Here is a 70,860-nt window from a genome sequence, read left to right as displayed (position 1 = left end):
GCCTGGGATGGTATGTCTGAAGCTCAGGTGGACTTCTTGGTTTGGTTTCACTATCAGGTCGGTGGGAGTCTGGAAAACTTGTTGACCTTTACTGAGGTAGAAACTCCTGGAAGGAATTAGAAGGCAACATTAAGTTGCTAGATTAGTGTGATAGTGGTGGAGTGTCTGTCTTAGCATGTGAAGTTGCTTGTTTGGATTAAATTACTGGGAAAACATTCAAAAGACTTTAACAGTGAGAAATAAGTTGTTTCTCTCAGGTCAGTAATGAATTGAAACACTGTATAAATACGTCACCTTTCATCCTGGAGATGATGAGGTTTTAACATGATGTGAATAGCGTCATGTTGAGTTCAGTGACCCAGCTGGAGTTGTTTGTGCTGCTTTTTCAACCAAAGGAAGAGACAGGAAGTGATGTTGTCATCACGTCACATTGTTAACATGTGAAGCTCAACATTTCAGTAGACAGTGAGGAAGTTCTTTGAATGTGATGAGGAACAGAAACATAAGCATCATGTGGAGATCATACATGGAGTTCAAAGTCTAATGTGAATAATGATAAACGATGAAGATAATATGATGTGGTCGGGAGATGTGGCTTCATGTTGGTTCCTCTGCCCTATTCTCAGAGTATTTCTGGTGCTCCAGCTTCTGGTAAGAGTTAAGTCACTTCCTGATTCCGCTGCCCAATCAGTTTTTGTTCAGCCGCTCTGCATCTCGCATTACCATGTTTGCTTACAGCACAAAAGTAAATGCCCCTGTCCTCCAGCTGCAGGTCTTTCACAGTCAGAGCGCCAGTGGAGAATTTTTCTTTGGTTGCTGAATACCTTCTGTCGGCTCCCTTGTTGCCAGGTTTCCCACCATAAAATGTGCAGACAGCCATGCTCATGCTTTCCCCCCCGATGCCAAAACCAGTACATCTGGTTATAAGTAACATCTCCACTGTGGTTTCAGTTCATCTCTGCAGAGTTTCACACTGCAGTCAAATAAAATCAATGTTATCTTGGAGGTGGGAGAGATCATCTTTAATGTTACTTCCTGGTTTGCTTGTCACTTTTGTTGAAGGTCTCCTCCTGTAAAATCAGCCCTAAAGCAGCTTTTAAAAGAAAATTTCCAACACACACCAATATTTTCTCATACCTATTTCAAACTCCCTGTGCCCACACATGCACTCAATCTCCCCTCAGCACTGTCACAATGGTTCCAATTCCCAACTTTCTGATGTCTTTCAAACCTCTGAAGCTAAAATGGGGAGTGGTGTGAACCCAAATGCAGCACAAACAGCGTAGTAGAGATTGTAATGACCTTTATTAGAACAGTCCGCAGGTGAAATGGCAGGTAAGGGAGAAGGTGCTGGATCAGGCAGAAGGCTGGTCGGGTTGTCAGGGAGCTGACGGTGGAGGCTGTTCGGGGGCTGAAGGCTGGTCTGGTGGTTGGGGAGCAGGAGCAGGCAGGTCAGAACACCGGGAAATCCAAGCAGGACCGGGCTCGGTCAGCAACAGGTGCGCATGCAGAGACCTGCGGGAAGGTCTTGCATGAGAATAAAGAATAATCTGGCAAAGAATGGGTGTGGAGCAGGAGCATATATACTGAGCTGATTGCAGATGAAGAGCAGCTGTGAGCACAGGTGAGTGGAGTTGGCTGATGAGGTAGGAGTGGCTGGCATGCTGAGTGGAAAAGTACTGTGACCCAATAACAGAACTATAACAAGAGCAAGTCATGCCTCTCCTTTGTGTGACTGCCAATCTGTCATTGTTAACTCTCCTCTCACCAATGGAATAGTTCTTTCTTCCTTCAAAACTGCCACCATCACCCAAATCCTGAAAAACTGGCTCGTATCCCAATATTTACACTAATCTCATTCCCTTCTCCAACCACCTTTCATTTCCAAAATCCTCGAAAAAGTAGCCAAAAAGGTTTTTGCATGAGCACCAAAACTGCCCTTATAAAAATCCAGTCAACAGTCAACGTCCCACTGAGGGCGTTGGTCTTGGTAGTCGAGAATCGACTGGCTCAAATTTTGGTTCGGACTTGGGTACAGTGAGCACCATCTGTTTCATGCCTTCTCCCGGCAGCTGTCGGAACCAGTACATCAGATAGTTTCACCCTTTGTGTGTCTGCTGTCCATTGTGGCGTTTTCCCCTTCAGTTGTCCAAAGTGTGGAGTTCTGGATGACGTCGTCCCCAGCCATCAGACCTGTGAGGAGAGCAGACCATTTAGCTGTGCTAACTGGAGAGATGATACAGTTGGGAAGGATTGGGACTGGTTGTACCTTCGATCCTGAGCAGAAGAATTAAAGTAACGTGTTTTATGAAATCCATGTTGTCTTCACTCTGAGACCTTCGCTCATGTATTGTCTGTCAGAGAAGATGAAAGTATTGCAGGTGGGAGGGACCCTGGTTTGTGGATCAATATTCATATTGTCAATGTGTTGATGTTCTGCTCATCACTTTTGTTGAATTAGGTCTCCTCCTGCTGGTGTAAAATAAAGACTGAGGCCTCTGAAGGAGATTATGTCTGGTGTTTCGAGACATGTTAGCTGTGTTTGTGTGCAGGTGTTCTTGTGTCATGTGGTGTGTGTCAGGTGTTGAGGGTGCTCATGTGTATCAGTGGACGAGGAAGGAGCAGAAGAGAGAGCTGTGTGTGGAGAGAGAGAAAGTTGTGTCATCCCCTCATTTATAGCTCTTATCATGATTGGTTTGTAGTGGTACTGGTTTTACTGCTACTTGTAACAAGTTTCATCCTCTCACTAGCTAAAGATGCATCAGCAAAATACCACAGTTGGCAAATTAATATGGTATTGAACAACATTAATATAACCCACACTAGAGATTTTTCATCATGCCTTGACAGTTTTAGGCTCATCAATTGACATCAATTCATTGACTTCATGACATGCAGAAAAGGACACACTGATGACTTAACCTGCTGTTCTGGTCTCTCCTCCTTACAACTGCACAGCTCATGAACTCCATATAAGTGACCATTTCCTCATCTCTTTAAGAGACAGTACCTTGGGGTGAGGCAGCAGCGCCAACCACTGCACCAATGTGGCCAATATAACATTATGATGTTATTTGCGTTATATTTGCAATATGCTTTTATTTCAGCTAGATGGCAGCAAATTGCAGCCACAGCAGTGAGCTCTGTTTGGTCTAATCTAGTTCATGATGCCAGTCTTCTTGCTCGTCTGCTATGTGCAATGTGTTGCAACTTTATCTTGCAGATGGCGCCCTGCCCACTGAAACATTCTGCACTTGGCATCAGGCACAGCTGAGATGTCAGTGGAAGGTTTCAGTCTGGTCACAAGACACGTGCCTGTGCTTAACAGTATGATTGTGTGGATCCAGGAGAGTCGGGCAGTGATGAGCTGCTGGTTCTCTTATGTAGCCAACTTTTTGTCCCCTCACTTGTTTCCCTGAGAGATTCTGACATTCTAGTCTGTCCTGTCTGTTACATTGAATCATGCTTTTTAACACAGATGCAGATATTTATAGTGAAGGTTGTTTTCAACAGGTCAACAGGTTAGACAGTTAAAGTGCTTCTGCATATACATGGCAAAGTGTCTGGTTACTAACAGTATAAATATCAGCACCATGTCTTTGGTGATTCCATTAGACACAGAAGAGACCTGAGCTCTGGTTTTAGCAGCAGAAGCAACAGCTTGTCTCTGCAGGATGAGGTTTTGTGGCTCAGACGTTGAGATGCTGCGTATACTTTGTGGTTGCACATCTGCTGCTTCCTGTTTGCTTGACGCTGACTCTCACAAACATGTTTTTGACATTGTTCAATGTTTTCTAAAAACAACAAAACAAATGGGTCGCAAGGTTCCTCAATGATGAGAGCCCTATTACATGTCACAACTGTCCGCCTCCTCGCTCTAGTTGCTAAATTACAATGATTTGATGCCCACAGTAAAAAAAAATAATAAAATGCTCATTACAGTATCAGGTGGGAGGAATCGTGGTGAAAACAAGCTTCAACCTTTGTGGTTCCTGCCAAGGCCTCCAGTGGAAAATGACTGTTAAAAATAACGCACAATCAGAAGATAAAAATGTGACTAATTTTAAGGCATCGTGAGAAATAAGAAAAGTGCAGGAGAACATTGGCTCAAAGCAGGAGGCTTTCAACAGAGGGCTAATATGCAATTTCCTGGAGGTTCTCTGTGTTGTTGTTGTTTTACGATTAATGACATTAGAAGATGGGGTGATTATTTCAATTTACTTTTTTACAATGACACTCAACAAAGAGCTCTCATTGTTTCCACATGCTGATTAATTTTAATGCGGTTTGTCTGTTTGACACAGGACTTGAACCTAATGTGATGGATAAACAATGTTTAAAGAGCTGCAGTAACTCATAATGCAGCTTTAGTTGACACAGAAATGAATGTTTTCCCAGCTGGGTCGACAGAGAGAGAGTGTGTGTGTGTGTGTGTGTGTGTGTGTGTGTGTGTACTGCGGAGAAGCAGGTGCAATGCACGGAGCGTAGCTGTGGTAACAAACAAGACGGCAGCCTTGTTTCTCAGCAGAGAAACAAGGCTGCGTGACCACATCCTGCGCCTCTGCAGCGTTTTGGTCCCAGTTTCACACTTGATGCACTCGCACACTCTTGAATCAATAAGGTACCACGGTGAAGATCCACACACCGACTTTATTAAGAAATTTAAAAAAATGTGCTCTTAAAAAACACTTATGCGAACACGAAGAAGTAGAAGAAGAAGTGGTGAATGCGAGGGTTTCCAGATTTGAACAGGCTTCATTTCCCAGCAGCCCCTCTGCTTGTCTCTCTCAGCAGCTTAGCTTCCCCGCTGACCTGAGCATGAAGACACATGGTGTTTTTAGGAGGAGAGGAGAAGAGGCAGAGGTCAAATGTCAAAAATGCCTCTGTGCTAGAAACCAACCTGAAGCCTGTACAGCAGAAATGCCACAAAGGCGCAGTAGACCCAGCTCTTGGCGATGAAGACAACGCAGGAGAGTTTAGCCGACTGGCTGATCTTGAAATATTTCTCTACAGGGGCTTTAAGCAGATGGTTGAAAATCTGAAGCTTCTCATGGTGATCATGTCACACCTCAAATCAAAGACATTCTTACCTATGGTCAGATTGTCCTTTACTGGAGCTGAGAGGCAGATTGAACATAAACACATGGTTATTTTCCAGCCAGTCGTCATGTTGGACATCTTCTCATCCCCCCAGTGGACTCACCTGGTTCACCATTGACCATAGCTGTTGTAATCATAAACTTTTCCCCATCAAAGAACTTGACGATGCATGTGAACTGGGTGTCAGGATTCAACCAGGTGTCAGCAGAGACCCTCAACCTGCTGCTCATCTTGTAGAATTTCTCCCCCGGAGGCCGCAGTGCAACGGTGTCTGTCGCCACGCCATCCTTGACCTCCTCCCCATTCTGCTCCCAGGACACGGAGACGTGGTCTGGGTAGAAGTCTGAGGCCACGCACACCAGAGTCTTGTTTCTCCCGTTGTCCTTCTGGTTTCTGCATTCCTCCTCTGAAGGCTTAATAAGCTTCACCGTCGGTGGTGTCACTTGGCAATTTTCTTCTGCAGTGAAATAGACAAAAGACTGGGGTTTGCTGGAGCTGAGACAGGTTAAACACAAAGACTTGGTTATTTCCCAGTTAGTCAACTCACTTGGTTCACCATTAACTATATCCGTCTTAATTATGTAAATGGTCCCATCAAAAAACCTGACGACGCATTTGAACTGGGTGCCAGGATTGAACCAGGTGTCAGCAGAGACCCTCAACCTGCTGCTGATCTTGTAGTAGTTCTCCTCCTCAGGCCAAAGGGCGGCTGTGCCCATTGTCACGCCATCCTTGACCTCCTCCCCGTTCTGCTCCCAGGACACGGAGGCGTGGTCTGGGTAGAAGTCTGAGGCCACGCACACCAGAGTCTTCTTGCTGCCTTTGTCCTTCTGGTTTCTGCATTGCTCCTCTAAAGGTTTAATAATCTGCACCGTTGGTAATGTCACTTGGCGATTTTCTTCTGCAGAGACAAACATTCAAATGTAGCGGTGCATGATGTGGTAGGGGTTACAGAAACTCGAGGGAACATTCAGAGTTGACGCAATTTCGGGTCACCTTGGCGGTTTGTGTAAAAAGTCTCTTAGGAAGTCTTACCGAGAACCGTCAGCCTGGTTCCTTCTCCAAAGACGGGAGGATAAGAAGTCGAGCATACTGCCGACTGGCGTGTGAAAAACTCACTAATCTACCGACCGGCTGCTTCACACTCGACGGGGTTTGAAATCAAAAAGCACCACAGAATAATCAGCTTGCGTGCAACAGTTTAGAGTCCTGTCAGCAGCCTTCATCCAGTCCTGCTGCCCACATATTCTATGTTTTTCAGTTTTCGTCAAGTTCTGCTCTGACCACACACATCAATGACGTTTATACCACTAAACAACATGTTGTTCATACGACAGCTCTCTGAGTTAACACTCAATTAGGTAAAGAAGCGCGGACGTGTCAAATATTTGAAGGATTTTCTCACCCAGCAGTGAGTCTGGTACCACTGCCGAAGTAAGCAGGATAATAATTGTTCACACTGATACGAGACTGCAGAAAAAAGCTGCTAGCAGCGTTTCTTCTACACTTCACACTCATTCACTCTAATTGAACTTGCATTCTTTCCTCACACAATTTAACCATTTAAACAGCTCTTAATGTTTTTGTGGCCGTGTTATGATTCAGTACATCCCCTTGCAGATCAAACAGCAGAAACACCTTCATGACATCAAACCTTTAGAGAAATTACTCTGGCTTTAAAATGATTTCTCAACTAAGACAGTTTTGTCCCATGGCCGAAGAAAGCCTGCAGTGTCCCACAGTCACAGTAAACCCCACCAGCACCCAAACTGAGACGTTCCTTTAGAATTTGCGGGTTTAATTCATTTAAATTATTTTTGATTTACAACAAATGTAACTTTAAAACTGCAAAGAAGACTGTCTGCCTCTTCTCAGGTGAACTGACCTTTGTTTTCCAACATGCTGCATCACTTTTGCCTTTTCATCTTGGCCATCATTTTAAAACAGTAGTGTTGTAGTGTTGTTGAGGGAGGAACAATCAGAGGAGATTATGGTGCTTAACTCAATGAGAACAGCCAGTTTGGTTCCTGAGCCAAAGTGAGCTTAGTAATGGGCACAAAGTGTGAGCATGGTCACAAATAGACAAATAGTTTGGCCAAAACTTTTTTTTGTTCGTTGATGTATTACACACATCCAAATCATTAAATTTTCTTGAACTACACAGCCTATGCACATTGTTTAATACTTCTTTGGATGTCGACTCACCTAAAACCATCATTTTGATTCCTTGGCCAAAATAAACAGTTTTTCTGCTAAAACCAAGAAGTTAAAATTCTGACTCACCCAGAACAGTGAGATTTGTCCCTTTTCCAATGTAGGCTTTGTTAAGGTTGTCACAGTGCAGAAACGCAGCATCAAACTAAAACCTTTCCCCCCGGTCAATTCAAAAAGGTTGTCATATCTTTGCAGATCATAAATGGGCATATTTACCTAGAACTGTCAGCTTGGTTCCTTGGCTGAAGTAAACAGGAGTAGTGGAGCAAGTACACACAGTGCTTTCACCTCAGCTCATTATTGCAGCTTGTTCAGACTGATGGATCCTCCTCCTTTACAACAACAACTAAATGAATGCCTTTGTTTTTTTTTTTGTTTGTTTTTACTAAACAAAATAGTTAAAAGTCAGACTCACTACAACAGTGAGTTTGGTTCCTTTTCAAAAGTAGGCTTCAGTTCCAATGTCACACTAAATGTCTCCTCTACAAAAAAGTCTCCAGACTTTCTATAATCTGCACATTGAGATGGTATAATAATCCAGAGGAAGGAGAAAGGATGAGTTCAACCATGTCCAAAGTCCTGTTTGCTTTTCATCCAAATGAGCTGGAGGAACATCCAAACACTCCTCACAAGAGTTTGAAGAGTAATTCTGCATGTTTTCCAGCATATGTTGTGAATAAAAATTGACTTTTCTAAGGTCAGAGTGTCCTGATGCCTCACACACCTTCACCTGGGTGATGTTTCCTGCTAAACTGGAGTGGCAGGCAGCGTGCAGCATCCTCCACACTGAGTGCTAATGCTGGGAGGTTTTTGTACGGTGGCTCAATGGGATTGTATCACCGTGGGTCTAGTATCCACAGTGAAAATGCACCACACAAAAACCTGCAGTGCATTTGGCTGCCTGCTCAGCCCTCCCTCCACATCTCAGCCTCCATCTCTGTGGGTGCAGCTGCAGCAGTCGGCCGCCTGCTGCTATTTCTGTGTGACAGCGGCTGAGAAAAGAAGCCAGAGTACAGGGAGGGAAAAGGAAGTTCAACTGGCCTGTTTGTGTTTGTTTTGGCTTGTTTGGGGAAGTGACATCACAGCTGGTCACACCTCTCTCTCTTCCCAGCCTGTCTCTCCTGGCAACAGGAGACAAACAGCTGATCAGTAGGTGATACAACTCCTTTTTCAGATGGATCGGCCGATGACCAAATGGAAATCAAATCAAATAGCTTTATTGTACCCAAGTTGAAACGAGATTTGTTCACGATGCCCATACCAAAGTGCAAAGAATAGCAATAAATAAAAGTAAATATTAACATAAAGCAATGCATAAAGTGATATAGAATAAGAATAACATGTATAAAAGTCCACAGTATAAAAGCAATAAAATACAGCACGCTTGCGTATTTTCTCGGTCTTTTTATCCGTCTCAACTTCCATTTGGCCGCTATTTATTGTCAAGGCTGGCATTTGATATGGTGGTGGGAGGGTAGTAGAGGGTAGTTTTGGGTACAGGGTGGTGTTTAGTGTCAGTGTTTAGTTTGGATCTTCTCATGGAGGTTTCTCTGACTTGGGCATCAGTGTGGCCCCCCTGGAGTTGCGGTTGTGTACTGCAGCGCATGCCACATGCACGTGCCACAGCCACAACATGTATTCTGTACAATACAGGCCTCGGACGCCAGGAGTGTCCGTCCCGTCAAGTGCGCTGTGAGTCCCACCCCAATTTTTTCTGACCCCCTTACAGTGTTCGAACTGTATCTTTCTAGTGCCTTTTAATAACCATATTTCCGGTGCGATAACCGTATAATTCCAGAGTTTAAACTGTATCTTTCGGGTGATTATCCGTATTTCCGGTGATGAACCGAATATTTATGGTATACTTGTATCCAGAATTTCTTACTAGGGCACTTGAATTGACAGTGACGACAAATTTTGGAAATTGCCAATGTGCAGACCTTCGATGAAACTGGTGTCTGCTTAACTTTTACTGGGGCCCCTTTGTCGTTAGTTGTCCTCCGAAGTTACCGCTGTTGAATTCTTTGCATCAGATCACTTCTCCTTCTTCATCATGTTGGGGTCACCAAATTGTTGGATCGCCTTATTTTCTGGCATTGTGCTAACGAGCCACACTTTCTTTGAATGAAGAATCTTAGGAGAATGCTGAATTCAATATGTCTTTAGTAAACAAATTACTTCAGGATTCAAATATACAGAGCTCTGGGTCAAGTTCAAGCCTAAAATCAACAAGTGCTATCAGTGTATGAAATCCGACTGACTCTTTGTCCCCTTCCTCAGTCTTTATAGATAGAAAAGGTCCAGTTGTTCTTGTTGGCGCTCTCAGATTACACCCTCCTCTGATTGGCTGTCTGGTCTTCGCATCCCACCCTCATTGGATGTTGCTGCTGTCAGTGTTCCCAGATGTAGGCTGAGGTCCGAGGTAGAGATGCTTGGTAGAGAGACGCCGGATCCTCTCTCGGCCTGGATCCGGCAGTCATCTAAGGTAACTGTTTTACGATGGGTGATTCCTGGGTCCTCTCTTAGGAATCATCTGAGTGAGTATATGATTATGTATAAGCATTTAGATTAAAACATAATAATACCTTCAGAATATGACTAAACTTTTCTAAGGCCAGAGTGGCCTGATGCATCACACACCTTCACCTGGATGATGTTTCCTCCTAAACTGGAGTGGCAGGCAGCGTGCAGCATCCTCCACACTGAGTGCTGATACTGGGAGGTTTTTGTACGGCGGCTAAATGGGATTGTATCACTGTGGCTCCCACGTACCCCACGGTGAAAATGCACCACACAAAAACCTGCCGTGTGTTTGGCTGCCTGCTCAGCCCTCCCTCCACATCTCGACCTCCATCTCGGTGGGAGCAGCTGCAGCAGTCGGCCGCCTGCTGCTATTTCTGTGTAACAGCTGCTGAGAAAAGAAGCCAGAGTACAGGGAGGGAAAAGGAAGTTCAACTGGCCTGTTTGTGTTTGTTTTGGCTTGTTTGGGGAAGTGACATCACAGCTGGTCACACCTCTCTCTCTCCTCCTGGCCTGTCTCTCTTGGCAACAGGAGAGAATAACAGCTGATCAGTAGGTGATACAACTCCTTTTACAGATGGATCGGCCAATTCAAAATCAAATCAAACAGCTTTATTGCACCAAGTTAAAATGAGATTGGATCAGGATGCCCAGACCAAAGTGCAAAGAATAACAATAAATATAAGTAAATATGAATATAAAGCAATGAATAAAGTAAAATTGAATTAAAACAACGTGTATAAAAGTCCACAGTATAAAAGCAATAAAATACAGCGCGTTAGTGTATTTCGTCGGTCTCTTTATCTGTCTCAACTTCCATTTGGCCGCTATTTACTGTCAAGGATGGCATTTGATATGGTGGTGGGAGAGTCTGCAATGTTGTCCAGGGAGGGCAGAGGGTGGCTGATGATCTTTTGTGCCAGTATTATGATCCTCTGCAGGGCTGTCCTGTCCTTTACAGTGAGGCTGGCATATCAGACTGTAATGGCATATGTCAGAAAACAAAGCTGGACAGAACACTCTCCACTGCGGAGTGATAAAATCTCTCCATCAGGTTGTCCTGCAGGTGACACTTCCCGAGCATTCTTAAGAAATACAGTCTTTGCTCTGCTTTGCTGACCATCGCCGCACTGTTGGTGTGCCAGGCCAGGTACTCAGCCACATGAAGAAACTTGAAGGAAGACACTATATCCACACAGGTACCACCCAGTTCCTCTGAAGGCTAAGCTTCACCGTCTGTGGTGTCACTTGGCAATTTTCTTCTGCAGTGAAATAGACAAAAGACTGGGGTTTGCTGGAGCTGAGACAGGTTAAACACAAAGACTTGGTTATTTCCCAGCTAGTCAACTCACTTGGTTCACCATTAACTATATCCGTCTTAATTATGTCACTGGTCCCATCAAAAAACCTGACGACGCATTTGAACTGGGTGCCAGGATTGAACCAGGTGTCAGCAGAGACCCTCAACCTGCTGCTGATCTTGTAGTAGTTCTCCTCCTCAGGCCACAGGGCGGCTGTGCCCATTGTCACGCCATCCTTGAAACAAAGCTGGACAGAACACTCTCCACTGCGGAGTGATAAAATCTCTCCATCAGGTTGTCCTGCAGGTGACACTTCCTGAGCATTCTTAAGAAATACAGTCTTTGCTCTGCTTTGCTGACCATCGCCGCTCTGTTGGTGTGCCAGGCCAGGTCCTCATGAAGAAACTTGAAGGAAGACACTATATCCACACAGGTACCGTTGATCCACAGGGGGGCCTGGTGTGCTCTCCTCTTCCTCTAGTCCATCACCATCACCTTGGTTTTGCTGGTGTTCAGCAAGAGGTTGTTCGCTGAACACCACATGACTAGTTTCTGGACCTTCTCCCTGTACTCTGTCTCATCGCCGTTGGAGATGACACCCACCAATGTGATGTCGTCCGCGAACTTGACGATGATGTTCAAGTGGTGGAGGGAGGTGCAGCATTGAAGAGAGTCGTGCTGAGTGTTTGAGTGGGGGATGTGTGGGGCCCCACTCTTACTTGCTGTGGCGGTCTGTCAGGAAGTCGTTTATCCAGGCACAGATGATGGGTGGGAAGTCCAGGTTGGTCAGCTTTTTGATAAGGATGTTTGGCAGGATGGTGTTAAATGCTGAACTAAAATCTACAAAGAGTATCGGGACACAGTTCCCCTGTTTTTCTGTGTGGCTCACAGCAGTGTGGAGGACAGTGGTGACGGCATCAGCTGTTGACCTATTTGCCTTGTAGGCAAATTGGTGTTGGTCAAAGTTCTCCGGGAGGTGGGACATGATGTGGCGTAGAAACAGCCTCTCGAAGCATTTCATGAACACAGACATTAGAGCCACCAGAATGTAGTCATTAAGGCTGTTTATTGTGAACTTCTTGAGGACGAAGAAGACATTTGGTCTGCACAGGCCCTCAGTACTTTGCCCAGTACCCCATCTGGCCCTGCTGCTTTATGACAGTTCACAGCTTTCAGAACACCCCTCACCTGATGTTTATGTACCTCATAAGATAAGATAAGTTTTTCTTTATTTGTCCCACAGTGAGGAAATTTCCATCACTACAGCAGCAAAGGTGGATAGCAACACACAATAAAAAGCAGTGCAAACAAGTATATGTAAATCACAAATAGAATTAAGTAGTAGAAAAAAACAGAAACAAAAAATATCTAAGCAATTTAAGAATAAAAATTAGATTAAATAAAATAAAATAAAATATGAACATATCTACAAATACAGTGTATGTGCAGAGTGTGCAATCTACTGGGAGCGCTGCTTGTTGTAGAGTCTGACAGCTGCAGGAAGAAAGAACCTCCGATAGCGTTCGTTCACACACTTGGGTGAAGCAGTCTGTCACTGAAGGAGCTCTGCAGTGGAGTCAGAGGCCCTGTTTGAACTTGGTCATTTCAAGCGTTTTTCGTGTTCCGATCGGCAAAAACCACACCAAGTAATCAAGTGGAAACAGTCCAAATCCGTATTGTCATCCGATCACTCAAACCACCTCAGGGAGGTGGTTTCGACACTTCGCATGGCATTCCTCACGGACATGTGAACAGAATGCAATCTCAGTCCACATTAACGACCTCAGACTCCACTCACCTCTCCCGTGTACGTACTTGGTCGGCGCCCCACCTCCCGGCCTCGTCATTATAAAGTTACAAACAAGAAGCGAAAACAAATCATTTTTGTTAGACTCTTATTAGGATGCTAATAAATGTTATTCCGCATCAGCGTATTTTGTCAGTGGAGCAGCGGTCGCAGTTTCCCACATATGAGATTAAATGTGGGACGTTGCATCCCAAAATGTTCCAGCCACTGTTCATCCGAAAATGAAGTCATCGCCACTCTGTCCCACCAATCGTTACTCCTCACTCGGATCCATACGCATCTTTCTGGTTCCACGGCTATCAGAGCAGAGACAAATGCTGTTGCCCTCTTCCTTCTCCATGCTGCTCTTCTCTTTAGTCGGCGCTTTAAGACCATTAACCGGCTTTGTCCATGACTTCCGATAATTCGGACGAGCTGCAGTAGAATTAAAACGAGTGACTTGATATAGTCCGCAAACAGGAAGTTGATTCTTATTCGTTTTCAGGTGAAACTAGCCGTAGTTTTGCGCTTTACTGCCCCTAGTGGTTAAAAATGCACTAATGCAATCACAAGTGGCACGCTGGAGACTGGAAGCTAAGAGCCCTTCCACTGCATCTTGAATGCCTTCCTCTGCAGGTGGTTTATGATTATATTGGCTCTGCCGGATGGGTGTGTAATCTGAGATGACAAATGTAACTGGCTCAACGGTCAGTCCCACATCCGTTGAGCCTGCGGACCACAGTGTGTCCGGGAGCGAATTTAACATATGTGCACTATCGGGATGGTCAGTCTTTTCTCTCCCATGAAACCTTTGAATGTGGCGGTGTTGTAATATCACTGAATTAGTGGTTGCATGTACTATCTTGTAACTACTCTCTGAGGGAGAATAAAACAGCCTAGGAATTTGAGAAGAGCCCAAGTCAGGATATCGAGGGTAACGTGAGGACACGCCTCCTACGCCATTTCTTACCACTCGTTCTGTTTAGCCGTAAAATCAACCAACATAGCCATACCCTCAGGCCCAACCAACAAACACAGTGACATAATTGTCCAAAAAGTTCCCTGCAACTGTTCTCTAAATGCTTCTTGATACCCCTCATTATTATCGGGCCGTAGAATAGGATGACATGATAGGGGTCAGCTTGCAGGGCGACAGGATATAGCATAGACAACCAGGGCCTCCAGCTCTGAAACAGCGCCACAACACCGACACAATGCGAGGTCTCCGGCTCAAGTTCTCCCCAGCAGATGTCTGCCCACACCCCCTGATCTGGGGTGGGATTTCGTGTAGCATTGAGCAGTTCAGTTGTGTCCCATTTGTAAATCGCACCACAAGGCCTGTGACTACACACAATATGGCTGCCCCTGTCCTCACAAGGAGATCTCGCCCCAACAAGTTAATTGGGCAATGTAGTGAAATCACAAAGGGATGCAATATAGTCTGACGAGATGAGTCACCAACGGTACAGAAAACGGCAGTCTCTCTGGTCATCCCGAGAACCCAACAAGCTCGACGGTGTCAGATGAGATCATCTCTGGTGAAACATTCCATGAGATGGTGGAATAGCTGGCTCCCGAGTCAACCAGGAAGGGGTGTCCTCCTCCTTGCACCGTCATGCGGCTAAGGGAGTCTGCCAGTGCCTCGTCCGCAGGGGCCCCTTGGGCCCATCACTACAGGTTGCCATGTGACCAGTCCCCCATGGTATCTTGAACCTGCAGTGGGGACCCGGGGTTAGGAGCCTGATGCTGCAATCTCGCCACTGCCCTACCTCCCCAGTTTGACTGTGACCAGGGAGGGGGATCTGGATACACACTGAAGCCTGGGGCTCCTCTCATCACTTTTGGTATCTGGTGGTATGGTCAACTGTTTCGCCAGTGACCCTTCTGGCCGCAGCAATTACACTGGTCTTGGCTGAACCCCATAGTCAATGCATCATTCCCCCAAATTGTTGGATCGCCTTATTTTCGAGCATCGTGCTAACGAGCCAGACTCATCAGTCTTTATAGATAGAAAAGATCCAGTTGTTCTTGCTGGCACTCGCAGATTACGTCCTCCTCTGATTGACTGTCTGGTCTCCGCATCCCACCCTCATTCGATGTTGCTGCTGTCTGTGTTCCCAGATGTGGGCTGTGGTCCGAGTTAGAGATGCTTTGTAGAAAGACACCGGATACTCTCTCGGCCTGGATCCGGCAGTCATCTAAGGTCACTGTTTTACAATGGGTCCTCTCTTGAATATCATGTTACCCAAGAGGTTTCTGTACGGTGGCTCTATGGGATTGTATCACTGTGGCTCCACTGTAACCCACGGTGAAAATGCACCACACAAAAACCTGCCGTATGTTTGGCTGCCTGCTCAGCCCTCCCTCCACATCTCAGCCTCCATCTCTGTGGGAGCAGCTGCAGTAGTCAGCCGCCTGCTGCTATTTCTGTGTGACAGCGGCTGAGAAAAGAAGCCAGAGTACAAAGAGGAGAAAGGAAGTTCAACTGGCCTGTTTGTGTTTGTTTTTGGCTTGTTTGGGGAAGTGACATCCCAGCTGGTCACACCTCTCTCTCTTCCCAGCCTGTCTCTCCTGGCAACAGGAGACAAACAGCTGATCAGTAGGTGATACAACTCCTTTTTCAGATGGATCGGCCGATGACCAAATGGAACTGAAATCAAATAGCTTTATTGTACCCAAGTTAAAATGTGATTCGATCAGGATGCCCATACCAAAGTGCAAAGAATAGCAAAAAAATATAAGTAAATATTAATAAACAGCAATCAATAAAGTAAAATTGAATAAAAACATGTATAAAAGTCCACAGTATAAGAGCAATAAAATACAGCACGCTAAAAATACAGCAGACTCACTCTCCACACATATCACTCATATATTACACAAGTTATTATAAAGGAGCCTGATGGCCCAGGGATTAGAAGTGTTTCTGAGTCTGTTGGTGTGTTGCCTGAAGGCCCTGCACCGTCTGCCGAAGGACAGCAGTTTAAAGAGGCTGTGACCAGGGTGGGTGGAGTCCTAAAAGATTTTCTTTGCCCTGGTCAGTCGCAGAGATCCTGCAATGTTGTCCAGGGAGGGCAGAGGGTTGCTGATGATCTTTTGTGCCAGTATTATGATCCTCTGCTGGGCTGTCCTGTCCTTTAAAGTGAGGCCGGCGTGTCAGACTGTATCAGCATATGTCAAAAAACGAAGCTGGACAGAACACTCTCCACTGTGGAGTGATCAAGCATCTCCATCAGGTTGTCCTGCAATGACTTTTCCTGAGCATTCTCAAGAAATGCAGTCTTTGCTGATCATCACCGCTCTGTTGGTGTGCCAGGCCAGGTCCTCAGCCACATGCACACCAAGAAACCTGAAGGAAGTCACTATATCCACACAGGTACCGTTTATCCACAGGGGAGTGTGGTCTGTTTTCCAGTCCATCACCATCACCTTGGTTTTGCTGGTGCTCAGCAAGAGGTTGTTCGCTGAACACCACATGACTAGTTTCTGGACCTCCTCCCTATACAATTTCTCATTGCCGTTGGAGATGAGACCCACCGCCGTGGTGTCATCAGTGAACTTGACGATGGTGTACAGGAAGGGACTGAGCACGCAGCATTGAGCAGAGTCATGTGCTGAGTGTTCCAGTGGGGGATGTGTGGGGTCCCACCCTTACTTGCTGTGTGGTCTGTCAGGAAGTTGTTTATCCAGGCACAGGTGATGTCCAGGTTGGTCAGCTGTTTGATAAGGATGTTTGGCAGGATGGTGTTAAATGCTGAACTAAAATCTACAAAAACTATCGGCACAAAAGTCCCTTGTTTTTCTGTGTGGCTCGCAGCAGTGTGGAGGACAGTGGTGACGGCATCAGCTGTTGACCTATTTACCTTGTAGGCAAATTGGTGTTGGTCAAAGTACTCTGGTAGGTGGGACATGAGATGGTGTAGAAACAGCCTCTCGAAGCATTTCATGACCACAGACATTAGCGCCACCGGCATGTGGTCATTAAGGCTGCTTATTGTGGGCTTCTTGAGGGCATATAATGGTGGCTGCTTTCAGGCAAGGTGGTACGGTGGCCTGTTTCAGGGAGGTGTTAATAATCCTCGTCAGGATCCCTGACAGTTGTTCTTCACATGCCTCAGTACTTTGCCCTGTACCCCATGTGGTCCTTCTGCTTTATGATGATTCATAGCTTTCAGAACACCCCTCACCTGATGTTCATGTACCTCAAACAGGTTGTCCGAGTGCCACGGGGATAGGGGTGGTTTAGAATGAGATCCCGTTGCCTCAAAGTGGGTGAAAAAGAGATTTAAATCCTCTGCCAGTGAGGCATCTGCATCCTAGCCTTGTAGTTGGTCAGATACTGTAGTGTAGACCGTGCCACATCTGCCTTGGGTTGCTGTCAGCCAGCTGTTTTCCACCTTCCTTTATAGTCCTCTTTGGCTGCTTTAATGCCCTGCTTTAAGTTAGCTCTGACTACAGCGTAAACATCCTGGGGCTTCATGTTCAAAAACGTATGTGGCGTTCATCCTTAAACCTGATGTACATTCAAATCCGGAAAACTGCTTTCGTCCAAAAAAATCAAAATGTTTGAAATGTTGCAAAGATACAAATCCACGCATGTTTCCTTTGTACATCCCGATCATCGTGGAACTCAGCGTAAACAAGTGCACACACCGTTCCTCCCTCAGAACGCCTCCATAAATATATGCATATCCTTGGGGGGGGGGAACTTTGCCCCTTGGAATTTCTTTCATTCTGCAAATGATCTCAGCATGAAAAAGAAAATCTTCACTGACGGTCAGAACACACACTTCGAAACAAAGTAGAAACTCGGAAAAGTCTGCGAAATGCGTTATTGGCTTCTATTTAGTCATTTTACACATACTTACCTGCCTCTGCGGAGTTCATCTGCAAAATCCAGGTCACCCAGGTTAGATGTGAACTTCCATCTAATTCCATTCTCTCCCTGCCTGACTGTTTTTCTCATTAACCAATCCATGATCGTTAAGAAGAAAAATCCTGACATGTTGCATCCTTTTAACGCCACTGTTGATGTTAAACCATTCACACATTTCTCCTTGGTCTTCTAGTGTACACTGGAAGTCCAGCTCAGCTTTGCTTCGATTCTGCTCCTGATACTGTCGATGAGGATTGTTGGATCGCCTTATTTTCTAGTGTCGTGCTGACGATCCGCGTGTTCGTTTAATGAAGAGTCTTAGGAGAAGAATGCTGATTTTATCTTTAGTATGCAAATTCATTCAGAATACAAGTATACAGAGCTCTGGGTCGAGTTCAAGCCTAACATCAACAAGTGCTATCAGGTCCTGAAGTCTGACTGACTCTTTGTCCCTTGGTCAGTCTATTCGATAGAGAACATCCAGTTGTTCTCGCTGGCGCGCTCAGATTACGTCCTCCTCTGATTGGCTCTCTGGTCTCCGCACCGCAGTCTCATTGGATGTTGCTGCTGCCTTTGGTCCCAGATGCAGGCTGAGGTCCGAGGTTGAGATGCTTGGTAGAGAGATGCTGGATCCTCTCTCGGCCTGGTACCGCAGGTCACCTAAGGTGACTGTTTTACGATGGCCACATTCCTGTGTCCTCTCTTAGGTATCATGTTACTCTGCACAAAGCTTACAAGGCATGTTATGCATACATTCCCCATCTTATGAATGGGTTAACTTACTGGATTAAACATGTTCATATCAATGATTATATAATTATGCATATTTATATCAGTGAGTATATGATTATGCTCAAGCATCTTGATTAAAACATAATGTTACCTTCAGGATCCTGCCAAGTGTCTTTCCTACAACAGGGAGAAGAGTGATACCTCTTGAGTTCTTCCATTCTTTGAGATTTCCTTGCTTAGCAAGTTTGATTATAAGCCCTCTTTTCCAGTTCTTTGGGACTTTCTCATGCTTCCATGTCCTTTCCACCAATTGATGTACCTTCTTTGTTGAAAACTCAGTATCTGCTTTAAGTAACTCGGCAGTGATGTTATTGATTCCCGGTGCTTTCCCATTCTTGAGTCCTCTTACTGAATAGAGCCTCTGCTGCAGGCCCTGCAATGAACTGGTGACGTGTCCAGGGTGTACCCTGCCTTTGCCCTAAGACAGCTGGGAGAGGCTCCAGCAGACCCCCGTGGCCCTGAGCTCAGAAAGAAGTGGGTATGGAAAATGAATGAATGAATGAATGAATGAGCCTCTGCTGACTTTGTTACCTTTATTTTTTACACCTCTGTGCACGCATGATTTAGTAATAATCAATATAAATGTATGTGTTGTTCATCAAAGCCTATTTGAAACCGCTTCAGTAATTGTTTCCCAGCATAACCAGTAAGTGTCGAAAAAACGGACCAACAAGTGCAGAAATGTACATACGCCTGTTTGTGACTTGACATGAAGCCACGCACATTTCCGTCAGTCAAGTCACTTTTTGTACATCCGAACGTGAACGTGGAAACGGGCGTACGATTGTTTTTTGTGCGTACATACAATTTGGCATAGGTGTCTGTTTCTTTAGGGTGTTTACACGATACAGGATGGGATATCGGTAAGGATACACGGAGGAGGAGAGATGATTTCAAGGTTTGTATTCCAGTTGGTAGGATGAAAGGTTTACAACTAATAATGATGGTGAAAATGATGAAAATGACAAGTCTGAAAGGATAAATAAAATACAAATAGGTTGAATCTACTACAGTCAAATGAAGATGTAACACAGTCTTTAAACAGGCCTTGTTGAAGTCTCCAGCCACAATAAACATCATCTCAGGATGGGCTTTTTGCTGTTAAAAAAAAAAGAAAAAGAAAAAGGCCTACACAAAACAGTCATAGTCTCGAGTTCAGGACAACAGTGAGGCTTCTCTTCCAAAAATCAACCGATAAGGGAGTACCCTGTTGAGTCATTTCGGGTGCAATTATAGGCATGTACCAATTGACTGATGTTTTGACTCCACTTCTGTTTCCGAATTGGATCCGGCATCCCAAGCATGGACAATAAGGTTCGATTAAACCTCTCTGGTTGAGGGTCTCCTTGGGGATGGTAAAGAGTAGTCCTAGATTTTTGAATCCCGAACATCTTCAAAAGGTCATGGATCAACTTGCCTTCAAAATCTCTCCCTTGGTCTGAATGTATGCGGGCAGGGAGTCCATAGTGTACGAAATAACACTCACATAAAATCTTGGCAACTGTTGAGACTTTTTGGTCTTTAGCTGGAAACGCTTGAGCATATCTGGTGTAATGATCTGTTACTACCAGAACGTTTCCATAGCCTTGTGAATCTGGTTCAAGAGATAGGAAATCAATGCAAACCAGATCGAGGGGACCTTTGCTAGTAATCTGGTTCAATGGCGCGACCCTGTGAGGGGGTGTTTTCTGGACAATGCATCTCCCAAAATTTTGTATATATTGTCCCACTTCAGCACCCATCTTAGGCCAATAAAACCAGTCTCTAATGAGTTCCAAGGTTTTGTCCACCCCAAGATGCCCTGACTCATCGTGAAGCGGTCTGAGTACAGATGGGATGAACTCGCAAGGAAGGACAAGTTTGCTAAATTTCCTCTTTTCACACACATCTGATGGCCTTACAGAGGGCTTTGACGCTTTCTGGAGAGATGTTTTGCCACTCAGCATCTTTTTTTGAGAGAGGGTTGCGAGATAGTGAATCAGCAGCGATGCTGTTGATTCTGGGCCAGTACTGTAAAGTGAAATTGTAAGTTGAAAGCGCTGCCAACCAGCGATGGCCCGTTGCATTTAACTTGGCAGTGGTCAAAATATAAGTTAGGTGGTTGTTCTCGTTGTTCTCTGAGCCTTAAATTTAAAATCATCAGATCGGATTTGGTGGCTGTAATGGAAAAGTATTCCTGTGTTCTTAGGTTATCTTGATTCATTCTTTTATCTTGATTCTTATTGTGGGATCATTAGTAGCACGTGTAAACTGTTTGAATCATAGCAGCCGCATGGTCATCAGGCGGACGAGGGGATCGGCGTCTAGGAGTGGATCTGATCGGCTTCACGTCTATCCAAGCGAACCTGGAGGGGAAGTGCTGATTCAGAAATCGGGTGAGAAGTAATTGTTCTTGTCTCAGACCTATAAAGTGACCAGTGAGTTTGTTTTTCCCTTGTCGCCGCGAACGGTCCCAGGGCAGAACGGAGTGCATACGTTAACCGTTGCTGCAAGGTAGGTGTTGATTCTGAATCAACACTGGAAATCCCGCTCCGCAGGTGAGCCGGAACTTCTGGTAGACAGCTACCGGAGGGGTGAGTTTTTTCTCCACTTTTTTGCGCCTAAGTTAGAAAAAGGGGTGCACGGGGACGCCTGTGTATTTTCCGACTTGAAGTTTTGTGAAAACTTAGTGAAAGTCAGGGTAATAGGTCTAGACAAACGATGGGGAAGAACCAGAGCATAGTGGCTGCTGCTGTTCCCCAGGCGGGGCCGATTGTGGACGACATGAGGAAAAAATACGGTCCAGATTGTCTTGACATGTTGGGAATCTGGGTTGAAAGGTATGGTTTCCCAACAGGGGGATCACTGAGTTTGGAGGAATTGAGAAACCTCCGGGAGAAACTGAAGATAGAAGAGGGAGAGATTGCAAAACAAAAAATCCCAAACGATTATGTGGTTCTGATCATAAAAAATCATGAAAGGTGTTTTTCAATTTGGAAAACTGAAGCAGAAGTCAGGGATAGAAAGCAAGTGAAAAAACGTGTCAACAGCGCTGTGCGCTGGAGCACAGAGGTGACCGAGATAACGGCAGAGGGTGAACACATTCACACACACTCCCCAGAGGAGGGAGAAAAGGAGATAGAGAAGCAGCCACTCACGCACAAGCGTGCAGATGCACCGACTCGTCTGTATCCTTCTCTTACAGGCCCGAGGGACCCTCTCCTGGACCTGCCTGTCTACCCTCCTCCTGCCTACCCTCAAGCAGCTCTGCCACAACAAAACCCTGCACACCTCCAGGTCGGCGCCGCAGCGAGCCCATCACCCCAAGAGACAGAAAGGGTGAAGAGGGAGGCAACAGCAGCTCCAGCGGTGGTCCCAACAGCCCCACCGGTGACGTTCGCGCCTCCACAGGCAGCACAGCCACCCCCGCTCGCTCCCCCGACAGCTCCGCTGACAGCGCCTGCAACTGCCAGTTATGCCAGTCGTAACAGCTCCACCAGCAGCGGTGCAGTTCACAGCGGTTCAGCCATATCCGGCTGCTCCGCAAGCAGCTGTGCCTGATCTCACAGTTTCTCATCCAACTCTACCACTACAGCGTTACGACCAAGAACTGACGACATCGGACTTGGACAATGCAGACGAAACCCTAAGCAGAGAAGAAACGGACCGCCGGAGGAGGGGACAGAGGCTGCCGAGAAAGGTGATAAACGCCGAACCCCGACACACTAGGTCGCAGGCGGCTGCGCAGCTTCATCAAAGGCCGATGGTCCAGGTAGTGGGCCCACAAGGGCAGCCATGCCTCATTTTCCGCCCATGGACAGAGAAAGACATGAGGGGCACCATGGCCTTCCTTCCGCCCATTGAAGCGAGCGGAGAATGACGACTCCCGTCTGGACAGACGCAGCGAACCACCACTACACGCTGGCGGTTCAGGGCCTGATTGAACACATCAAGGTCAAGTTTCCCCGCAAATGCGACAGCACCAAAGTGGCCAAATGCAAGCAACAAAAAGGTGAGGCTGTCGACAAATATCTCAACCGTCTAACAGAAGTTTACAACGAATTCTCAGGGGCGGTGCAACCGGCAGACCTGGGCTGTGTCTTGGGCACATGGGAGCAGGGCCTCATCAACGCTTTCAGAAACGGGCTGCTTCCACAAATCACCAAAGCAGTCAACAAGAGCTGCGTGGGGATTGACGTGGCCCGGCTGACAACAGTGCAAAGTCACGCAGAGCACGCAGACAGACTGATGCGAGAAGCCGGCGAGGCAGAGGACAAAAAGATGAACCGTGCGACCTTCGCCATGATGAAAACCCTCACCAACGACAGGAGAAGGGCCCCCAGTAGAGAGAGAGAGAGGGCCGACAGGTACGAAAAAGGTCAGTGCCACATCTGCGGTCGAATGGGACACTGGGCCAGACAGTGTCGGGACAAAGGCCGACGCCAAGGACAGAACCAAGAAAGAGAGCGTGAGGACCAGGTAAAAGAATCAAAAGGGAACCGGCGAGCACGGTTCGAAGAGGATCCAACTCAGAGCAACTGAGGAAGGAGGGTGGAGTGCGGGACACGGCATGGATCCAGCGAGACGGAACCCCAGCCTACAGCGTCTTCGCAGGGAAGTGATGCACACACACACATGCAACACGCTTCCTGCAATGAAGAAATGCTTGCTGTCCCCTCGAACACCCTTTTCCCTGCTGACACTTATACTGATTCAGAGTTTGATGTTGCAGCTGCAGACACATACACTGTTTCATGTTTTGATGATAATTATTCTGAAACAAATTTTGATTTACATAATGCTGCTGATTCGTGTTCTGACAGCAATTCAGACTTGACTGAGTGCTGTGACGACACAGACAGTGACACCGACACTGACATAGAGTCCGAGGTTGATTTGCGTGACCGGATTTTGAACACCATCGACAGATTAGAATGTTGTCACATTTCTCCTCCACCTACATACACATTGTACACCGAAGCTGCGTTTCAGAAACTGCCACGTGTCACCCTTAGAATTATGGGTAAAGACATCACTTTTTTAGCCGACAGCGGAGCCACATTGTCGCTCATTCGTGCAGAAGAACTTCCTCAATGTAAGAGAAGTGGGAGGTACATTTACTCTATCAGGGCACGCTGGCCTACCTGGCCCTCATTAGCGGGATCATCGTTTTCACAATCTGGTGCTTGGATAGCACGAAGAGTTTCCGAGGAGAAGGTGGCAACGCCACCATCACTGCCTCCGGCACTCCTGTTCCAGCACACCCTGCTGTTTCACCTGCGTTTTCACCTGACACCACACTTTACACTACACCTCACATGAACATCAGTGTTGCTCAGCCAGGACGGGCTGACCGACACAAAAGGTGGGCCACAACGGACATGCCCATACATTCACTGAAGACTCCTGCACACCCGTACGCAACCAATCTCTGGTGGCGTTACGCAAACTCTGCAGCACGAGCTCAAGGACACGTGAACTGTTTTGTTTGTTCTCGCATGCCGTGGTCGACTGTTCAACCAGCCTTCGGAGCTGTTGCTCTGAAGAAAGGGACTACACTTTGCATGCATAGAATGGTAGCCGGGTCAGTGGATAAAAGATTGTTTGACCCTGCCATTACTGTAAAGTCGTCTGATTTTGGTCCATTGATTGAACATGTAAATAATACATCAAGGATGGTGAATTGTTCCCGTATGACTGGTCAGCGCCCATGGGTTCTGGCTAGTCCCCCCGCATCCGGAATGCTACATATTGGTGTAACTGTAGTCGACCCCAACCAGAAGTATTCTATTTGTTTCCTTCACAACGGCACAGGGCCGTTTTTGGGAAATATTTCACTGTCTGCATGTAAAAGTGTATTGTCTGCGCCGCCTATGTGTTTGCACAAACGCCAGTACAGAGGCCAATCCGATCTTAAGTTAGTGACGAGTGTACTGCTGCCGAACGGTAAACAAACTATTTGCCATTCCAAGAGTGCAGGAGACGCGGGTACACGCGTCCTGGATGGGTTTTACTGGTTATGCGACCACAAGGTCTACCTCTTCCTTCCTCCCACATGGAATGGTGTATGTGCACTGGTGCGTATCTCCGATCACACGTATGTTGTCTATGCTGCTAAAGACGTGTCTTCCTCGGAGAAAGCAGATCCGACTATGGTTAAGTCTGTCTCCAACATAACACGCGTGAAGAGAGCTGCATCACCATATGCACCGCACGACGCAATGTGGGGAAGTAATGTTCCTAGCGATTTCAAAGTGTTTCCAGAACCTGCTAAAGTTGCTCTTTCACTGTTCCCCTGGACAGGGGTGGGAAAGCTTCTTTTGTTCTCCAATACACTTCACTACAGTTTATCGCAATTGACCAATTTGACACTGAATGCTACCTCATCCATCAGCCAGGAGCTGAATGCTATTCGTCTAATGGTCCTTCAGAATCGTATGGTGTTAGACCTACTCACTGCACCCCAGGGTGGTGTTTGTCACATTGTAGGCACATCTTGCTGTACGTACATTCCAGATAATGCTGCAGATGGTGGAGCAATCTCCAAGGCTTTAGATAGCCTCAAACAACTTTCTGCTGCCGAGATGTCTGACCAAGGCGCCCCGGACGGGGATTGGTGGTCATGGCTCTCTCTAGGGCAGTGGAAAGTGTGGTTGATAAAGCTGCTCACTCCCATCATTACTGTTCTCATTGTCATCTCGGTTATCATCTGCTGTTTTGTTCCTCTGATTAAGCGTTGTGTCAACAGGGTGTTCACTTTTCATCTGACTGGCTACCAGACGGCCGACACGCGAAATCACTTGAGCATGTCAGAAGGAATGTTTGTCAGTGTTAACGGATTTCCAGATACGTGGGGCTTCAGCTGCCCTTATCCTGGGTGTGACTTCAACAACACCCACAACGATGTGTTCGCCGAGTACCCAGAATTTCCAGATCTCATTATTAAAGATGACGATTTCGATGACATTGACTCGAAACTGACTTGACTTGAAACACAGCACCATACGCGATGTTAGATGTTCAGTAGTATTCTTTTTTTTAGCATGCATAACTATGATTTATAGGTTAATGTTTTAGTAAAATTCTTTGCCAAAGTAACAGTAACATTGTATGAACATGTGCCTTACAAATTCCTGCCTTTTCGATCACGGGAAGTGTAACAGTCCAAGTTATGATGTTTGTATCCGAAGCCGATGGTGGGTACGAATTGATGTTTGTATGGATGTTTTCACGTGTGTGTCCTGTGATCAAGAATGATCAAAAGGGGGGAATGTAATGGAAAAGTATTCCTGTGTTCTTAGGTTATCTTGATTCATTCTTTTATCTTGATTCTTATTGTATGATCATTAGTAGCACGTGTAAACTGTTTGAATCATAGCAGCCGCATGGTCATCAGGCGGCTACCACGTGAGTATTACTCATGTGTAGAGCTCATGGCGCACAGGCACTCATGACTATAGTGACCATAGATACCATATAATAGTCTTCTGTTTTCTCTGTCCATATATGCATTGTATTCATTCTGTTTTTTTCTGCCTGCCCTGGATGTGCCCATCCTGTTGGGCCTCTTTATTGCCGTGCAGGATATGAGCCATGAAATCAGCCACTTGCCTTATAATCGTTGTTTTGTTTCTCTGTGTTCTCCTTCTGTTATTTCATTATCTTATCCCCTCCCAGTCCAGTGTATAAGAGACCTTCTTCCTTTTTGCTCTGTGCACTCACACTCGCATACCTCTGAGCTGTTGCACCTGTTGCTTCCGTTCCGCTGGTTGTACTGTGTTTGTGTCTCGGAGCTCCGATCTTATTGTTTGATTGTCTGTTTATTAAATAGCTTATTCTCCCAGTATTCCTGCATCAGCATCTTCGCTCTTTTCCACAACAGTCGCCCCTTTGATTAATTGGTCAAGACGCACTTGGTCAGCGGAGGCAAATGGCAAACCTCCCTTCTGGATGACTTTGTTCAAGGCTCTCTCCATTCGTCTCAAGAAACCTGAAAGTGACTCTCCAAGTCGCTGATATAACATCCTGAAAGCAAAGTAGATATCCTCACCTCTGTTAGAGCTACCAAAAGTGTTCTCAAGGACGTCAAGGTACTCGTTAGGAGTGGCATTGGGGTTATTAAACCGAACAGCTTGCAGAATCTCCAATGCTGGACCTTTCACATTCTCCATGATTTTCAGCCTCTTCTCTGTGTCAGATCCTTCGCACTCTTCTATCATTAGTCGAGCTTGTTCTATCCAACTATCAAGCTGTTCTTCCCCAGGTGGTGTAGGGATGACTCCCGAGAACGTTCTCAACCCCCTAAATGAACTGCTGTCGCTAGTGTATCTATGGTTCTGCTGTAGAATATATCCAACAGCTCTGATTATTGCTTCGGATGTGGAGGCGTGAAGCGGAGGAAGAGCATTTGCTTCCACCCTCTCTGTGGTTCGTCCGGTATTTTCCCCAAGTGTCTCAGCATCCTCTTCAGTTGATCCCAAAATCTTCCATGGGGACTCACCTCCTTCGGGCATCACATCTCAAGGGAGGTTTCGGGAGTCAACTCTTTCCCTACACTCACATAACACAGTGAGGCTTTGTTTCTTTGGGTGAAACACCTTGCCTCTGACTCTAACTCTTCCAAAGACTTTAATGGACTGTAGTGTTGCTTCAATAAAGTAATTTCTTGTGTCTTCTGGAACACCTTTGACCAATATGGCATACTCAAGATGAAGGCTTTCCTCTTCACACCAATGCTGTAATTGTGCCATGGTTGAATGTCTTTCATTATATTTGTTGGCGAGGTTATTTAGCTGAGCTGTTGTAACAAAATTGAAGCTAGGCTTATAAATCGGTGAAAAAAAAATAGTGTTTTCTTCTTCTTCTTTTCTTGTACGTTATGATCAGAAAATATTCCCACTTTTTCTAAATTAGCTCCTATTTGAAGTATTATGCCTAATTGTCTATGTAATTATCTTAATTGTCTGGGTCAGGAACAATATTAAAATAGAATTATCCCAGCGATGCCTCCATTTTATGTAGCACCCCCACGCTGGTTAACTGTCTAAATTCCAGTGTATTTCTCAGTCACTGGGATTCGTTGGGGTGTCTGGGTACGATTTTGCAGGGACTTCTTAACCAGTTACCCTTTTTTCTATTGATAAATGACTGACCCCAGACACAATTTTTATATAGAAATATGTACACGTCTTTACTAACAAAAATTTGATTACTTGTACTAGTACAGCATAGTTCAAATGTTTTTCTACTCTCCCAAACATAACATACAGTACACGCCAAACATAAAGAGTCCATATTAGCTAGTATATCCGAAAAAGCTAGTATAAAGTGTTCGTACTAGCTTTTAAACTACAACACAAAAACCCCAAAATACTAATCCCCAACACAAAATGGCCGCAGAGTTTCTCTGGAATAAGGCAAATGAGATGTGAAAGAAAAGTTAAAACTGCTAATTGAAATAAAGTGTATCAAAATTAATATTCTCTGCTTATAAAGACACCTCTCATCCTCTGAATGGAAAATGACAATTCAAACAGCATTCATTTAAATACACCAGTAAAAATACCATCAACTTTATCCACACAATACAATTTTTAACAGTAACCTCAAGCTTTGAAGTGGGCACACACACACATTCATGCTTATCCACATACACACTCCCAGTAACACATGATGCACGCCTGTGCTCCAACGTGTTGCGGCCAAATTTTCTCTCCACTGCCCGGGGAGCGGAACTCAACCTGAGTTACCTGTATTTGAGCGCTGGGACCAACTGGTCAAAAGCAGGGACAAACTTGGCGTTCAGTCGACGTTAGCTCCAGTAACGGACTTTCCAAGCAGCCACTCCTTCCAATGCGAACGACCAGGCGGCGGGACCCCGACTCGTCCTGGCGACAACTCCCGGACTCGTCTCGGCGGCGGCTCACCGACTCTCTCGCGCTAGCCAAAATGGCTAACTTAGCTTTCTCCACATGGTCTGTCCACGGCTCTCTATCAATGGCGTCCTCGAACTCCGCGACTGTTGCAATTTTATTGGGAAGTTCAGCAAACTACCACAAATTCACTCTCGGTCTTGCTTCCGGGCCGACACATCAAACAAAAATAAAACAGTTGAAGGCCGCATTCAATACATTTTTTTACCCAGGGGGGTCGCTCACGTGTATGGATTCCACTACTTGAAGTTGACTGTGGGTACATTTATTGCAGGTTGGGATTTGTTGCAGTTAAGACTGTTGTTGAGAGCTTGATAAGGTCTGTTGCCAATTCCATAATGTTGCTCATGTAAGTTAGGATGGGGTTGATCCAATCAAGCGTTTGAATTGGGTAATTCACTGATGAGAAATTTCTGATCAAAGAGCCATTACCAGCTGAAACGACTTCACAAGTAATTGCTGCCTGCTACTGCCTGCTACATATCATACTTACCTGTACAGAGGAGTTCATTACAGCCTCATATCAAATCAACAATACTGATAATAATATTAAAGCAGACAAAGCTCTGACATTGGAAAAGTTTCTCAGCCTATTTTTCCACCACACTTTAATCATTGGTGCAGTCAGGGTCTAAAGGAGATGTGGGTTTTAGGTGAAGTGAAGACATAAAACCACATCACCGTGTTCGTGGTTCTTGCAGCACAGAAATACACAGCTGAGTGTGACGGATCAGCTCTGGGAATTATCAGCGCTCCTTTTTGCTTGCTTTCCCTGGTGATCTCAAAGTGATTCCTAAACTGATCCACATACTCAATGCTCTCGCCAAAATATTGGTGTCCAATCAAGCTGATCGAGCCCTTTTCCTTCTGCAGGTACCACAGCATCCCATTCATGCTGCTGTCATCGTGGCTGCAGCTGATTTTTACCCTTGTTGCCGCGTTGACTATTTTTGGGAAGGACGGCTCAAATCTCACAGCCAGCACTTCATCTGTCAGAAAAAAAGGAAATTACATTAAAATTAAAAATGTACAATTCAGTTGATTTAGAAATTCAACAAAGCAATGAAATGAGTGTTTTCAATGTTTTGGACGTTACATGGCAGTAAGATGAGGAGAAGTCCAGTCAGAGACGGAGACATGTTGGAGCCGCTGTGGCTGAAAGTGATGAAACTTCTTCTGCTCATTCTCATGTCCCAGTAACAGGAAGAGATCAGGGCTTTTAGTGAGGGAGGAGCCTGAAGCCACATATAAGTCACATCTTCTCTCATCAGCTTGAAATGGTCTTTGAACTGCTTCTCATAGGTCGGGGAACTCTGACCATATGTGTAACCAATGAGATCCAGAGACCGGCCGTCCACTTTCTGCTGGTAGCAGAGCATCAACTGAAGGTTGTTGTCATTATGACTGCAGGATAGGCAGACTGTGGTGATCTCTCCTACTATCTGTGGAGGAGAGTCCTTGAAGGTCGCTGTGCTCACCACACGTGTGGAGGGACAACAAGGGTGAATTCCAATTCCTCCCTTAACCCTCAATCTCAACCCTCAATCTCAAAAATGCGCGCTCCCACGAGGTGCAAGTGCTGTCCCGATTCTAAGAAGGTCAAGTTGAGGGACGATTTTATTTATTTTTTTTTCCTCTGTCCGGTCTGGCCATAATGACAAGCAGAAGTGTCTCTGAATGTCTATGATGGCTGACAGATTTTTTTCTCAGAGGTCGATCTTGAGAGTGTGAGCCAAATGGGTGGTTTCAGGAGCTACCTCTTGAGTGGTTTTATTATAATATTCTTGGTGACATTCTGGCCATAACCGGACTGAGGGAGGGATAGATAGGGGGGTGAGAGGAAAGTAGAGAGGAGAAATAAGTGTGAGGGGGGATGATGAGAGGGATAGAGAGAGAGGAGTAGAGGAGGCAACTGGCAACAATATACAATTGTGTTAAAAGAGAACAAAACAGATCGTAAATTTGCATAGCTAATTGTCAGATAGTGCATATATACCCATATAAACATACATGCGAGTACATACAATGATGATAATAATAATAGCGATGATAATAATAACAACGTTAATAGTAATAATAATAATAATAATAATAATAATAATGATAGTAATAATAACAATAATAATAATCTACTCATGGATAAATAAGACAATAAGCTATGCAATAGTGTGCAACAGTGTACCCGCGCTTGTGTATGTGTGTGTGTGCGTGTGTGTATATTTGCATGTGTGTATACTTGTGTGTGTGTGCATACTTGCATGTGTGTATACATGTGTGTGTGTGTGTGTATGGATGTGGTGGTGTGTGTACCTGAATGTGGGGAGTGGGTGTGTTTAAGTACGTCACTGGAAGTAGGCTGCCAATTAGTGCGGTCTCCGAGGTCGCAACCGCCCCACGCCAGCGACAAGCGGGGGGGGGGGGGGGGATCCCGGACACGGCACACCCGCCGCAAAGCCAGCCAGGAAGAGGCCCGGAGCAGCAGGCCCCCGGGCTGGAGGGCACCTGCCCCACGAGGAGCCAGGGCAAGATGACAGGGAGGCAGATACCCCCCCCAGGCCCTGAGTGTCTATAATGCTATTAAAATTGGAGAGGGTCTCGGATGGAGCGGTGGCCGGCCGATGGAGACCCTCATCCAAAGCCCTAGTGATAATGTCAGTGGGTCATTGACTGCGTGGGGGCCAGGTCCTCGCCAACGAGGGTGCAGTCGGTGCCCCATAGCAAGGGTGAGGAGACCGTACCGGGGGGAGGCCCACCGGGGACCCGGTCGCCGCCCACATCGAGCCCCCCGGGCGCAAGACACAAAATTTGTGTCTTGAGCGGGGGGCGCCGCGACCACCCAAGACACAAATCCCTCGAAACAGAAGAAAATAAATAAAAAAATTAATAATTAAAAAAAAAAAAAAAAGAGGGACGAGTTTTAGGGCTGTATCGCCCTCAATATTGAGATTCTCCGGCACCACCCTTGGCAGTAAGGGCTACCCAGAAGGCATTGTGTATTTTCGCCAAGACATCTTCGAAAAAGATGGTGATGAAAAAAGCGAGCTACAAATGAAAGTATTTTCTTAGTTAATAAAGATATAAATATTACGAAACCATTTTATTGTCTTAGTTTAAGACTTTTTTATGGATTATTGACATTGTTGTTGCGTAACATTTATTTTTTTTTTACTTTACGAGGTTTGTCAGCCGGACCGGCGTTCCCGGCTTCACGTTACTTGTGTACATCGTTGTGTAGCGACGGAGGACTTCTTCTTTTTCGTTGTCTTCTTGTTTTTCTCCTTCTTCTTCTTCGTCGTCGTCTTCTTGACAGACTGGACATAGCTTTGGCGTAAGGCCGCCCCCCACAGTCTGAAGACATAACTGCACTTAAGGGGTTCCCATTTCTAAGCCCTTACACTTATTTTTGAGGGCCAAGATTGAGGGCCAAAGATTGAGGGTTAAGGGCGAGGGTTGAGATTGAGGAGTTAAGTGAGGAATTGGAATTGGCCCTGTTGTGGAAAAGAGCAAAGCTACTGGGGCAGAAATGCTGAGTGAATAAGTAATTTAAAGAACAGAAAATAAAAGATCGGATATCCGAGGCACAAGCAAAGTACAACCAACAGAACAGATGCAACAAGTGCAACAGCTCGAATGAATGCCAGTGCAAGTGCAAAGAGGGAAGGAGGAAGAAGGTCCCTTATACAGTGGACCGGGAGAGGATGAGATAAGGAAAGAGGAGGGGAGGATGAGAGGAGACAAAACAACAAATACATCACCCTGGCGGGCGACGAGGAGAATGTCTCGAGGAGACATACAGTGACGTCACCGAGGAGAATGTCTCGAGACGGTTATACAGTGAGACATAACAGATAACACGGGATGCCAAGAATACTTATTTTCCATTACATTCCCCCCTTTTGATCATTCTTGATCATAGGACACACAAGAGAAAATATCCACACAAACATCAATTCATGTCCACCATTGGCTTCAGACACAAACATCATAACTCGGACTGTTATACTTCCCATGATCGCAAAGGCAGGAAGGCAAGGCACATGGTAATACAAACTTACAGTTGTACTAAAAATAACACTCATTAAACATTAACCTCTAAGCTACTGTTATGCGTATGCTAAAAACACTACTGAAAACTGAAATTGCACCCGTACTACATTTTACAGCGTAGCATCATTTTCAATGCATACAGAGTGTAGTTGTTCTCCCGAGAGCAATAGCTCCGAACGATGGTTGAACAGTCGAGTGCGGCATGCGTGAACAGACAAAACAATTCACATGTCCTTGAGCTTGTGCTGCAGAGTTGTCGTAACGCCACCATAGGTTGGTTGCGTACGCGTGTGCAGGAGTCTTCAGGGAATGAGTGGGCATGTCAGTTGTGGCCCATCTTTTGTGTTGGTCAGCCCGTCCTGGCTGACCTACGCTGAGGTTCATATGGGGTGGAGTGTAAAGTGTGGTGTGAGGTGGAAAAGCGGGTGAACCAGCAGGGTGTGCTGGAACAGGAGTGCCGGAGGCAGTGATGGTGGCGTTGCCACTTTCTCCTCGGGAACTCTCGGTGCTGTCCAAGCACCAGATTGTGAAACCGATGATCCAGCTGATGAGGGCCAGGCAGGCCAGCGTGCCCCGTAGGCCGCGAGAGCCTGGCCGGCGGAAAGGGTGCCATGACACCTGACGTTCCATCTTGCTGCTTTCGTTGGAGTGAAGCGTTTTGATTCACCTTTCACTCGTCAGCTCCCGGCGTCCTCGGCGTCCTACAGCGACAGGTGATGATCCGGCCCGTGGCTCTCCTCCTCTCTCTAAAGTGCCTTTGTCAGCTCCCCGGCGACGACTCGATTGCAGTGGCTCGCATGGATCCAGGTGGCTCTTTCAGCAACTTTGACGGCGGTCTGCGTCACCAGGAGCACTTGGAACGGCCCCAGCCAGCGACTTGCTCTCCAGCTCTTTCTCCGGAGGTCCTTCACCAGGACGTAGTCGCCAGGCCTCAGGCAGTGGAGCGGCCCCGTCGCAACCTGGGGTAAAGCAGCGGACACTTGGCGCCTTACATCTGCTAGAGCGGATGCAAGGTTGGAACAATAGGTTAGTATTGTGTCTTCACACAAGGCTGTGGAGGGGAGTGCCTTTCTTCCTGTAGTCATCCCAATCTGGGGAGGAGCTGCAAACAAAACTTCAAAAGGACTGAGATTAGCGCGTGCGCGTCTCCTCATTCTCATGCACATCAGGACAATGGGAAGAGCTTTTGGCCATGGCAGGCCGGTGTCGGCACAACATTTGGCTAACTTACTTTTTAGCATTCCATTTTCACGCTCCACCGCCCCACCACTGGCAGGGTGATAAGCACAATGTTTTCTGAGGTCAATGCCAAACAGTTTGCCAATTTGATTAAGTGCCTCGTTTGCCAAATGTGTTCCATCCAGTTGGAACTATCTCAGTCAGCAAGGCCTTGGCCACGTCATTAGCTGATTGTGTGGCGCTGGGGAACGCTTCGACCCATTTCGACCACATATCAACCATGACCAGACAATACTTTTCCCCTTCTGACGGTGTCAATTCGATAAAGTCCATCATGACATGTTCAAATGGTCTGGTTGGAGCCGGGTGTGCTGCTATTGCTGCCATCTTGACTGGTCGTCCTGCATTTTGTGAGAGGCAGATTAAACACGCTTCACAATGCTTCTGTGCCACCACTGAAAACCCTCTAGTGAACCAAAATTGATTGATTAACTCCAACATCCCCCCCTTTGACACATGGTCTAACCCATGTGTCAATTTAGCGAAATGTGGGAATAAATGCTTTGGCAGACACAGGTTACCGTTTGGTCCTACCCAAATGTTAGAAACGCGGTCCCAGCGTGCGCCGGCGGAGCGCCAAGCGGCCTTCTCCTGGCTGTGGCGAGGGACTGCATTTCAGCCAGTGATGCATCAGCCTTTTCAATTGAGGCTGTCATCGTCGGTGTTACGGCTGACGAGGGTGCGGGCAGCCTTGCAGCTGACTTCGCTGCCGCGTCAGCTCTGGCGTTGCCCTGGGAAACAGGGTCACGTAGGTTAGTGTGAGCAGAACATTTACATACTGCTATTTGGGAGGGCAAAAGTATGGCCTGTAAGAGGTCAGCAATAAGCACATGATTTAACACCGGCTTCCCGTCTGACTTGAGGAAGTTCCTGCATTTCCACAGTGCCCCCAAAGTCATGAACGACACCAAACGCATAACGGGAGTCTATGTAGATTGTGACAGACTTGCCCTCTGCAAATTTACACGCTTCAGTTAGTGCAACCAGCTCTGCCCCTTGTGCTGAGAGGTGACATGGAAGGGAGTCAGAACAGATGACCTCTGAGTCGGAGACAACTGCGTAACCAACTCTGTTGGCGCCTTTGTCGTCCCGGAACGCTGAACCATCTGCGTAGAAAACAAAATCAGCATTAGCAAGGGGTTCGTCAGTCAGGTCAGGTCAGGGGGAGCAAATTGTGTCTAGCTCTGCTATGCAGTCGTGTGGCTCTCCGTCGGTGGGGAGAGACATGAGAGATGCTGTGTTAAATGTGTTGCATCTCTTCACAGTCACATTCGGCATTTCGAGCAAACAGGTGTGATAACGCAGGTACCGTGCGGCAGAGAGATGTGACAACAACCAACAACTGCAGCTGGGTCAATGAACATCACATCATATCATTGCCCTCATCATCATCTCCAGGATGAAAGGTAACGTATTTATACAATGTTTCAATTCATAACTGACCTGAGAGAAACAACTTCATTCTGACTGTTAAAGTCTTTTGAATTTTTCCCCAGTCATTTAATCGAAACAAGCAACTTCACATGCTAAGACACTCCACCACTATCACACTAATCTGGCAGCTTAATGCCGCCTTCTAATTCCTTCCAGGAGTTTCTACTTTAGCAAAGATCAACGAGTTCTCCAGACTCCCACTGACCTGATAGTGAAACCAAACCAAGAGGTCCAGCTGACCTTGACACATATCATCCCAGGCTATGACACCATTCTGTGGTACCTGCACTCGCTCTGCGCATATATGTATTATGACTCTCCTACAGTGGAACCTGGAACCCCAGAAAATGAATCCAGAAGCAGATGTGTTCCTTACTTATGATAATTTACATTAAAACGCAACATTGGAAAAGATAAAGAATTTACTTTCATTTTGTCTCTGAATATTATGATTTAAAAACGTCATAATTAGAAAATCAAAAACTTGCACAACCATTTGGAGGACTGACATTTCACCAACAGGGGGAGGCAGAGAACAGGAAAGACAGCTTTTCACCGCTGCTGCCCACTGCTTCCTCAGGGGATGATGGGTCAAATGCAGAGGACAATTCACATCCTTAGGGATGTGACAATCACTGGTTGTTAAACTTTAACTTACTTCTCATCTCTTTTTTATTAAGTGAGCTCAAACACCGTCTCAACTTAAAACAGCAGCAAAAAATATTTTCCTTGTTTTTTTTCTCTCTCTTTGCGTCAGCAATCTTGGGGCTGTAATGGAAAATAAGTATTCTTGGCATCCCGTGTAATCTGTTATGTCTCACTGTATAACCGTCTCGAGACATTCTCCTCGTCGCCCGCCAGGGTGACGTCACTGTATGTCTTCTGGAGACATTCTCCTCGTGGCCCGCCAGGGTGAGGCCACTGTATGTCTCCTCGAGACATTCTCCTCGTCGCCCGCCAGGGTGATGTATTTGTTGTTTTGTCTCCTCTCATCCTCCCCTCCTCTTTCCTTATCTCATCCTCTCCCGGTCCACTGTATAAGAGACCTTCTTCCTCCTTCCCTCTTTGCACTTGCACTGGCATTCATTCGAGCTGTTGCACTTGTTGCATCTGTTCTTGTACTTTGCTTGTGCCTCGGATATCCAATCTTTTATTTTCTGTTCTTTAAATTACTTATTCACTCAGCATTTCTGCCCCAGTAGCTTTGCTCTTTTCCACAACAATTTGGCGTCACGAACAGGATAGCTGGAGACCCGTCAGTGAAACTCTGGGACGTCGAGGGCCGCGCACCAGGAACGGAGAAATCTCCTCGTTCCACCTCTACCTCGAACCAAGCATTCAGAGACGAGAGGATCGGCGTTTAAGAGTGGATCTGATCGGCTTCAAGTCTATCTAACGAACCTTGAGAGAAAGTGCTGATCCAGAGATCGGGTGAGAAGTAATTGTTCTTTTTCCAGACATAACATGACCAAGGTTTTTTTTTCCCCTTTGTCATCCACGAACGGTCCCCGTGCAGGACGGAATGCATGTGTAGTTTTCTGTATGGGTAGGCAGTGATTGTGAATCACTGCAGTGCCAGTACAGAGTGTGCGTTGGCCGGGCCTGTCCTGCTCACCAGATATCCAAGAAGGTTGGTGAGGGCTGAGCGGGCAAAACCTTTGGTGATAAGGCACCGAAGAGGTCAATTTTTCTCTACCTTTTTGCGCCTGAGTCGAAAAAGGGGGCACAGGGACGCCTGTGCAGCTACAAGTAATAAGTCTAGACAGGGATGGGGAAGAACCAGAGCAAAGTGGCTGCTGCAGTTCCCCAGGGGGGACGAATTGTGGACGACATGAGGAAAAATACAGTCCAGATTGTCTTGATATGTTGGATGTGTGGGTTGAAAAGTATGATTTCCCAGCGGGGGGATCACTGAGTATGGAGGAATTGAGAAACCTCCGGGATAAACTGAATATAGCCGAGGGAAAGGTTACAAAAAAGAAAAACCCAAACAGGTGGGCAATTCAGATCATCAAAGATCATGAAAGGTGTTTTTCATTTTGGAAAACTGAAGCAGAAGTCAGGGACAGGAAACAAGTAAAAAAAACAAAAACAAACGTGTGAACAGCGCTGGGCGCTGGAGCACAGGGGTGACAGAGATAACGGCAGAGGGTGCACAGACTCACACACACTCCCCAGAGGAGGGAGAAAAGGAGCCGCTCACACACGAGCATTCAAATGCACCAAATCGTCTGTATCCTTCTCTTACAGGCCCGAGGGACCCTCTGCTGGACATGCCTGTCTTCCCTCCTCCCGCCTGCCCTCATCCAACGCTACCATCGTACAACCCTGCACACTCCAGCACCGACGCCGCAGCGTCGCCACGTTCATCAGGACTGCCGTCAACCAAACGGCCAGCCTCATCACTGCTTTCAGACAAGGGCTGCTTCCCCAGATCGCCAAAGCAGTGAACAGAAGCTGCGTGGGGATTGAAGATGCCCGTCTGAGAGAGGTCCGACGTCATGCAGTGCACGCTGAGAGGCTTCTGCAGGAGGCCTCCCTCACCATGATGAAGCACCTCAGTGACACGGCGAGACGGCCCAACAGGAACAACGACAACCGACGAAGGGCGACTAGCGGGGACAGAGGCGAAAAAGAGGGCATGCCACATCTGCGGCCGAATGGGTCACTGGACCAGAGAATGCCCTGACAAAGGAAGACACCGCAGGCAGAACCATGCCCACCGCAGCCAGGAGAGTGATCGCGAGGGCCGGAAAAGAGGACCCAACCCAGAGCAGCTGAGGAGAAGGAGGTGAGGTGGGGGACACGGCATGGATCCGGCGAGATGGACCCCCGGCCTACAGCGTTTTCGCAGGGAAGTGATGCACACACACACATGCCACACGCTTCTTGCAATGAAGAAATGCTTGCTGTCCCCTCTAACTTCCCTTCCCCTGCAGACACGTACACTGATTCATATTCTGATGGTGATTATTCCGAAACGTATACTGATTTACATGTTGATGCTGATTTTCGTTCTGACAATGATTTGGGTTCGACTGATTGCTCTCAGCCTGATGGTGAGACATGCATTGACACTGACACAGAGTTCGAGGTTGATTTACGTGACCAAATTTTGAGCACCATTGACAGGTTAGAGCGTCGTCACGCGCCGCCTCCTCCCACATACACGTTGTATGAAGAAGCTGCTTTTGAGAAACTGCCGCGGGCAACTTTTAGAATTATGGGTAAAAATATCACATTCCTAGCCGATAGCGGAGCAACACTGTCGCTCATTCGTGCAGAGGAACTTCCTCAGTGGGGAAAGAAAGGAAAAAAAAAAAAGTGGGAGATATGTTTATTCTGTCGGGGCAGCTGGAACGAAGAAGAGAGAGCCTCTCACCACTCCACTTACTTGTATTGACTATGGCGACGAGACATGCACATCGCAAAAACAAATTAAACACAGCTTCGTATTGTCAGAAGTGTGTCCGATGAATTTATTGGGAAGAGATTTGCTTCTAGCTCTGGGCATGAATCTCATCTCCACCCCCGACGGGTTGATTGTTGCCAGGTCGTTATCTACCTCGACCTTGGCTCAAATTCCTAAGCCTCTCTTGCATGTCTACCAGTGGTTGCTTCCCCTCGAGGCCTCAGAAGAATTGATAGTGGCGGCTAACGATAAGGTGCCGGGTGATGCTCACTTCATGAAAGCTCCCAATTTGCACTGCACAGCCAGTGTGACGAATGAAAGAAACTGGAAACTTTTTTGTTTTTCAAGCGTGAATGATGACCTTTTGTTTCTACGTTGTTTTGGGGCCCCCAACGATGAGTTGCCTCTGTTTCACTCACACCGGAGCAGAGTGCATTTCTTTCTGTCCGTGGGTCCACCCCACACATTTCACTTTCCAAGGGTCCAGGCAATGAGTGGAAGGACCTAGGTCCGTTTTTGACAGAATGCCTGTTGACCAAAGACTGGCACCGAAAGGAGGGGGGACATTTTTACTCCCCCTCCCTGAATGTGCATAAGGCAAATTTTCGACTGGAAGCACGGGCTCTTCGCTGTCTGCACCTGACAGAGACACGCGACAGCGAGCGCCACAACACGAGTTTTGCATGTTTCGCTGACACATCGCAGCTGCCCAAGGAACTGAGTGAGGTTCCCTCCTCACTGTGGGCTGCTCACAAATACGATGTGGGACTGATCAAAGGTGCCGAACCGGTGAAGATCACACCCAAAAGTGATATTCGGCCCAATCAGCCGCAATATCCCCTGAAACCAGAAGCTGTTGAAGGGATCACTCCTGTTTTTGATTCTCTTCCCGACTCGCCAGTGCGCACGCCCATGTTCCCTGTCAAAAAGGCAAAGAGTTCCTCCTCAACGTGATGACTGGAGGTTTGTTCAAGATTTGAGAGCAGTTAACGCTGCTGTCCACGCCAGGGTACCGAACGTGCCCAACCCACACACGATTTTATCACAAATTCCGTCTGATGCAACGTGGTTCACAGTTGTTGACCTGTCCAATGTTTTTTTTTAAGGTTCTGCGCTGCTGCAGTACGTGGATGATTTATTGATCGCAGCCCCAACAGAGGAACAATGCCGCGCTGATTCAGTCAGCCTGCGCAAACACCTCACAGCCGAGGGCCATAAAGCGAGCCTACAGAAAATGCAGTACTGCCAGAATACTGTAACATTTTTGGGCCATGTGTTATCAGGCCAAGGTCGTACGCTCTCCCACAAGCGTATCGGAGCTATCTCATCTTTTCCCAAGCAGCGCACAAAGAAACAGCTGATGTCCTTTTTGGGCCTTTGTGGGTATTGTCGAAATTTTGTTCCAGATTTTTCTAATCTTGAGAAGCCAATGAGGGAGCTCATTCACAAACCAGGCATGACTATGTCATCCCAGCTCGCCTGGTCCGAAGCGGCTGAACACGCGTTTACAGCCATGAAAAAGGCCCTGCAGTCGCCACCCACTTTAGGCGTCCCCGACCCCACGAAACCGTTCGTTCAGGCTGTTGATGAGAGAGAAGGATGCATGACTTCTGTTCTTTTGCAGAAACACGGCACTGACTTCAGACCTGTTGGTTATTTTTCAGCGAAGCTCGATCCGGTTGCAGCGGGCCTGCCGAAGTGTCTGTGCGCCACAGCTGCCGCTGAAAAAGCCCTGTCAGCATCCCGTGACATCGTGGGATATGCGCAGCTCACGTTGTTGGTACCGCACGCCGTGTCCCTGATTTTTGTTAAGCGTTTTATTTTTATTCCACAATCCCCAATTTGAGGAATCAATGTCACTGTGGTGGGAGAGGGCCCAAGGGGTGTTGGCATGTGGGGGGGTGGGGGGGAGGGGGGAGGGGTTGTGGCAGCAGCAGCAGCAGCAGAATGCTTAGCTACGAAACAAATAAAAGAAAATATTAATAAAAAAAAATAAATAAAATAAAGCAAGCACAAAGTCGGGGTCTTTTTTCTGGCATTTATCTACCTGATCCATCTTTCCTGATGTACTTCTTCACACTCACAGTATGCCAAGTACCCTCTCTTGTCTATTATTTCATCACAAAAGAGCCACATTTCTTCTTTGTTCTGAAATACAAATTTGAAAGGCTCCAGGATCAACTCCGTGTCCGTTTCATTCAGCTCAAAAGAGTCATTGAACAGTTTTGCCATTTCCTTTGCAGCCTCCTCTTTTGGCGCGCCATCCATGCTCAAAAAACATACAATTTTATTCTCTGTCTCAGCACAGATTTTTTTCCCCATGAAAATCATAACGCTTGTTCTTTACTTTCCTTTTTTGTGTGCGCCTAGATGCAGACGAGATGGTTATCGGGGACGGAGGCTTCGTCTTCGCCCTGGAGAAGAGAGGTTAGACAGAGGCAGGAACTTGTCCCTGATGCATACAAGGTGTTTCTTTTGCACTTACACGTGCACGCACCATCTGATGAAGTTGGTTGTGTGTCCTTGTCTCCTGGCTCACAGGGAGTGCAGATCAAGAAGCAGCTGGGTGTGTTCGTCATCAAGGACGTGGACGTCCTCATCGCAGAGGTACATTGTTGGCTGCCTGGGGCGTCACCAAGGGCCACGCTGCCCCCAGTACTTTGAGCACGTGGAGGAGGCTGAGTGGGCATCAACTGCCACTTCAACCCGGACACCTGCGTGAAGACTGTGAAGATGATGAAGGAAGGCGTGGAGAAGGCCGGCCTGAAGGCTCACTACATGTGCCAGCCGCTGGCCTATCACACCCCAAACTGCGGCTGCCAGGGTTTCATCGACCTGCCAGAGTTCCCCTTCAGTGAGTGTGCGCGTGTGGCAGGATGACCCTCGTGCTTTTGTTGACATGAATGACTGCGTTTGTGTGGACCTTCTCCTCCTTCCGATCATATTGGCCTGCACACGCCAAACAAAATTGGGTGTTTGCATTGGTTTCTGATTGCTGTGTCCTATTTGGGGAAGCACACAGTCGTTTTTTAAAAGACTGATGTGGCTTATTGTAGCTTCAGCATGCTGACGAGCTCGTTGACCTTAGTTTTTGACCATACTTTTGTCTATTGCATCATTAGGCAGGACCAGGAAATTGAGTGCGCTCGTGTAAAAGCCGCCTTGTCTCCCGTAGGTCTTGAGCCCAGGATCCTGATCCGATGGGACATGCACAAATACGCCCGTGACGCTTACGACGCTGGCATCCGCTACATCGGCGGCTGCTGCGGGTTCGAGCCCTACCACATCCGCGCCCTGTCCGAGGAGGTGAAGGAGGAGAGGGGCATCCTGCCTGCTGGCTCCGAGAAGCACGGCATTTGGGGTTCTGGCCTGGAGATGCACACCAAGCCTTGGGTCAGAGCCAGGTAGAGACACCTCGCCTTCATCCACTTTCGTGGAACACGCATTCAAGTTTATCTCCGTTTGTGGTTTTAAATGAAGCCGACTTGCGTCTGCAGGGCTCGCCGCGATTACTGGGAGAAGCTGAAGCCCGCCTCTGGCCGTCCCCTCTGCCCCTCCGTGTCCAAACCTGATGGCTGGTTTCAATCATGAGACCTTTCTGTGAAGTTGGATTCATTATTTTTTTTCCTCATGAGCTGTCAGTCGTTTTTTTTTTTGTAGGGGTCCCATAACCTTCATTGAGCTTCAGTTGCACATTCTTAAAGGATGGGGCGCCACCAGGTGGTTCAAAAAATACTGCAGAAAAAAAATAAATTAAAAAAATATATTTTAAAACTTACTTTCATTTTTGAATTATCTAGAAAATTATTACCAGAGGCATCAATAAAATATTTGTATCATCTCTTGGCAGCTTTTAATTTATGCTGGATTAAATATTATAAATGTTTAGACTTCAATCTGACCCCCAAAGAACATCAACACAACCTCATGATGTTAAAAATAGTAAAAAGTTTTCTTTACATGTTTTTAAAATATACACAAAAGAAATCTAATATATACAACATATACACAAACAGGGATCTGAGGACAATACATGGTGCAGAGGAGAGCTGCGTCAGCTGAAGAACTGGAGATTCTGAAACACAAAGAAACAAAACATGCAAACATGAGTGATGTGTGCTAGCAAGCTGGTAGCCTGCACTGTCGGATGGATGGTGATTCTAATTCTTGAGAACAGCATTTCTTTTCAATTGTAAACATGTGAGACCAATATTTGCACAAAATGAAATTGTATTTTATTTCATCTTTTTCTTAAAAAAGATCCTCCATCTCTTTCTCGTACTAATCATTTCTCTGGAAGAATCATAAACGTGCTCCTGTCATCAGGTTTTCATGAGGCCTACCTAGCACTGTGATGGAGGCGTCCATCTGCCGCTCCTTTTACTTCGACCCTACACGAAACCAGAAAAGGTCTGAGATCAGTTGGCAGAAGCATGTCTTGTGCACTCTGATGGTGCTTTGCTTCCACAGTTGTGGTGTAGTGTTGCACTGTGACTCTGTGTGGTGTACATACGTGGCCGACCAGCCTGGGTGCTGCTGGGAGTGGAGCTCTTTCTCCACTCTACTCTACTTTGGCCTTTTCATAGTATCCATCCTGCTCCTCCTTTGACAGCGACCTCCTCTGAGGGCACACAGCAACACCATGTCAGCAGGTCCACTCTTGGTGCATTAAGTTGTATAATAGCTATGAATGAATCAACACATCTCAAACCTGTTAACAGTTCACTCACCATCTTGCCCAGAACGGCATTTAGAGCAGCGCTGTCCCTGATTTTCAGGTCTTCCATGACCGTGATGCGCTGCTCTTTTCGGAAGATCGTGAATGCGTTCATGGGCTTCTTGATGTAAGGGAGGTCGGTCGTACGGTTTTGTTTTCTGCGGCACAACATAAAAAAGAAGAATTAAAAGAATTTGAAAACAACAATGGTAAACAAAACTAAATCCAGAAAAAAGCTGAATCCTCTTAAGTATTTGACAGCACACCTGGTGCTGGATGGATTGACACCAGTGATTGTGGTTAATCGTCGTGAGAATTAAGTACATTTGGAGCAAATCTTAGTTCTTACTTTGGGTTCATCATGCACTTTGAGGAGCAGGACCAGCAGCACCATACATGTTGGGAAACATCCCATAAACTGGCTCTCCATTTCTACACAGACGCAATACACAGATGTTTTAGTGCGTGAAACTAGCGTCAGAAGCTCACTGGTTGTGTTTTCAGTGCATTATTGAGACTTACAGATATCCAACATGATACAGTCGGTGCTCCTGGAGTGGAGGGAGAGCAAAGGTCAGCACACTGAGCCATTGAAGACACTCTGATGGTGCTTTGCTTCCACAGTTGTGGTGTAGTGTTGCACTGTGACTCTGTGTGGTGTACATACGTAATTGAACGTGGCCGACCAGCCTGGGTGCTGCTGGGAGTGGAGCTCTTTCTCCACTTTGGCCTTTTCATAGTATCCATCCTGCTCCTCCTTTGACAGCGACCTCCTCTGAGGGCACACAGCAACACCATGTCAGCAGGTCCACTCTTGGGGCATTAAGTTGTATAATAGCTATGAATGAATCAACACATCTCCAACATGGAAACAGTTCACTCACCATCTTGCCCAGAACTGCATTTACAGCAGCGCTGTCCCTGATTTTCAGGTCCTCCATGACCTTTTTGCGCTGCACTTTTCGGAAGATCATGAACGCGTTCATGGGCTTCTTGATGTAAGGGAGGTCGGTCGTGCGGTTTATTTTCCTGTGGCAAAACATAAAGAATTAAAAGTGTAGGTGCCTAAATGTACATTTTATTTCAGCATGTAAATAATTTTACGAATAATTTGCTTTAGAGAACCATTTCGTGATTTATCTTTAATTGTATTTAATTATTTGCTGGAAAGGAAGTATTTTATTTTGAAAGGCCACCCGCAGCTATTTCAGGTCGAGAGAAAAAAATGGCGAGTGAGTGAGTGAAAGAGGGTCAAGCCGGAGTGGTTGGAAGCCCAACAATTCTTTTGACCTCATATTGTCTTTGTTGCCTCAAATCCAAACTCAAGAAGGAAAATAAACGAGATAAATGGAACCCACGTCTCATCAATTTATGAATGATGTAATGGTGCTGGTATGACGGACGGGCATTGAAGACACCTGAGCGTCAAAGGTAAAGAGCGGCTGTGGAACTACAATTCAATCAAAAGAATTCGGCTGTGGAAAATGGAATAGTGGACTGGCTTGGCTCGAAAAGGAACTCTGGATGGACAAATGATGGTTTGTTAAAAAGAAGACGTCAATCTGTAAGTTCGATCATTTATTTACTACCCGAAAGTGCCAGCTGCATCCGGCTCCGGAGTTAATGAATGAATGAATGGAATGTACCCCGGCACGACAGCGGAATGTCGGTGCGTAGCGAAAACGAAAGTTAAATGGTAAACATTCTGCTCGCGTTACAACCCGTAACTAGTATTGTGGACGTCGACCCAGGATGGAAGACGGCGAAAGCGGAAAAAGGACAGTAAAAATGACTGAGAAAGCAGTAGCAGAGCAGATAACAAAACTAAAAAAACGCTCGCAGGTACAAGTTGTCCCGGCTAACAAGTCTGGAAAATGAAATCAAAACGTTAATGGAAGATGACGCAAATGTTGACATTGTGATGAATATAGTCCGTGTTGACTTCAGCGGATCGCAAAAGGAATTTACGCAGACAAATGACGAACTGGGTCGTTTGTTGACAGAACAGGAACGTAAAGATGATCAAGATACTTGGTTCGAGCCTAAGATTAAACAGCAGAATGAGTTCTTCTGGAAATGTGAGGAATGGATGAAAGAAGTTGCTCAACGAACAGAACAAGCTACAAAGCCAGCTCAACAAATGACGCCAGCGGACGGTGATTCCGCAGTTGCATCAGTTACGTCGAAAAAATCTTTACGATCGCAAACTGGGTCAACGCACTCCGTCATGCTGAAGATTGAGATGGAGCACGCAGCATTGCAAGCGAAGGCTGCAGGCTTAAGGGTGAAGTTGGATCTGTAACAAGAAGAAGCAGAATGGTTTGCACGCAAGCAATACAAGGAGGCTCAGCAGCAAGCTGAAGAAAGGTGCAGAGAGGCTCAATTACAAGCTGAGGAAATGCGGTTCCAGGCTGAACAAAAGGGTAGAAAAGAAAGATTAGCAATGGAGACAGCTCTGGCCGAGTCCGATGCAAAAATGAGAGTTTTGCAAAAATACGAGTTGGTGGAAGATAAGACCCAACCAGAAATGATATTTTCTAAAACTGAACAACCCGACAAATCTAAATGGGTCCCAATCCCTGTACCACCGCCACAAGCTTCACGGTCCCCTCCCCAAGCGAAACCCCGTCTCAATACGCAACCATATGCATCGCCAGCAGCACCCCTGGCAGCGTCACAAGCAACGCCACAAGCAGAGCAAGCGCCTCACAAGGAGAACTCAAGGATAGATTAGAACTTTATAGTCTGAGCAAGGCAATCTCTCAACAAGCCAATGTTACCGAATACCTTATTAAAAATCACAAAGCATCGCTACTTCCTGAGCTCACAATTCCAACTTTCACCGGTGACCCTCTAGAATACAACACCTTCATAAGATCAATTGAACATGGAATTGAAGAGGTTTTTTGGTGACGACTTCAAAATAGCGGAAGCCTATATGAGCATTGCTCTAGAGTGGCAAACAATCAGGCCAGAAGATGGCGCTGCACTCCAGTCTTTTGCACTGTTCCTCATTAGCTGCTCCAATACAATGACAGACATAAGCTCCATTGACGAATTAGATCTTGCAGCAAACATAAGAGCACTTGCTAATAAGCTGCCATACAAACTTAAAGAAGCCTGGAGAAGATATGCATGCGATCTACAAGATAAAATAGATAGAAGAGCAAAGTTTAACGATTTCGATAACGCTGCAGGCCCAAAGGAACTACATCAACAGAGATCTAAATACCGCAAGGAAAGGACATCTAAGCCACAGAAAGTGTTTACAATGGAAGTCATTCGTCCAAAGGTCAAAGTCCAACAAGCGGCAGCAAAAACAATAACGATGGATGCAAAGAGTCAGCCCTGTGGCTATTGCAACGGAGAGCATCACAGTGTGTCTGAGTGTAGAAAACTCAAGAGAAAACCACTCAGTGAAAAAATAGACTTTTTAAGAGGAAAGGGACTTTGTTTTGCTTGTCTGAAACATGGCCACATGAGCAACAACTGTACAGACAAAGCGCAGTGTCAAGAATGTTCTCGTCAACACCCAACACTTCTGCATAACGAGACAAAGTTTATGTTTAGGAACTCCCAAGAAGAAGGAATAAAGGATAGCACGGAACAAGAGGTGTCAACCGCCCTCCTGCAAATTGAGGCCTTCGGCGCCACTGGGGTTGGCAAAGAAGAATGTGCACTAGCAATCATCCCAGTGCGTGTCAAGGCACAAAAGGGGACCAAGGAGATATTGACATATGCATTTTTGGATCCAGGTAGTTCAGCTACTTTCGCTGCAGAGTCGCTGATGGCACAATTAAACATGAGAGGACAGAAGACCAGGATCCTGCTGTGAACAATCGGTTCAGAAGCCGTTATAAATACAAGCTGTATGAGAGGACTGGAAGTCAGCAGCCTGGATGGAAAACATTTCATTGAACTCCCAGAAGTGTTCTCTCAGAAAACCATCCCCATCTCGAAGGACAGCATCCCCCAGCAAGAGGACGTTGATGGTTGGACTCACTTGAAGGAGGTGAGGCTTACCTCTGTAAAAGCTCAAATCGGCCTGCTTATAGGTGCAAATGTTCCAAAGGCAATGGAGCCACTCCAAGTTATTAACAGTAAGGGTGGAGGACCCTATGCCGTCAGAACAATTTTAGGCTGGACAGTTAACGGACCACTCAGAGGCGGGAATGACTCAAGCCAAATGGACAAGCAAACAGCAGTCACATCCTTTAGGATCGCTGTTGCCAGGCTGGACAAGCGTTTGCAACAGCAGTTTAAAGTGGACTTTCCAGATGCAGGACAGGATGAAGACATTGAGATGTCTAAAGATGATTACCAGTTTATGAATATGGTGTCACAATCCTCAAAACTCGTGGATGGCCATAACAGTGTCTGCCTGCCAGTAATAAGCAAGGAACTGTGCCTGCCCAATAATAAGGCAGTTGCCAAGGAGCGTGCAATGAACTTGAAGAAAAGATTCATCAAATATGAAAAATTCCACGCGAAATATGTGACCTTCATCGACAGCCTACTCGAGAACGGCTACGCCGTGAGGCTCACTGCCCCCAATCAGGAAAGAGAAAAAGGAAGAAGATGGTATCTGCCCCACCACGGGGTGAGGCATCCAGTCAAACGAAAACTGCGTGTTGTCTTTGACTGTGCCGCAAGCTTCCAAGGGACATCATTGAATCAGCAACTTCTGCAGGGACCGGACCTGACAAGCTCCCTATTGGGGGTCCTGATAAGGTTCAGGCAAGAGTCCGTGGCAGTCATGGCTGATATAGAGGCGATGTTCCACCAGGTCAGAGTCAACAATGAAGATACTGACCTGTTTAGATTCCTCTGGTGGCCTGACAGCGACTACAAACAGGAACTTGTTGAGTACAAGATGCTGGTTCACCTCTTCGGCGCTACATCTTCTCCAAGCATCGCCACATTCGCACTGCAGAAGTGTGCCATAGACCACGAAGAAGAGTTTGGCCATGAAACTGCTGAGACAGTTAGGAAAAACTTTTACGTGGACGATTGTCTGAAGTCAGTCAAAAACGAAGGTACAGCAACTGCCCTTCGTACTAACCTGATAAACATGTTGGCGAAGGGAGGATTTCACCTCACCAAATGGTCAAGTAATAGCAAGAAGGTGTTAAACTCAATCCCAAAGGAAGAAAGAGCTCAAGGGTTGCAGGACTTGGACTTAGACAGTGACAACCTGCCAACAGAGAGAGCATTGGGGATCCAGTGGTGCGCTGAAACAGACCAATTCAGGTTCAACACTAACCTGAGATACCGCCCACACACTAGAAGAGGTCCGCTCTCCCTTGTCAGTTCCATCTTTGATCCACTAGGATTTCTTGCTCCAGTGGTGCTGCCCGCAAAAATACTTTTACAAGATCTCTGCAGGCAAAAGTACGACTGGGACAAAGAGCTGCCAGATAGCATCATCGGAGTTTGGGAGAAATGGAAGGCAGATCTACAAGTGCTCACAAATTTTGGTGTGGACAGATGCTTCAAGAAATGAAGTTGAAATCTCCAACTGTGCCCAGAATGGAGTTGACTGCAGCCACGGTTGCAGTGAAGATGGACAGGTTTCTGAAGAAACAGCTTGAGTTGGAACAACAAGATTCCGTTTTTTGGACAGACAGCACAGCCATGCTGAAATACTTGAACAGCAAAGGCACAAGATTTAAGACCTTTGTTGCCAATAGAATTACTGCCATCCTGACACACTCTCAGACGACGCAATGGAGATACGTGAAGACTTCCTTGAACCCTGCTGATGTAGTCTCGAGGGGACAATCAGCCGAGGCGTTCTTAAAGGAGAACCGCTGGCTGTCAGGACCGGATTTCTTACAACACCCTCCGGACCAGTGGCCCAGGAATCCGGATCCTGGAATGCTAGACATCAATGATCACGACAGTTAATGACCCACTTTTTATCCTGGACGAAGCTAAAACGCGCCGTGGCCTGGTTTCTGAAGCTCAAGCATTTGCTGAGGGAGTTGATGGACAAGAAAAAGAAACCAGAAGGAGAAAGAAGAGCAAGCCCTCTCAGAAAACGTCTCAAGGGAGCCAGCCTCACCTTCGATGATCTGGTTGTGGCGGAGAAGGAAATTGTGAAATATTATCAGAAACAAAGTTTTAAAGAGGAACTGGCAGCACTGCAAAAAATTACAGGGACTGACCGGACAACAATTCATGGCGGAGTTACCCGCATGCAGAGTTCTGCCTGATGAACCCCCTTTTATGAGAGTTGGTGTCGACTACTTTGGCCCGTTCCTAGTGAAAAGAGGAAGAGGAGAGGTAAAGAGATATGGCGTCATCTTTATTTGTCTCGCGATACGGGCTGTGCATCTGGAAGTAGCATCTTCTCTTGACACGGATGCATGCCTAAATGCAATCAGAAGGTTCATCAACAGAAGAGGGCAAGTAAGAGAAATGTACTCAGATAATGGAACCAACTTCAGGTCGGCAAATACAGAGTTAAAAAAGGCACGGAAGGAATGGAACACAAACAAGATCGACAAAACTTTGCAGCAGAAAGGTATCCAATGGAACTTCACCCCACCAGCGGGCTCCCATCACGGTGGGAGCTGGGAAAGGATGATCCGTTCTGTGTGCAAGGTTCTGAACACCACACTGAAAGAACAAGTTTTGAATGAGGAGGGACTTCACACCATGTTGTGTGAAGCTGAAGCCATCATAAACAGCAGGCCCATCACAAAGGCATCACCAGATCTCCACGACCTGGAAGCTCTGACACCTAACCACCTGTTGTTACTCAAAGTCAAGCCTGAGCTACCGCCAGGGTTATTCAGCAAGGAGGATCAATACACCAAATGCAGGTGGCGGCAAGTTTAGTACATTGCGGACGTTTTTTGGAAATGCTGGTGTAAGGAGTATCTTACACAACTCGAGAAGCGACAGAGATGGACCACGCCCAGAAGAAACTTCTGCAAAGGAGACGTGGTACTGATCGTAAACGACACTTCCCCCAGAAATTCGTGGCCATTAGGAAGGATCATCGAAACCTTTCCTGACAAGAGTGGTTTCGTCCGTCAAGTAAAAGTCAATGTCAATGTCTTCATGATGGCTGACAGATTTTATTAAGGTGGACTTTAATAAAAGACTTTATTAATAAGGTGGAGCTTGTGAGCCTAGGGTGTGAATCACACGGGTGCGTTCAGGAACGACCTGATGACTGGTTTGATTCTATTTTTATGGATGAGTGATATTCTGGCCAGGACTGAGGGAGGGATAGAGAAAGAAAAAGAGAGAAGAAAGGGGATGGAAGTGAGGGGTTGTGAGAGCAACTGGCAACAATGTACAGGTATTGTGTAAAAAAAACAACAGATATTAGTTTGCATAGTTAATGATCCAAAAATGAACTCGTTCAAATGGTAAACAGAGAACTCATACAGAAAAAAGAATAAAATAAATGCACATACAAAATAAATAAGTAAATACAATAATACAACCATATATAAGTAATACACTAAACTGTGTGTGTCACGCCGTGGTGAGGTTTTGTCTCGTCTTGGGGTTTTGTCTCGTCATTTCCTGTTTTATTTTGACAACTTCCTCTCATTTCAGATCACAACCTCTCCTCATGTCGATGGATGGGGACCCCCAGGCCAAGAGAGCACCAGAACCATGCCCTGAACCAGAACCCAGCCCCTTCACCCACTGGACAAGACAAGGCAGGACAGAGAGGCTGGTCACATGGAGCAGCCTCTGAAAGACTGCTTTGACTCCACAGACTGGGACGCATTGCAGGGCTCTCACAACATGGACCAGATGGTTGACTGCACTACGGACTTTAGAAACTTCTGTATGGACGCTGCTTTGCCAACAACAAGCCCTGGAGAACCAGCAACATCAAGAACCTTCTGAACCAGGAGAAGGGTTTCAAAGATGGTGAGCGACAGGAGCTCCAGCGGGTCCAGAGGGAACTCAGAGTCCAAGTCAAGGAGCAGCACAGAAGGAAAAATTAAGAAAGGATGCAGAACAACAATATGAGGGAGGTGTGGGAGAGGATGAAGACCATCACTGGCTGCAGCTCAAAGAGAGGTGGCCACTGTTAGAAAGCTCCCAGACATGTGTTTTGTGCTCACCACTTGGGGGCGGTGTTGTACCTGTTGTAGTTTGAGTTTATATGGTAAGGCCAGGGCGCATGAGTTGATGTTGCTGGCTGCATTTGTACCAGTGTTGTATAAAGTTTGCATTTATTCTTATTACTCTGGTTCCTTCTTTATTGTTGAAAACCACATACAATAAGTAGACACACACACACACAAACGCCTGTATCTGTGATCGCCTACTTGTGCCTGATGTCGAGGAGGATGATTGATTCATATTTAAATCAGTTTTACTAAGAGACGGAAACGGGACATTGAATGTGTATATGGGTCCTGCATGCAAGTCTTACTTTTGCCACTAGAGGGACTCTGAGGGGTGGTCGAAAGGGGATGTAAGGCAGTTCCCACATTCACCCCTAGATGGCGTCAGGATGAGGTGAACAGAGATTGGATGCAGTACTAGCGGGGTTGGTGAGTGACGTCAGTCAGAAACACCAGGATCAGTCTCACTGCAGTTTCAGTAGCGGGCAGTTGTTGGTGATACACAGGGAGTTGAACTACACAAACTACCACGTCACACTCAATGGACATTTATTTTGGTGACAGTAGATGGTTGATATGGAGCAGTTTGACACCAAAGTGACCATGAAGACACAATCAGCAACCAGCTGGGTGTGTGTGAGTGTGTGTTGTGTGTTGATTGTCTACTCGTCTTGTTGTGGCTTGAGATCGGGGAAAAATTATGAATCAAAAATAGCTCCCTCTGTAGGAGAATGAGTTGTCTCTGCTGCTGTCTGACGCCAGTAAAAATTGCCATTCTGCCAGATATTAAAATAATGAGTTGACGAAAAATAAAGAAAAATGATGGCGACAAAGAAAAACTGAGCCAAAGACACAAAGTTCTGGAGGGAGGACGAAGACGATCAGAACCAAACAAGAACTACAAGGAAAAACTAAACCTGAACTAAAGTCAAAGAAGTAAATCCACTATTTGAAGGTTGGGGACGGGGGCGGGGTCTGGCACACCAAGAGCCAATGAGAAGGCTGTCCCGACACTGGAGACGGTGGATCATCCTACGCTGTATACATATGATAAATATGGATGTGGTGTGGGCTTCACTGCTGCTAAAGAAATGAAACAACAAGAAATCAAAGAACAACATGAAGAAGCAGTGAAATGATAAAAGTGTTGGTGAAGATGCCACATTTCACAGCACATTGAAGCTACTAACATAGATCTACATACACATCAATCTACCTAAACATGTACCCCAAACCGGACTAAGTGCAATAACCCTCCATCTATTTATAACGTGCAATAATTACTCAGCTGCGCATATTTTTCACTGTTTTTCTCTGTACAGGCTCTTGTTTATTTACTTTTTTACTTTATACTGTTTTGCACTATTTTAGGTTATTTAGGTTATTTTTATACGCTCTGTTCACTTTATTCTTGTTTGCCCTATCTTCTGGCTGTTGTAACACCTAAATTTCCCCGTCGTGGGACGAATAAAGGTTTATCTTATCTTATCTTATCTTATCTTAAACACTAGCAGGTGGAGATTTAATGATACTGCTCAAGAAAAAAGGTGCATTAAACATTGATGGACTTATATGGGAAGTGAGATTGTGGTGTCCAGAGAGGAGGACAGCAGTCAGTCATGGTTGACCTCCAGTGCTCACGCAGTGGTTCACTGGAAGGCCAAGAACAATACAAGAGTCCATATGTGGCACTGCAAGGTCCACCAGTGGCTTCTGGGACGTCTCTCCCAGTAACCACAGCAGCTTGTAGGGAGAAGCAGTCCGCCAGCCACCAGGCTCCACTGGGGTCAAAGGTCGTGACACGCCCACACACTGTTAGAGTGTCCACTTGGAGCACGACTGGTGTGTGTGTAGCTTGCAGGTGGAGGAGGGGCGGAGCCTCGGTGTGTCACTCATCTCCAGTAGTTGTAGTTCTGTCAGCCACCACTAGGTGGGGCTCTCCTCTTCACTCTCCTCCTCACTCTCCTCCTCATCCTCCCTCAAGGTGACCACCAGCTGTAGAGAGAAGAAGAGACCGCAGGAGTCAGGACTCACGGTCCTTGAACGCATCATCACAGAGACGTTGACGGTTGATGAGATGATGGAGTGACTGGTGAGAAGAAGCAGACTCTCAGTCACATGTCAAGTGTGGAACTTATGAAGGTCATGTGACCATGGAGTGTTGGACTGATACTGAGGCCTGATGAAGATGAACTGATCAATAATTGAGTGGTTAACTGAGAGAAGAAGCAGTTTGGCAGCAGATGTTGGATGAATGCGGAGCAGCTGGACGTCACCATTCTCCTCTCACACTGTGACTGGGAACACTGGACCTCTGCTATGGGATCAACTGGCTTTGGTGCTGGAACCATCATCCACTGCTTCCAAACCAGTACTGACCTCACACTCTCCAGTTGATAGTCTCTGCTGTGGACAAGATCCTCCAGTGGCTTCACTGATGATTCCTTCAGCTGGTTCTCACTCAGGTCCAGGAGTCTGAGGTGGGAGGGGTTGGACTTCAGAGCTGAGAGCAGCCAATCACAGCTGAGCTCTGACAAACTGCAGCCCGCCAACCTGAATAGAGAATAAATGATGGAGTGAGTGGAGTTTTCATCACTATCTTAAATTAAAAATATTAATGTCTATAACACTGTAATGTTCATTAAACCAATCAGAAGCACAACAATAATACTGAAATAATGAATCACCACAATAAAATATTTTATATCAACCTGTTTAGTCATGTGACCACTGATCAGCTGTTAACAATGTTGGAATTCATTGATTAATTTTGCCTCAAAGGTCCAGTGTGTAAAATCAGTGCAGATTTATTGCTGAAAGCTTCATATACAACCATCAATATAGTTTGAAGTCTTTGATTAGTAGAAAATAAAAGTTATCTGCTTTTCCTGCCGTTAGAACACTTCTTTCTAGAAACAGACAGAAGGTCAAAGGTCGTGGCCATCTTGCACCGCCATGTTTGTAGGCGGCTGGTTGGGAAGATCAGTTTGAGAGACAGTTTCATATTGATGGTTGGAAGCCGGAATCCTCTAATAAAGCAAATGCTGAGAACAAATGGTTATTAAGTGACTGAAATGCAGTGGAATCTTTTCTGCATCTTGCTCATCAATACTGAACTGACTGAGATGATAGAACCTGCATTGACCCTTGACCTTCTGCTGAGTCCAGCTGGATCTATCTACAGTATCTAAGTGCTCATACAGGTGGCTAATGCTAGCGCTAGCTGAAAATCATGCTAGCACTGGACTGTCTGCTGTGACTATAACTGATTGTGATGCTAATAGATGGTTGTAATATTTGTATTGATGGAACTTTATCATTATACATAGAACTAGACACCTTTGCTGTCAACCACATCCTTTATGATGCTGGAAGGCCACCATAGTTCACTGGCAAGAGTAAGATAACTGTCAAAAAGATGTGTCCATGATTCTAACCATTCGTATTCGTGAAGTTAAACATTTGTATGTCTATAAAAAAGTAGAGAAAGTAGAAAAGTGCTCAAATGACATCACATAGGCCACAGAGGAAGGTAATCGATCCCCGATTGCTCCGAACGCGCATGTGCCGAAGATGACTGACGGCTGTCTTTCACGAAAGACCAAAACCGCCATTTTTAAATGCCCCTTTTGTTGATTTTTACATTTTCATGTATTAAAACCTGAAATGCTTATGGAAGCAAAACAGTGTCCGGAGAAATATATATACAAATAGGGAAAATGTTGGAGGTTTGTTCAGCTGAATGCAGATGCGATGGAACACCGGTCAGGTGCGCAAGGGAAGGGAGACGGTCTCGACTCGGCCGGTGGACGACGAGAGAATAGTCGCCAAGGCATTATTTGAAAAAATGTATGAGAACTGCAAATGTGTTTTGTAACCTCAAGCAACTTTAGTTTGAAGGCTATTTGCAAAGTGAAGCACTGAATTGTGTTGATAAACCACTAGCCACCACCGCTAACTCTGTGCTCCGCTTGCGTTGTGTTCGCTGGCAGCGAAACTTAAGAGGCAGCGGTTCTGACTCGTAAGTTTCGTAAGTTTCACTCCTTATAGCGACTTTAACACTGCTAGCATGTTAACACCGGTCGAATAGAACTGTTGCTGTTTCGTGCTGTGTGGACTTAAGTTGTGCGGATATTCTTGTCTAATAATAAACGACTCTGAGACTCGAGTGATCGTTTCAGCGTCTACATTTTCTCTGCTAGGACAGTGTTTTGATACAAGTCAACAGTATTAAACAAAACCATTCTGAGCCCTAATAAAATGTTGCACAAAAAAAATACAAAATGTAAATCCTATGGTTCCGGGGACACGGGATTTGTGTTGATGACTGACGGCGGTGCACCCAGGAACGCAAATGAAGCATTACAGGTAAAGTCAATCAGTCAATAACACATCCAATTTTTTTTTTATTTGTATCATAAAATTGTACTGTTGATGTCGTCACAGCACGCTGTGTCCATATAAAATAAAATAAAATAAATCGGGCGCAAAGTGCGGCGGCGGCAGGCGCCATCCTTGCTCGCCACTCAGGTTGTTGTGCGGCGATGCGCTCTTGCGCCATGGCAGCACGTACACAATGAATGGGTGCGCTTGCCGCGTTCAATTTGACTGCAGCATGATGGAAGCACTAACTGAGCGTCACCGGCCCAACTCGTTAGCGTATAAACTAAGCAGTACGTCTGTAGTCCATAAACTGTATATTAGTTAAAACAGCACAATTTCATGAAATAAATAAAATAGTTGGATGTGTTATTGACTGTAATGCTTCACCTGGTGCACAGCCGTCAGTCATCTTCGGCACATGCGCGTTCGGAGCAATCGGGGTTCGATTACCTTCCCCTGTGACCTATGTGACGTCATTTGAGCACTTTTCTACTCGTACCCACAAACTTGAATTCGTCCTCACAGTGAAGAATTTGTAGTCATAGAAATGAGAGTTGTATTTCTAAGACTTTGCACTCACAGCTTTTAGGTTCATAACCCCCAAAATTTATCAAACTTGTGTGTATGACAGCAGAATTTTGTGTACAACTTCTTTATAGACATACAAATGTTTAACTTTACGAATACGAATGGTTAGAATCATGGACACTGACCGTTATCTTACTCAATACAAGTAGAGGAGAAGGAGGGCCAGCAAGTAAACACTGCAATCTGAAATCTGACCACTAGGTGGCAGGATTTTACACACTGTGCCTTTAAACCCAGTTTCACTCATTTCAAACACAAACCAGTGACTGCAAATTGAATTTCCAACAGCAGTGAAGTGAAAATCATGACAACAATAACAAGAGTGATAGAAGTTGTAGAGTGAAGAGGGTGAACTGACCTCAGAGTCTCCAGTTTACAGTCTGGACTCTGCAGAAAACCACTCAGCACCTTCACTCCTGAATCCTGCACCTGGTTCTGACTCAGGTCCAGGAGTCTGAGGTGGGAGGGGTTGGACTTCAGAGCTGAGAGCAGCCAATCACAGCTGAGCTCTGACAAACTGCACCTCTCCAACCTGAATAGAGAATAAATGATGGAGAGTTTATAATGATGGAGAGTTTTTCCAGGGTGTCATCACTCTGAAAATCAAAGTGAAATGTCGACTTCAGAATCTGACACTACAGAAAATGTCACCTTGAAATTAAATCCTCAGTCCAAAACTAATCTGTGTTGAAATGATGTTTGGTCACATGACCACTGATGACCTGCTTTAACTTCAAACGTAAAGTTTTCATATTTCTGGATGTCATTTTGATATGAATCAACCTTCAGTTCAATGTTTATTCAACATGTGTGATGAACTGTGTTTGGTGCTGAAACCATCATCCACTGCTTCCAAACCAGTACTGACCTCAGAGTCTCCAGTTTACAGTCTGGACTCTGCAGAAAACCACTCAGCTCCTTCACTGATGAATCCTGCAGCTGGTTCCCACTCAGGTCCAGGAGTCTGAGGTGGGAGGGGTTGGACTTCAGAGCTGAGAGCAGCCAATCACAGCTGAGCTCTGACAACCTGCAGCAACTCAACCTGAATAAAGAATGAATATTTGATTTCTTCCATGATGTAAATGTCATATTAAGAGTCATTTCTCCCTGTTGATGATCCAGATGTGCAGCTGTTGGGATCACTGAGTCATTCCCTCAAACGAGTCATTGTGCCAGTGTGTTGTCAACACAATAACAACAGCAGTGTGTCAGTCAGTGTGCAGCCAATCAGCAGTGAAGATGGAAAATAATCAGTGAGTCCTTTGTGTGCTTGTGGCTGTTTTCAGTCATGACAGTCTCGTTACAAGTCAAACACATTCAAAGGACAAGATGAAGAAATACTGCTGCACTATTAATCTGCCTCTAATATTTCTTCACAGGATCTTCTGCTCAGTCATGTGACCTTCATCACCAATCAACAACTTCCATTGAGCTCCAAAGTGACTGGAGACATTTTCCACACTTTCTTCCACCATCCAAAGTCTTTTCTGGCTGCAGATTGTTGACATGAAAATATCAACAACGTCCACTTTGTCTAGATGAGTCTTTAATATCTGCTTCAAAGTCTTCACACTGAGCAGCGTTACACACCAGTTGTCATCTGCTGACACACACTGTCCACCAGTAGAAAGCAGGAACTGACCTGAGAACTTTCAGTCTGCAGTTTGGACTCTGCAGTCCAGCACAGAGCAGCTTCACTCCAGGATCCTTCAGGGTGTTGAGACTCAGGTCCAGCAGTGTGAGGTGGGAGGGGCTGGACTGCAGAGCTGAAGACACCACTGCACACTGAAGCTCTGGGAGTCCAAGACTGAATGAAGGACAGCAGAGTGAGAAGTTGCTGCTTCCATCATCATCATCATCATCATCATCATCATCATCATCATCATCATCATCATCATCATCATCATCATCTAAATGAAGGAAGGCAGGATGTGATGTGTTTGTGTGTTCAATGTGTTGATTGTGTTGATTGACTGTCTGCATGAATCCTTCACACTGAGCAAAGCTCCTCATTCTGCCACTGTCACATCTTCATCTCCATCCTGGACTCCAGTGGAGCAGCTTCACCCCACTCACCATCCAACATAAAGCAGCCTGCTGCTAAAAGTCACCACTCAGTTTTCCCCTCATTGTTTTCTTGGAGACCTGCAGCCACAAGTGGACCTGCTGATGTTGATCCACCCTGTGACTGGAGGAGCTGCTGATGGAGCAGGGTGGCTAACACCAAGAGCGCACACACACACACACACACACACACACACACACACACACACACACACACACACACACACACACACACACACACAGTGTTTACGTACCTTCCTAAACGTATCACAGCCTTCCTGCAGTTTCTCACAGCTGGAATCAGTCTCAATCTTCCCTCCCTGGTTGTGTTGTACTTGCTGAGGTCCAACTCCTCCAGAACCTCCTCTGACATCTGCAGCATGTAGGCCAGAGCTGAACACTGGATGGCTGAGAGTCTCTTCTCTGATCTGTTCTCTGACTGCAGGAACTCTTGGACCTCCTGATGCACTGACTGATCCTTCACCTCCAGCAGACAGTGGAAGATGTTGATGCTTCTGTCAGGAGAAACATAATCAGTGTTCATCTTCTTCAGGTTGTTGATGACCTTCTGTAAGGTCCCTGGATGGTTGTCAGTGAGACCCTGCAGGCCTCCTAAGAGTCTCTGGTTGGATTCCAGACTGAGTCCATGGAGAAAGCGAACAAACAAGTCCAGGTGACTGTTTGGACTCTGCAGGGATTTCTCCATCATCCTCTTCAGGAACTCATCCAGGGTGTCCAAGGTTTGGTTAGGGTTTGGGGCTTCTTTTTTTTTTAAACAGATTTGAAAATTTTAAAAACATATTTTTTTTGTAACGCCTCTGCTTTTGCGTCTTTGAGGGAATCCTGAAGAACCTCCTTCTTCTTGTTGGTGTGACAGTGGAAGCTGTAGACTGCAGCCAGAAACTCCTGGACGCTCAGATGAACGAAGCAGTAGACGGTTTTGTGGAAGATCACACTCTCTCTTCTGAAGATCTCTGTACAAACTCCTGAGTACACAGAGGCGTCAGTCACACTGAGACCACACTTCTCCAGGTCTTCACTGTAGCACATGATGTTTCCACTCTCCAGATGTTCAAATGCCAGCTGGCCCAGCTTCAGAAGAAGCTCCCTGTCAGCCTACGTCAGCTCCTGTGGACCTCCTCCATACTTGTGCTGCTTCCTCTTGGTCTGGACCAGCAGGAAGTGTGAGTACATGTCAGTCAGGGTCTTGGGCAGCTCTCCTCTCTGCTCTAAGCTCAACATGCTCTCCAGAACTGTGGCAGTGATCCAGCAGAAGGCCGGGATCTGACACATGATGTGGAGGCTCCTGGAGGCCTTGATGTGGGATATGATTCTGCTGGACACATCTTCTTTATCTCTGAACCTCCTCCTGAAATACTCCTCCTTCTGGTCATCGGTGAAGCCTCGTACTTCTGTCAGCCTGTCCACACATGACAAAGGGATGTGATTGGCTGCTGCAGGTCTGGAAGTTATCTACAGCAGAGCCGAGGGAAGCAGATCTCCTCTGATCAGGTTTGTTAGCAGGACGCTGACTGACTTCTTCTGAGTGACGTCAGTCACCACCTGGTTCTTCTCAAAGTCCAGAGCCAGTGTGCTTTCATCCAGGCCGTCCAAGATGAAGAGAAGTTTGCAGACATGCAGCTGCTCTGCTGTGAGCTTCTCTAACGTTGGATGGAAAACATGGAGCAGCTCCAGAAGACTGTAGTGCTGCTCTTTGACCAAGTTGAGCTGCCTGAATGAGAGAGGAAGCACCAGCTGAAGGTCCTGGTTCTCCAGGCCCTGGGCCCAGTCCAGAGTGAACTTCTGCACTGAGAAGGTTTTTCCAACCCCAGCGACGCCGTTGGTCAGCACCACTCTGACTCTGAGTCCCTGCTGCTCAAAGATCTGGCTGCACCTGATTGGACGGTCGTGGACGATCTCCTTGGTCTCCTCGGCCTTCTTTGTCTTCGTGGTCTTCTTGGTCTCCAGCTGCCTGACCTCATGCTGTCTGTTGACCTCCTCACTCAGTCCCTCAGTGATGTAGAGGTCAGTGTAGATGCTGTTGAGGAGGGTTTGACTCCCTGCTTCTTCAACTTCAGTCACACGTTCACATCTCCTCTCCAGACTGATCTTCTGCTGCTGTAGAAGCTCCTGCAGACCATCAGCCTCTGGAGCAGAGAAAAGGTTGGAGAAGAAAACATCAGTGTGACAGTGTGAGCATCATTTTCAGTTTCCCAGTTCTACCGTGCGGAACCTAGGAGTCACTTTTGATCAGGACCTGACCTTTAATTCTCATATACAGAATGTAGGGAGGTCAGCTTTCTTCCACTTAAGAAACATTGCCAAAATTCGAAGTTTTTTGTCCTTCAAAGATGCGGAAAAAATAATCCATGCTTTTGTTACGTCTAGGCTAGATTACTGTAACTCGGTACTAGCAGGATGCCCAAATTCATCCCTTAGGACATTACAGTTAATCCAAAACTCCACGGCACGATTGTTAACTGGAACTAGAAGGAGGCAGCATATTACTCCAATTTTAGCTTCCTTGCATTGGCTGCCTGTCAAATTTAGAATTGAATTTAAGATTCTAGTTTTAACTTACAAAGCTCTTCATTCTCAGGCTCCTTCTTATATTAGGGAACTCATTGAACTTTATCATCCTCCAAGAGCCCTTCGCTCTGAGGATTCAGGTCTTTTAGTTATCCCAAAAATTTCGTTAGAGTTAGATCAGGAGGTAGGTGTTTCAGTTTCCTGGCACCTCTATTTTGGAACCATCTTCCAGCCTCGGTGAGGGGGGCAGACACAGTTAGTTTATTTAGGAGTAGACTTAAGACTTTCCTTTTACTTAAAGCTTATAGTTAGACTCCATCCACTGTCAGTTAAGCTGCTGTAGGCTTACGCCGTGGAGGGAGATCTTTCGCTCCCGTTACAGGGATCGTTGCTCTGTGCAGGCGGAACCTTTATCACTCTCCTCACCCAATCAATCTTTTACTCTATCCACTCTGTCCAAGCTCTCATTATGCTTTGTACAGTATGCTCGATATGCATGATACTGCCGCAGTCTCTGTGTCCCCGGCAGGTGATGACCACTGCGCCAGGAGCTGGATTGTGCTGTCCTGGGGGTCTTGGTGTCATCGCTTCATCCCACCGCCACGCTTAAGACCTGGACTAGTCCTATCGGCAGATTGTCCATCGAGCTAGGCTCTTGCCTTCCAAAGCATGGACACTTACACTCCACATGGACAGCAGCCTTGAATTAGTTCCTATTCTTTGTGTTTATATCCGTTTTGCCTGGTTGGTGTATCTGTTTTTCACTCTGTCCTGTCTGCCACCCTGGCTCACTCTGCTCCTTTCTCTCTTTCTCTGTCTCTCCTCTATCTTTATACTTCACCCCAACTACTCATAGGCAGATGATCGCCCTCTGGAGTCTGGTTCTGCCCTAGGTTTCTTCCCACAGGGGAGTTTTTCCCAGCCACTGTCGCATCTTGCTTGCTCCGGGGGCCCGGTTGGTTCTCTCTGATTGTATAAAGCGCTTTGAGACGCCTTTGGCTGTGATTTAGCACTGTACAAATAAAAGTTTATCATTATTATTATTATTATTATTATTATTATTATTATTATTATTATTTCATGTATGCACCTTTTGACCTAAAAAGAGATGAAAGTTTTTTATCTGTAATCCTAACTTGGTGCTATGATTGGTTGGAAGTTGAAACTCGGCATCATTCATAAGGTTAGAAGAAATGCACTTAATGTACCATGAAATGCAACTTCTCAGAAATATTGAAACACTTTATGGTAATAAAACGTGAGAAGAGGGAACAGTTGAAATATCTATTCTTTAAGGTAGTAGATATCATAAAATTGAATTGAAAAAAAAAAAGTACAGTGATAATAAACTAACGATTTTCAGCTTGTGAGGTGTAAATAGAAACCTCAATAAATGTGGCAAGACGCAAAGGGCCTGGGCAGGCTTCAAACCCCAGACTCCCAGGTGATACTCACGCGCACTAACCATTTGGCCAAGTAGCCAGGGTGCATGATCAATTATTGGAGGCATAACAGGACCGTCAACTGTCACAAAAAAGAACGTCATGTTACTCTATGATGTGTAATCATGTTTATATGGGATGTGTATTTTTATATATGATGCGTGGTAAAAATATAAGTTATGTAACAAATTATCAAATGATTGCAACATTATCTCAACTAATTTCTCTATAATGATTGAAATTAAATGTTTCCAAAAAAAATTTAGCCTGGTCTGGAGCAGGTTCACTCCACAGAATAAATCTCCATGGTAATTTATACCATAACATGTTGTTCTTCCACCTATCCTACTTTTGTGCAACCGGATCACGGATAAGTTCATCCAGGATGACCAACAAATCCCGGCTTAATCCCTTATCCTAGTTTCGTGCAACGGGCCCCAGATGTTTGTCTCCACGGCTGCTGGATCTTTGTACCACGTTGTTTATCTTCCTCTGCAACCCATTCATCCCACAGATTAATAATGTGTCATTAGTCCACATGACAACTTTATTACTGTGGAAACACAGCTGAGCTCTGTTTCCACTCTGGACCTTTCCACCCTGACCTTTGACCTTTCAACAACTCATCCATCTGATCAACCTTCTGACTGTTGATCCGTTTGTCAACAATCAGATGAATGCATGTAAATATTGTGAGAGAATTTTGTCTTTTGATTCTGCTTGTTGGCTCAATGTGACAATAGTCAATCAATAAGTCATGAAATATGCCATCAGTCTGTATTGCACAACAATGTCAAGTGAACTCAGTCAACTGTTGAATTGAAGCAATAAAGCAACAAGACAATCCAGATAGCAGTGGGAGTGTTTCCTGGCAGTCAACTGGTGCCAGCCAATGAGCTGACGTGGCTGATGTCAGGCTGCAGGACCAGCTGTTCACCACAGGGGGGAGGCAGAGAGTCAGCAGGAACTAAGCACAAGGTCAAAGGTCAACTAACAGTTAGCAAAGATCTTCATCTGCTGCTCAGCAAAAATGGGAAAAAAAGTGTCTCACACACACACACACACACACACACACACACACACACACACACACACACACACACACACACACACACACACACACACACACGAACAGAGATAGATAGAGAACGGATACTTTACTGACTCACATTGTATTTACTTTTTTGCATCATAACACCCATGATCATGTGAATTCATATATAGTGATTATATAATGCTATATTAATAAATAATATGAAATATAATATACTATTATATTATATTATATGCATTTCTAGCCTAGGCCTTTAGCGACGTCATATTTAATCAACCCTAAATTAACACAAAATGAGCTTCAACTCTTGTCCAAACTGCACCAATAAACTGAACATTGTCTCCAATTCAATGCACCACGGTTTACATATTTCAAATTGCAGATGGCTCGGCAACTAAATCTTTATATTCTTCTTCAAGTATTACGGGTTCACCGTGGTGGCAACTCGATCTCCAGGTTGAGTTCAGTCTTCGAGGTTCTCAGGGCTTCTTATCCAATAATAGGATGCTTACGTGTGAAGTTCAGCGTAAAGCCAGCTAGCTGACCTTGCCATCGGAGACTCCAGATCTGATTGGCTATTGCTACTAACTGCTCAGTGGTCTAGTCAGTCCCTCCAGAAAAACGTGATTATGCGATCGCGTAATCACGTTCAAATCATTATACATTGGAGATAACAGTAAACATAAAATACTCAAATAAACTAAATAGATGCTTCTATATGTGCGCGTGTGTGTGTGTGTGTGTGTGTGTGTGTGTGTGTGTGTGTGTGTGTGTGTGCGGGCATAATCACGAGTGTGACGATACATTCAACAATCAACGTGAGGTCCGAAGCAAGTGACATGGCGGCCTGTTAGCGCTGCTACATGACACGCTGTCTATGACTCGGATGAGCATTCCCCCAGCATTGATCCTCCTCCCCGAACTACGTTCCCACCATGCAGTATGTTCCACCCCGACACAAAATATAGTTATTACATAAAGAAATGTGACAAACCTGTGAAACAGTATAGAGAGGAGGCGGAGACGTGACATGCGCTGCGATTCCAAAGAGGCAATGACGGTGAGATCGTACTTCACTGCCCATTCGAGCCGCTCGCACCACGACATGTCCCACACCGCCTCCCACTGACCTGGAGGCACATCACACCTGCTGCACTGAATAACGATGAATAACCAAACTAATGATAACAAAAATAAATTAAAAAAAATAAATACCCTACTTGTGAACACGCACAAGGGGCGTCACATACGCATTGATGGGAATGGAACTGTCGCCTCAGTCTTGCAAGTCCAAGATTGTCCAAATGTACCACAAACCCAAATCACACTCTCTTTTTTTCATCTAAGCCGTTTGAGTAGCGTTAAGTTAGGGTGAAAAATCCTTAAATTAAAGAAATGCATTAATCAAACACCTCAATGTAACATTAAGTCCTGCAGCACAGCATCCCAAACAGATTAATAACAGGGTGTCTCCAGGCAACACAGGCAAATGTCCATAAATCCAGGTAGTGATCAATAAAGATAAGGCAGAGACAGTGGTCATTCAAACAGGGCACTGTTCTCTAAATGCTGAGTGTGTGGTCAGTCAACTAAAGGCCACTGCCCTTCCTCCAAAGCTTGGTAGGAAGGGGACTTTGACCTTTTCCTGTTCAGGTGGCGTTCCCTCCTTCTTTCTCTTTATCTATTACACTCAAGACGACAACTGCGTGTATTGGACCAAAATCATAAGGAGGGTCCAGAAGAAGCCAACCAGAGGGGATGGAAGCGCTCGTTACAGTAAATGTATATCACGCCTTATGACGCCTTATCCATGTTATTCCTTCCTAGTGCTCATCTACGCTCAGTGTCTTTCTTTTTTTTTTTTTTGTGTTTACAAGCCGGCTGCAAGCGTGTGACTGTGTGCTGTGAGTCAATTCATTTCCCGTTTCCACAATGTACGGAGCGGCCAAAGGTTCAAAAAGCACCGTGTGCGTTAATCGCGCGATAAAAAAATTGTCGGCGATAAAGCGGCGTTGAGTTAACGTGTTAATAACGCGTTAACTTTGACACCCTTAATATATATATATATATATATATATATATATATATATATATATATATATATATATATATATATATATATATATATATATGTATATATATATATATATATATATATATGTATATATATATATATATATATATATATATATATATATATATATATATATATATATATATATATATATATATATATATACATATACACACACACACACACACATCACCCGCGAAATACATTTTTGACCGTGATCAATCCATATATTACGCCCGGAATGATTCTGCACCCGGACTAGTAGAGGTATGTCCCAATGGCGTTGCCGTATCGGCAGTCACTTCCGCCCTGAACGATTCTGCACCCGGACTAATTCTGAACCTACACCGGACTAATTCTGTACCCACACCGGTACCGCGGCGTAGCGTCAGTGCGTTAGGTGCACTGACTACCGTAATAACTGGAGTTTGTGTGTGCGCGCAACATTTTTTCTCTCCCGTTCAAATCGGGGACAGTTTTAACCGGGCACAGGCCGGCCAAATCGGGGACTGTCCCCGAAAATCAGGGACGTCTGGTCACCCTAGATGATGATGATGATGATGATCATCATCATCATCATCATCATCATCATCATCATCATCATCATCATTCGTCGTGCTGGACGGTGACAGGTCAGGTGTTTGCGACAGAAGCGGCGGGTTGACGGCACCAGACTCATCCACCATCACAACCGCAGTAATGTCTCTGTGTCGTCGTGCATACGGTGGAGATCCGGACCTTGGCCCCAGCCCAATGTGAACGCAGTCAAGGCGGATCCGGAAGGTGTTTAACTCGCGGTGGCATCAGGCTGAAACTAGTTCTCAACGTCCCGGTCCAGTTCAAACCGGCAGTTCTTTCAAGGGAATTCCGACCCGTGCTGCTCTGTGTGCCTGGCTGCGGCCACGCAGGTGTGTTGTTGTGTTTGCGGTAGAACACCGCTGGGTGTGCGGGACCTCCGGTGGCGCTTTCCGGCCTCGTGGTGCTGAATGAAGATTTGGAGCTGAGAGCAGCAGGTTGGTGTGTTCAGGAGGAAGGAGAAGACAAGGTGTGTGGGCGCGAGTGATTTTCAGTTTGCCCCCTTGTTCCTCCTCTGATCGCTTAGATTCGCTGGGATTTTTCGTGGTGGGCAAGTGAAGCCTCGTGATGCACTGAGGCTTTCTTAACAATTGTGCCGAAAAAGATACAAAACTTCAAGACTTGAGTGACGGTGACATCTGGTGGACAACTGAAGACATGGCAACCTCTAAAGAGCACAACTGAAGCACTGTCACGGCTTCGATCCCATGACAGCAATAAAAGCTCAGAAAAGTCTTTGTGGTCATTCATTTGTTTTGTCCTTCATAGCAAATAATGATTATATCGTCATTACAAAAAAATATGCAGATGCTCTCCCCCATACTCTGAAACACAATCCAGATTAACCCAAAGAATAAATGCAAATTATGTTTAGGGTTAAATGTTGGTTCAGGGTTTATTTAAAGCTTTGAGCTTTATTCTTTATTTAAAAACTGTACTAAAAGTCCCTAACAGGATTACGGATTCTTCCTACTTTGCAAATGATCATGGTGTTTCAATTCAGAGACATTGTGTTTGTTTTTGTTTTTTTGGAAGTGTATTTCAGGAAAACCCTTAAAGATAATGGTTTGTCATTTGGGGACTTTTTATTTTTATTTTTTTTATTATTATTATTTTTTTTTTAAGGATTATTCACAGAACCAGACAAGCAATTTGTCTTCACAGGTTTTCATTGGGAAATATTCCTTCTTCTTTTGTTCCTACTGTCGCAGGCTTCAGTCGGCTACTTTTCTGGCTGACCAGCTCCCCAGCTTTGGAAATGATCCTTTCACAGGGAACAGATGATGCTGGGATGCACAGATACTTGCATGCAATTTTCCAAAGCATAGGATATAGTCTGCTGTGCCACCCAGTCACTTCTGCTCAGAATTTGTTCTTTCAAATATCTATGACACAGACAGTACGACAATGAATGACTGATTAAACAACTGATGTTTCAACAGCTTTTAACATGCATACCTCTGGATCTCCACTGCAGCGCTGGCAGATGCACTGCTGGTGCGGTGTCGAGACTCAACGTAGATTTCCAGGAAGGCCCACAAGTTGTAATTTTCTTGCGGATGTTGTTGCTGTCTCCAGTTGGCACATCTTCTGCCGACCCATCAATAAGACTGGAACACTCTCGTGTCAGTGTTTCTACAGCAGCCTGAGCATTGCTTTGATTAATAAAGCCAGCCTGTTAAAACCGCGGCTCCAAGATGGTGGCCACCGACGGGAGTTCACCTTTTTCCAAGCCACTGAATTTTTCACTCAAATTAGTATTCAAATTGTTGGCAAGCGTGACCCCAATAGTAGGAGCTATTTGGGCACATTTGGCAGGAATAAAATGCCTCAGCATTTTGGCTATAGGAATTGCCTTTGAGCCCAACAAACTCCTTTCCTCAGAAAGCTCAACAGTTGCCTGAGACTGGCCTTCAAACTGTCAGGCACTGGGTGATTGCTGCATAGTCATCAGCAGTGAAAGGCACTATGTCAGTGCTAAGTGATGCCAGGGCTGCCCATAAAGGTTCTCTCTGCTCATAAAGCCTATGGAGCATGGCATAAGTGTTGTTCCATCTAGTTTCGACCTCTTGAACAAGCTTTCAAGAGGGGGGGTGGGGGGGGGGGGCATGCCCACATTGGCTTGAATAGAGCACAACTTTTCCTTTGCTTTTGAACTGTAGTGTTCCACTATTTTGCCGGCCCTACTGCGCATATTTTCCATCTCAGTCTGACTGTTTTTTTTTCTTTTTTTAACAATTAAATTGAGCATGTGGGCAAAGCAATAAATATGTCTAACATTTAACAGATATTGTGAGCTCCATCAGTAACCATCCCACAGACCTTTTCAGTGATTACAAACTCTGCCATCAAATTTGCAATTGCTTCTGATATATTAGCTTCTGTGTGGGTCAAAGGAAAATACTGCACACCTAAAAGCACAGTAGCCAGATCTATGCTGTCTGACACATAATAGCAAGTGACATCAAGGTACGCATCCATGTTGACTGATGTCCACATGTCTGTAGTCAAACTAACAGCTGAAGTTTGCTTAATTTCTGCCAAGGCCTTCTCTTTGGTTAAAGTGTACCTTGCTTCCACCATTGCCTTTACAGTTTTGCGGCTTGGAATGGAGGTGTGTGTGTGTGTGTGTGTGTGTGTGTGTGTGTGTGTGTGTGTGTGTGTGTGTGTGTGTGTGTCACTGACCTTCACCACCAGGCTGACCTCTGCCTTGACCTTGTGGTCCTCAGTGGGACCTGCAGCAGAAAACAGCAGGTTTCTATTCGTCAGATTCTATGAGCAGGTCACATGATGACATCATCAGCAGCAGCCAATCAGAAGGTGGAGGCTGGAGGTCCTCACCTGTCCCTCAGGGGTCTGGGCTCTGCACCCTGGATGACCTGGAGCCAATGTTCCCTCTAATTTTTCAACACAAGCTCCTTGAGCACACTGAGGACCACTGTGAGCAACATCAGATGTGCACGGTGTGGCCACACACCAGTATCACACCTGTTCAAAACCTTGGATCATAGCAAGTTACATGGCTTATTAAAATAATCAAATTCCAGCAGCAATTTTCATGAGTTTACTTTGAATGGAAGTGATTTGGCCCACTCCAAATGAAAAAGATTTACATTTACACCTTTCACACATAGGATTTTGTTCATGTAGTGCCGCATCTGGACCTCATCTTCTCCTCACAGGACAACTGGAATTTATTGCAGCACGGCCTTCTGATGAACCACGTTGGGAGGATGCAGAGTTGGTACCTGATTGGCTGTGATGCTCCTCTCCTGATGATCAGATCTCACTTGAGGTCGGGAGAGAGCGTAAAATAGCCACTCTAGGAAAACACTTGCCCCACAAACCACAGGAGGGAGTCAGACCGAGAGGTCCTGGCTCCAGGTGCGAGGGGCACTGCCTGGAACCGTCCCCAAGGTTGATGACTGTTATCTGCTCCAGGACGTTCCTCAGCATTGAACAACAACACCAGATGGTCGTGAGGGACTCACATTTGCACAATGTTAAAAATTGTATGTAGAGGCTAAGCCTACCGCTTGAAGCCACTGAGATGATTGCGTGTTGGGCACCTGTTCGACGCGCTTGCTACAAGTCACATCGTTTAAGTCCACAAAAGATGACAAGACTTATTGTTTGCAAAGATGGGTTTATTGCATATCCTCTGGCCCGTGCAACAAACAATTCCTCGGACACCGCTTCATGATGTAGACAACGCCTGATGTAGCAACGCGGTCGGAAACTGTTGGTGCTCCACCCATCAGGCAACCTCTAACACCTGTGTTGTTGCTGCAACTTAAATGGGTGTGACACCAATTAAACTGGAGTGCCACCTAGTGGACAAACACAGAATAGCAGAGAAGGGCTCTTACACTGTATGTTCTTCTCCACAGGGACGCTTCAAACTCAAGTAGTTGCAATTGTTGTTGAAAATAAAGCATGAATGGACTTTGAATGGCCTTCCTAGCTCAGGGTTTGACTAATCCACCATTCCATCCTGAAGGAGGCCTGAGTACAGTGGAGCTTCAGGTGGAGCAACAGTGCCCTCAAGAGGCAGGAATAGGAAGTGCTTCTGGGTGCTTGATTTAGAGTTGAGGCCAATTCCAATTCCTCTCTTAATCCTCAATCTCAACCCTCAATTTGACTTCTGAGAATCGGGACAGCTGACAGTTGAAAGGTGCCCAGGCATACCGCAGCCACCTATGAAATGAGGTCTGAACAGGGAAATTTGCAGGTTAATCCTAAAGAAATAAAACTCCTACTTCAAAGATTTCTATACAGATTTATACACGGCTAAATCTACCGCCTCTGATGCAGACATAGTATGTATTTCCAACCCCCATTTATTTCAAAACATACCACTTTTTCTCACCTCAAAATCTTTCAAACAATTAGATTCAATTGTTCTTCCTTTAGTATGGGGTTACAAGGCACATAGAATATCAAAAGGACACTTACAGAAGCCTAAGGAGGAGGGCGGATTCAGCCTTCCTCTCTTTAAGAATTATTACTGGGCAGCCAATGCCAGGGCCTTGATGTATTGGCAACGAAGTCCGTCTGGCGAGACGTTCAACAGCCTCCCCCCATTGGCTAAACATCAAAGCTACAGCTGTAAAAGGCTCCTCTCTTTGTTCGTTACTTTTTCGCCAAGACAGAATCCCCTCAGGATCTAATTTGCAACAATTTTGTGTTAAGAAACTCT

General features: G+C 45.8%; 3 protein-coding genes, 1 long non-coding RNA gene and 1 gene segment (V, D, J or C); 1 reads left to right on the top strand and 4 right to left on the bottom strand.

The window, feature by feature from the left end:
• The window catches only part of LOC142904845 (Ig heavy chain C region-like), a 17,021-nt gene extending 6,821 nt beyond the window's left edge, over positions 1 to 10,200 (bottom strand). The window contains 4 exon segments of the C gene segment in view: positions 5,204 to 5,557; positions 5,648 to 6,001; positions 7,531 to 7,595; positions 10,087 to 10,200. Coding sequence covers positions 5,204 to 5,557; positions 5,648 to 5,819 — 526 coding nt within the window.
• A 4,717-nt stretch (positions 10,201 to 14,917) lies between these two features.
• On the bottom strand, positions 14,918 to 27,748 carry LOC142904853 (uncharacterized). The gene is made up of 3 exons (XR_012929470.1): positions 26,570 to 27,748; positions 18,485 to 20,318; positions 14,918 to 15,145 (listed from the first exon to the last, which is right to left on the bottom strand). It is a non-coding gene; the product is annotated as an uncharacterized LOC142904853 (long non-coding RNA).
• Positions 27,749 to 41,013: 13,265 nt separating this feature from the next.
• LOC142904863 (betaine--homocysteine S-methyltransferase 1-like) lies at positions 41,014 to 42,286 on the top strand. Its single transcript, XM_076051220.1, has 4 exons — positions 41,014 to 41,059; positions 41,316 to 41,486; positions 41,808 to 42,036; positions 42,130 to 42,286. Exons 1-4 carry the CDS (start codon positions 41,014 to 41,016, stop codon positions 42,221 to 42,223), a joined length of 540 nt encoding a protein of 179 aa, XP_075907335.1. The 3' UTR covers positions 42,224 to 42,286.
• A 149-nt stretch (positions 42,287 to 42,435) lies between these two features.
• On the bottom strand, positions 42,436 to 44,678 carry LOC142904849 (transcription factor 7-like). Its single transcript, XM_076051210.1, has 4 exons — positions 44,234 to 44,678; positions 44,017 to 44,124; positions 43,872 to 43,900; positions 42,436 to 43,781 (listed from the first exon to the last, which is right to left on the bottom strand). Exons 1-4 carry the CDS (start codon positions 44,390 to 44,392, stop codon positions 43,709 to 43,711), a joined length of 369 nt encoding a protein of 122 aa, XP_075907325.1. The 5' UTR covers positions 44,393 to 44,678; the 3' UTR covers positions 42,436 to 43,708.
• Positions 44,679 to 53,036: 8,358 nt separating this feature from the next.
• LOC142904846 (NACHT, LRR and PYD domains-containing protein 12-like) lies at positions 53,037 to 59,775 on the bottom strand. Of its 7 annotated transcripts, none has more exons than XM_076051204.1 (6): positions 58,730 to 59,775; positions 58,065 to 58,221; positions 57,291 to 57,464; positions 56,781 to 56,954; positions 53,821 to 54,004; positions 53,037 to 53,429 (listed from the first exon to the last, which is right to left on the bottom strand). In XM_076051204.1, the coding sequence occupies exons 1-6, from the start codon at positions 59,193 to 59,195 to the stop codon at positions 53,421 to 53,423; spliced, it is 1,164 nt and encodes a 387-aa protein (XP_075907319.1). In that variant the 5' UTR covers positions 59,196 to 59,775; the 3' UTR covers positions 53,037 to 53,420. The 7 variants fall into 7 exon arrangements, with proteins under 7 accessions (XP_075907319.1, XP_075907316.1, XP_075907318.1 ...); XM_076051201.1 differs by having other exon boundaries at positions 53,037 to 53,425; positions 58,730 to 59,774; XM_076051203.1 differs by having other exon boundaries at positions 53,037 to 53,416; positions 53,827 to 54,004; positions 58,730 to 59,774.
• Between the last annotated feature and the right edge of the window lie 11,085 nt (positions 59,776 to 70,860).

The sequence above is a fragment of the Nelusetta ayraudi genome, unplaced genomic scaffold (assembly GCF_046127955.1).
Source record: "Nelusetta ayraudi isolate G7.1 ecotype Tasmania unplaced genomic scaffold, CSIRO-AGI_Nayr_v1 ptg000133l, whole genome shotgun sequence".
In the NCBI taxonomy this organism is placed as follows: domain Eukaryota; kingdom Metazoa; phylum Chordata; class Actinopteri; order Tetraodontiformes; family Monacanthidae; genus Nelusetta; species Nelusetta ayraudi.
This window is presented reverse-complemented; position numbering and strand designations above follow the sequence as displayed.

Excerpts from the sequence above, each read along its gene's own strand:
- LOC142904863 (XM_076051220.1), top strand. The coding sequence starts at position 41,014 with ATGGTTATCGGGGACGGAGGCTTCGTCTTCGCCCTGGAGAAGAGAG. Across the intron at positions 41,060-41,315 it reads CTTCGCCCTGGAGAAGAGAG|TGGGCATCAACTGCCACTTC; the intron begins GTTAGACAGAGG and ends GAGGAGGCTGAG. Across the intron at positions 41,487-41,807 it reads CCTGCCAGAGTTCCCCTTCA|GTCTTGAGCCCAGGATCCTG; the intron begins GTGAGTGTGCGC and ends TGTCTCCCGTAG.
- LOC142904846 (XM_076051201.1), bottom strand. The coding sequence starts at position 59,195 with ATGATGGAGAAATCCCTGCAGAGTCCAAACAGTCACCTGGACTTGTTT. Across the intron at positions 57,465-58,064 it reads TGCAGACTGAAAGTTCTCAG|GTTGAGTTGCTGCAGGTTGT; the intron begins GTCAGTTCCTGC and ends TTCTTTATTCAG. Across the intron at positions 53,426-53,820 it reads AGAGTGTGAGGTCAGTACTG|GATGAGGAGGAGAGTGAGGA; the intron begins GTTTGGAAGCAG and ends ACCTTGAGGGAG.
- LOC142904849 (XM_076051210.1), bottom strand. The coding sequence starts at position 44,392 with ATGTTTTGCCACAGGAAAATAAACCGCACGACCGACCTCCCTTACATC. Across the intron at positions 44,125-44,233 it reads ATGCAGTTCTGGGCAAGATG|AGGAGGTCGCTGTCAAAGGA; the intron begins GTGAGTGAACTG and ends GTGTGCCCTCAG. Across the intron at positions 43,901-44,016 it reads GGTCGGCCACGTTCAATTAC|GAGCACCGACTGTATCATGT; the intron begins GTATGTACACCA and ends CCTCCACTCCAG.